General features: G+C 42.5%; 1 protein-coding gene across 3 annotated transcripts; it reads right to left on the bottom strand.

Moving 5' to 3' along the window:
• Positions 1 to 25,889: 25,889 nt before the first annotated feature.
• On the bottom strand, positions 25,890 to 64,655 carry SOCS5 (suppressor of cytokine signaling 5). 3 transcript variants are annotated; one of them, XM_029593369.1, is made up of 3 exons: positions 64,282 to 64,655; positions 33,249 to 33,316; positions 25,890 to 28,932 (listed from the first exon to the last, which is right to left on the bottom strand). In XM_029593369.1, the coding sequence occupies exon 3, from the start codon at positions 28,918 to 28,920 to the stop codon at positions 27,310 to 27,312; it is 1,611 nt and encodes a 536-aa protein (XP_029449229.1). In that variant the 5' UTR covers positions 28,921 to 28,932; positions 33,249 to 33,316; positions 64,282 to 64,655; the 3' UTR covers positions 25,890 to 27,309. The 3 variants fall into 3 exon arrangements, with proteins under 3 accessions (XP_029449229.1, XP_029449227.1, XP_029449228.1); XM_029593367.1 differs by lacking the exon at positions 33,249 to 33,316 and having other exon boundaries at positions 64,282 to 64,653; XM_029593368.1 differs by lacking the exons at positions 33,249 to 33,316; positions 64,282 to 64,655 and adding an exon at positions 64,027 to 64,267.
• Positions 64,656 to 72,089: the final 7,434 nt, after the last annotated feature.

The following is a 72,089-nucleotide window of genomic DNA, read 5'->3' as shown; positions in this document are numbered from 1 at the left end:
CTATCTAAACCCCCCCCTCCTTTGTCAGCAGATTTACGCCTACCCGAGGCAGGTATAAATCTGCACGCGCCAGCGGGCTGCTGGCGCACCATCACACGACCCGGGGGCTGGTCCGGAAATTTTGAAGGAGCATATCGAAATTCCTTACATACCAACACATGTTTACACACTGAGCATGATCCACGACTCATCTGACCATAATCCTGATTCTCTACTGTCTTTAATTTACGATATTTCAAATGGCCACCTAAGTTCTGTCACTTCTTAACAGCAAAAATAGGTTTTTCAACAAATTCAGCACTAGCTGATAACATATGCCAATGTTTTAAAATACTAAGGAAAACACCTTAGTATTTGTTTGTATTATTGATTCTCTGTGCATGAGTAGGGTTTAATGAAATAGAGAATTCATTTATCCCTGTGTGTTCTTCATACTACTACCTTGTCATGATAGAACTGCAGGTAAGGAGAAAGGTGAATGAGTGTACATAGTTCCAGTGGCGTAGCCAGAATTGATTTTTTGGGTGGGCACAGGGTTAACATAGGTGGGCACAAGGCATGCAGGTCTACTAGTTGTTTTCTTACTGATAAATAATGCCATATACTGCACCCTAGAATGGCTTTCTAAGTAGTTTGCAACAGCCATTATGTGTCATGTATGAAACTTTAAAATAATTTACTTCAATTATTTCAAGTATAGAAAACAATCAAATCCAATCATATAATAAAACAAAAATTAATGTATTCTTTCATGAACCATCTTTGCAGAAACCCAGAAATCTTCATAAATACAATAAAATATAATTAATCATCAGAACAGGTGCAGCGCAGAGCTAGGGCAATTCACATTACAAGTAACATGAAAAATAAAATTCAAATTCTGGTGTAATCTCAGCAAAAAATAACCCTCCACTGCTATTTTGTGAAGTAACAAACTCTTGCAAAGAAAGAGGCATCTGGAACCTTGCCAAACAATCACAGCACTGACTCTCAGGATTCAAACAGCAACCTTATGAAAAAGCAGCAATGCAAATACTACACCAGGCCCTAGAACATTAATACATCACCTACGGGAATAACAGAACAGGCTGGACTACTACTACAGAGAAACTATATGCTAGAAATACTCATTTCTGTCACAAACAGGCAAAACTGAGACCGACCCTTACCTAATATAGAAATAAGAGACTATAAATTAGAAACAGAAACATGTAGATAAAGCCAAAATAGAAAGCCTGAGAAACTAAAATGTCTGAACAGTGGAATACTTAAGAAAGAGCAAAATTCAAAAATATAAGAATGCACATTCCCAAAGATGACATATTTAAATTGCTAACATCTCTCTCTCTCTCTCTCTCTATATATATATATTATTTTTTTTTTTTTTACCTTTGTTGTCTGATCTTTGTATTTTTCTAATCAGTTGGTCCTGGTCTCTCTTTCCCATTTTTTCCCTTGTCGCTCATTTCCTAATTCCTCTTCAGTGTCTTTTCTACTACTGTCTTCTTCCCTTCCACACACACACACACATATATAAATGCTTTCTCTCACAGACTCCCTCACACACTCAGGCTCTCACTCTCATATGCTCCCCCCCCCCCCCAAGCTCACATTCTCTGCAGACACACATACAAGCTCTCACTTTCTCACCCCTCCCCAGGCTTATATTCTTATGCACACACAGACGCACATCCAGGCACCCATTCTCATCCACACACACACAAACCCATTCTCCCATTCTCACCCACACATACACACATTTAAGGTCCCATTCTCACCCACACATACACACTTTCAAGCACTCATTCTTACCCACATATTCAAGCTTCCATTCTCACCCACACACACAAACCCAGGCTCCCATTCTCACCCATATATATACACATTCAAGCTTCCATCCTCACCCACATATTCAAGCTTCCATTCTCACCCACATATTCAAGCTTCCATTCTCACCCACATATTCAAGCTTCCATTCTCACCCACACACACAAACCCAGGCTCCCATTCTCACCCATATATACACACATTCAAGCTTCCAACCTCACCCACATATTCAAGCTTCCATCCTCACCCACACACATTCAAGACTCCATTCTCACTCCCATAGACACCCAGGGTCCGATTTTCACCCACACACACACAACAAGGCTCCCATTCTCATCCTCACATACAAATTCAAGCCTGTGCACAGTTTCCGCTTCCTCCCCCCAGAGCAGGAAGATCAGCTGGCCTCTCCTGCTGCCACTAGCCTCCTGCTATCTTCGGGCCGTATGGCCGACCGATCTTCCTGTTTGGGGGGGGGGGGGGCGGGAGGAGAGCGGAAGCGCAGCGCACAGTTTCCGCTTCCTCCCCCCAGAGCAGGAAGATCAGCTGGCCTCTCCTGCTGCCACTGGCCTCCTGCGTAGCCAACCGATCTTCCTGCTTGGGGGGGGGGGTGCGGAAGCTGTGCGCGGCGCTTCCGCTCTTCTCCCCCCTCAGGAAGATCGGTCGGCTGTACGCAGGAGGCCAGTGGCAGCAGGAGAGGCCAGCTGATCTTCCTGCTCTGGGGGGAGGAAGCGGAAACTGTGCGCGGCGCTTCCGCTCTCCTCCCCGCCCCCCCCCCCAAACAGGAAGATCGGTCGGCCATACGGCCCGAAGATAGCAGGAGAGGCCAGCTGATCTTCCTGCTTTGGGGGGAGGAAGTGGAAACTGTGCGCGGCGCTTCCGCTCCCCCCTCCCCCCGCAAACAGGAAGATCGGTCGGCCATATGGTTGTAGGACCGCTTCCCCACGTGTGCCGTGATGGCGTGCCAAGCATGGGTTCTCCTCTTCACTGTTGCGGGGATGGGATCCCGCGACAGCCTTGCAGTTCTGGTGTCAGTTGGGTGGGCCTGGGTCTAAATTGGGTGGGCAGCTGCCCACCCAGGCCCACCCGTGGCTACGCCATAGTTCATTCACTCTGCATGCTGAAGTCACTGCAATGAGAAATAGGACCTTCCATATCATGTATTTAAGGGAGGTTGTTTGAGTGGTTTGATCAGGGGTTTTGTAAAGCCTGTAAGCACTACATTAATGTTCAAGGGCACCGGAGGCTTAGTATCAGCCATTTCAAGAACTTTGATACCAAATGGGGAATTGAGACAGGATGGCAGTCTTCATATGTACATGATATCTCTAACTGTGAAGTTACCAGTCCTAACTGGGATAGGTGAAACAAGTAGTCTAGTGCCTTCAGTTCACAATAAAAGGGGCCTCTGCACATGAGGAACACATGTTGGCATAATGGTCCCATTTGAAGAAGTAATTACACTGGGTGACAGTTTGCATGCTGAAAGAAGTACTTCATGCAGTGGACCCAAGACTCTGAACGAACTCAATACTGTGTGTGCTCAACCTCAAAGCTGTCAAATGAAGATATGATAGCACTGGATGTAGCAGTTGCCCCCACCCCTCCTGCATCAAGAGGCAGGGGTCGTTTCCAAGCAGAATAGGCGGTTAGACAGAATAATGAACAAGATAAGCGTACCAAACATAGTAAAACAGAAATGACGGCAGAAAAGAACCAAAATGGTCCATCCAATCTGCCCAAGCTTCTTATGGCAGTAGCTGCCGCACCATGCAGGTTACCCCATGTTTCTCTTAAGGCTAGAAACTGCTACTCTGTGCAGTTATTTCCAAGCCTTATAATAATCCACAAACATTTACTGCTAGCAACATTTTTACTGGGTGAACCTTTTTGAAAATTCAGATAATATGCTTTACTTATGGACTGTGTCATAGAAGCAGTCCTGTATTTTTTTCCCCCATCTACACAATTACCCAGACCGTAAAAGTCAGGGCCCTTGTTGGTTGCTGTCTGAATTCAATTCCCCTTTTCCCCTTGCCGTTGAAGCAAAGAGCAATATTGGAGCTGTATCAACAGTATCAAGGCTTATTGGCTAAGGGTACTAACCGCCACACTAGGAAGTTACCATCATGCACTCTTTTTCTTCATTTCTAACCTCTAGCCTTTAGGGATCCACAGTGTTTGGCAACAATGAGACTGTTAGTATCATTCTGGCTTGAGCCCAGATGAGTTTCTGAATCATGCAGGCAATGAGTGGAAGCGGTTGAAAAGTGTATACTGTGCGCTCGTTCCACAACAGTAGGAATCATCCGGAGCCTCCTTCTGGGGGATGAACAGTATGGAGAGAACTGATCAAACTTTTTGCTTACATCTATTACGAACAGGTCTATCTATGGTGTTTCCCAGTGGTGGAAAAGATGGTCAAATAATGTCTAGTTTAATCGACCACGGAGGTGGGCAACAAAGTCTGCTCAGCCTATCCGTTCCTGTATTGTGTATTCCAAGGATGTATGCTGGTTGAAGATAAACTCCGTGGATCACTACCTAGTGCCTGATGTGTAGTGTTTCTGGCAGAGTCCAGGAAATATTACGCTATGTCCTTATTCATGTAGAACATTACTACTTGATTGTCTATTTGAATCAGGACACTCTTGCCCCCAAGCACATGACTGAAAGTTGTGAGGGCATGGCCAATGACTCAATTCCAAAAGGTTAATTTGTAATCCTCTCTCTGAGATTGACCAGAGGCCTTGAATTTTCAAGGAACCTGCTTGAGCCTCCCACCCCTCCGTGGAGGCATCCATGGTGAGGAGTACTTGGTGATGGTTGGGGGTGCAGTGGCACATCCAATGTGTATAGAGTTGGCTTGAGCCACCAGAAAGGTTCCTGAGCCATTTCTGGGGATACAAACATCATGATGTGGAGGAGCTGGAGATGCCGGTTCCACTGTGATCTGAGTCCCCATTGTAGGTGCCACATATGTAAAGGGGTTAGAGCAGTGGTTCCCAACCCTGTCCTCGGGACACCCCAGCCAGTCAGGTTTTCAGGATATCCACAATGAATATGTATGAGAGAAAATTTGCATGCATTGCCTCCATAAAATGCAAATTTTCTCTCATGCATATTCATTGTGGATATCCTGAAAACCTGACTGGCTGGGGGGGATCCCTAGAACAGGGTTGAGAACCACTGGGTTAGAGGAACTACATAGATGGCAACAAGGTGTCCCAGTAATTTGAGAACCTGTCACACTGTCATGTAGCAAGATTTCAACAGGGAGGCTGCTACTCTTCAAAGGTTGCCTACTCTGTCCTCAGGCAGGATAGCTCTCAGAGCAGTGTGTACAAGGACTCCTATGAACTGCAGTCTTTGTGTTGGGACCAGGACTGACTTCTCAAAATTGACTAGGAATCCTAGTGCCTGGAGGAAGACAATAATGAAGTCCATGTGGGTACAGTCTCCTGCGACAGCCACTGTAAGCCAGTCGTCCAGTTAGGGAAACACATGGATATCCTGGAGCCTACAGTGAGCTGCCACCACTACCAACTCTTTGTGAAGATGCTCAGAGCAGTACTTTATATTGATAATGGTGATCAGCCACCTTGAAGCAGAGGAAGCACCAACAACCTGTATGGATGGGAATAAGAGCATAAGCATCTTTTAGATGCAAGGAGCACATCCAGTCACAGGATTGAAGGAACAGTAGGATAGTTTCCAGGGAAATCATCCTGAATTTCTCCCGGCAAGTATGGTGGTTGAGGTTGCAGAAGACTAAGATGGGGCAGAGCCCCCCACCCCCCATCTTTTTGGGGATGAGAAAGTACTGCAACTTGAATCCCATCAAGCTTCGCAGGTGGGGGATCTCTTGGCTCACATCCTGCAGTAGGAGCTTCTGAACCTCAAGGACTAGAAGATTTTTCTGACTCAGGTTGGTGAGGGAAAACTTGGTGTGGGGTCAGTGGGAAGGCTATGAAATCCAGACAGTAGCAGTGTTTTACTATGCTCAAAACCTATTGGTTATTTGTGATTTATTTCCAAGCTTGAAAGAAGAATCAGATCCTCCTCTTCCCCCCCCCCCCCCACATTCGAGAAGTCTGAGCTGGTGGGAAGCAGTCAAAAACTGGGTGCCAGTTTTGCTACAGTAGCCTTTGCTGACAGCATTCTTTGGGGCAAGCACAGGAAGATAAACCATGTGAAGGCTGCCTGGATTGGGGCAAAGGAGGAAGCCTATACTGTTGCTTAAACCTTATGATTTCCTTGGATAATAAGGCCTCTTATAAGAGAAGTATGGCTGTCTAGGTGCAGGTTGAGACAGCAGATAGCAATGTTTTGCTCCTTTGTTTTGGAATGTCTCCCTGAGCTTCTTACCGAAGAGGTTATCGCCCAAGCAGGGTAGGTCAGCCAGTTTTTGTGGACATGATCATGGATGACTCTGGCCCGCAGTCGTGCCATGTGACATGCGGCTATGGAAGCCCCGGATGTACGTTCAGACGTGTGAATGCTTTGTACACTGAATGCAGCAAATGTTGAACCTTCTCCTCCACGCTGCGTAGGAGGGCATGGTAGTCTGTGGTTTGCCCAACTCCCTCCCGATGAAAGGCCCGAGGCTCTGAACCATTCATATATGTACTGAACCATATAGAATTGATGCTGGGTTATCCGGGCCGTAAGCACAGACACCTGGAACAACTTCTTTCCAAACTCATCCAGCAATGTTATTCTTCTCCAGAGAGGTTTTAGAATGAAGGCGGGCCTTCTTTGCCCATTGCATCATGGATGTGACTCCAACCGAATCATGGGGTAGTTGGACAACCCTATACCCAGGCGACTTCTTTTATGTGGAATTTTAAAATCAATCTTCTGAGCTACTGTAGACCCCATGAAGGGCATCTCCCACTGTTTTAGCAGTACTGTGTTGAGCATTTTGTGTGGGCAGCACCATTGGTTCCAAAGGGATATCTAAAGGTTTTAGGGTAACTAGGACCTCTGACCTAGGATCTTGGTCCTTTCGGACCGCCACTTTAATTGTAGCTCCCATCTTCAACAAAACTAGAGTAAGTGAGATTCTCTGGCAGAGATGTGTGATCCAGGAGCTCCAATGCTGGATCTGAAGCGATTCTCTGGCAGAGATGTGTGATCCAGGAGCTCCGATGCTGGGTCTGAAGGGATGCTAGTAGAGCTGCTTGGGGACGCCTCTCATGATACAGGACTCAACTATGTGGGCGAAGGTGACCGTAGTGAGATTTGCGGAGAAGGGATGAAAGAAGAGGTCTGGTTTTTTGCCCTGGATGGTGAGAAGTCTGGGTCCGAGCAAGGAGCCATGGAGGTGCTTCTGGTTTTCCACCTTCCAGAGTGGATGACCGAATGGGATAGGCCGGAGGAAAAGTAAGAAGTTGCAGGACTGGAAACAGAGAGAATGTTCAGACTGTATTTGAGATCTGGTCCATAGCTTGCTGACAATACTGTCCCAGAATCAAGGGCAAAGTATCCTCCTCAAAGAACAGCATTCGCTCTCCTTTGAAAGATAGAAGCAGCAGAGAACACAAGGGGTTCAGAGTCTGCAGGCAGAGACCTTGTGAAAAAAGCTGTGGCTCAGGCATGGCCCTGGTAATTGGTTGTGGAATGTATAGAGCTGGGTCCCATAGCCATTGGGCCATAAACCCTTTAATATGTAAGGCCGCCCAGAGAATTTCCCTTGTTAACTCCTTACTCAGGTGACATGGTAAGAGAGTAGTGAAGATCTCCTCCTCTTGAGCTCCTTGAGGCTTCAGAACAAGAGGACAGAGGGAGCAGGTCCTGATCATTATCTGAACTCAGAGATGATCAAAGGTGGTTTAGGCAACTGTGCAGATTCAGTGATTTGCTTGGAAAGAGTTATAGGCTGCAATACTGTTTTGGAATACACTGGACTTGATGGAAGCATGGGCCGTGAGCTTCTGCATAGAGTGTGTTGACTTTGGTGGGGCATGAGGCTTCTCAATGAGCGTCTGGGTGTGGGCCTTCAACGCTTTCGGTGCGTTGGGCACGCCGATTCTTCATCCTTTTGCTTCAATGAGGACTGGTGGCTGGATGCAAATTGATCAATGCTGTCTTGATGGTTTTGCCTTTTTAGATGGTACCAGAGCCGTGTGCGTCGAATGCATCGAGGCTTCTCTGTGCTTTGATTTCAGAGGTTGTTTAAACGCTGTTTCCGATGCATCTCGATGTTGCATCAAGAATGTGCAGCAAGGGTGATCTTTATCCCTGACCATCACCATTGCTGGATGACTTAGTTTGGATGCTCCCAGACTTCAATGGGGCCCGAAGCAGAGGTTGTAATCTTAGGTGTTCAGCCACTTTGGTTCTCTGCACCCGCTGGGACATCTGTCCACAGGGACCGCAGTTCACCTGTTCATGGTCGGGAACCAGGCATAGATAACATCGGTCATGGCCACACACGAGTGACATGATCTGGCCACAGGAACAGGCCTTAAACCCACTGGCCACTTTTTGCCATGATTCTTTTTTTTTTCTTCTTCACAGCTAGGAATTAACACTGAAAAGTTCTGTTTTGGAGGTTGCTGAACAAGAAAGATTGAAGTAACAGGGTGAGAACCCAAAAAATAGAGAAACAAGAGAATACAGTCCATGCGGAAGACTGAGATGGAAACTCCTGCACATGCTCAGTGGCGCAAAAGCTCAGACAGCTTTGAGAGACAGTTTCAGTCCAGTGGCCAGGGAGCGTACTGCCACATATCATGGCTAATTCAGCCCTGCTTATTGCTGCTTATTGATGGAAAAATACCACCTCTGTTTTCCACCCTGTTCTGCTTTGTAGCTGTGGGTAGTCCATTCTGTTTCATGCATCACTGTCAAGACAACAGATAAAAGTACTTCAGAAGGACAGCTTTGAAAATATACCTGTAGAAATGCACTTTCCAAAAACTGTCCTCCCCCCACCTCCTCCATAGTGCAAGGAAACATATGCACAGCCTTCACAACCTTTATTTTAAAGAACTGTAAGATATGATGTAATCTCTATATAAATTTCTAAATAGACATCATATGAGCCGACAGACTTTGCCAAAGTAGTATTGTGAATTGACGAGACCTCATATATGTGGCGGGCTGTTCAACCACAAGCCCTACTGCCACTATTAGAAAAGCTTGCGGTGATGTAGGAAAACTTTTGCACCGTCTTCACGTTATAATCCGTTATAACCCGCTGCATAGTAAACTGTTACATATTCACGGTTACACATCCAGTCTTTCTGTGAGACCAATGATTATAACGTGAAGACGGTGCAAAAGTTTTCCTACATCACCGCAAGCTTTTCTAATAGTGGCAGTAGGGCTTGTGGTTGAACAGCCCGCCACATATATGAGGTCTCGTCAATTCACAATACTACTTTGGCAAAGTCTGTCAGCCTTCACAACCAGCATACTTTTCTCTTCAGGAAAAAGAGGCAGGACCATAAAGTATATGTGAGAAGGGATTTATTTATTTATTTATTTTTAACTCCCTGCATGTATTTCCTGGCAGAAAATTTGCATATGTAATTTCTGCAGGTACTGTTTACCAGCAATCCCTGCCAGGTCAGACATTTTCAAAGAGAAACTCCATGGGGAGCTACCGTTTGGAAATTAGCTTGCAACTAGCTACTAGCTTGCAACTAGTGGGCAGTCTGAAAACTGCCACATAAATAGTTTATCATCATAATCTAAAATAAACATTTCATGGCAAATTATTCACAACAGATCTTCACTGTTTTAGACACACTCTAGGTCAGGCTGCTTTGGGTAGGACCAAATCACTCTAAACTTGTGATCATAAAAAGAAACAATCAATTGTGAAAGCTTTTTTTGTAATTTAAGGACCACCATACTCTGAGGTACATAGGCCATAAGTCATACCAGTTAACCCCCAATTCTAACCATAAGTCTAAAGTCTGTGTTAATATATATATTTTTATCACTTTTGTATTTAAAAATAGTCCAAATAAATGGCACATCACTGAAGATAAAGATTGAAGTATTTCAAATGTATTCATCTGCTTGTGAACAACTGATGATCTATGCATAAATAGCACTCAGCATTCATCTTTAAATACCTATAGCCCAAGGTTTCCCACCAATGTGTGCTTCAGGGGTTCAAGGCTCTTTACCTTCAGCAATTGCATTAAAATTTATAGCATCAATTATTGCAATGCCTCAAGTCATAGTCAGAGGAATCCTTGTTTGACACAAGAAACTGGCATAATTGATGCTATACATTTCACTACCATTGCTGAAGTACAAAGGTTCTTTAAAAAAAATTTGTAATTAATTTTTCACAGATTATTTTTATGTTTATCTATCCGGCTGGTATATGGTTGTTTTGAATGTGTAAATTTGTGATAATACCAGCCATTCTAAAAGCAATGGATTAGCATTAATCAAATCCTGTTATAGCAAAGATGGTTTTGGAGGCTCAATGGATTTCAGAACTATAGTAATGTTTTTGGCTCAGTGGTTGCACTTCATGCTGCCATGAAGATGACCTGGGTTTCATTCCCAAGCAAGATAATCTTCTCCCCAAGTTGGCCAGGGCTGGGGATGCTGTAAATACAATATTCACAGCCCCTGGGGTTGGGGGAGGGTTTCCAACTGCCTCCAAATTTTCAAGACAGGTTTATCCAGTCCTGGTTTTACCCCATTGTATGCAGGGACCTACTGCACGCCCTAATAAAAGGCAGACAATAAATGCATGCATACAGTAGAATGAAATCAGGAACAACCAGTCCTGAAAAACTGGAATCAGTTGGCAATCCTACTTGCAGGGGTGTGGAAAAGAAATCCCAATCATCATGCAACAGCAGCACCTAGTGGCTGAGTTTTGGGTTCCATGAGGCCTACTGCATGGCACTTAGCCAAAGAATCCCTTTTCAAGGACTGGGCTACATCTAGTGGGAGGGAATATAAAGTAAGGTAGGGGTGGTCAACACCAGTCCTCGAGAGCCACAAACAGGTCAGGTTTTTAGGATATCTACAATGAATATGCATGAGATAGATTTGCATACAATGCAGGCAGTGTATGCTGATCTCATGAATATTCATCATAGATATTCTGAAAACCAGGCCAATTTGTGGCTCTCAAGGACCAGAGCTAGCCAGCCCCTAAACTAGGGGGGAAAAAAATCCCCAGGTATTTGTGAACGAAAGCTCATTGTGCCAGATCCCAGCCCTCATTTCAACTGAGCTAGACATCCAAAGGAGCTAGAGGAAACTGGCAGGTCATCTCCCAATCTCCTCCCAAAAACATGTTTAAAACAATTCCAGAAACTAGACACTATGGGGTAGATTTTAAAAGCCCTGCGTGCGTAAATCATGCCGGATTTATGCACGCAGGGCACTTGCACACCGGCACGCCTATTTTACATAGGCTGCCGGCGCGCGCAAAGCCCCAGGACTTTACTTGGGGGCATGTCGGGGCGTCGGCAGTCCGTGGGAGGGGCCGGAGGCGTGACGGCGGTCCGGGGCCAGGGCCGAGTGCTCTAGCACAGAGGCCTGTGCCAGGGCAGGGAGCCGGCGACAGGCGTAACAACAAAATATGGTAGGGGAGGGGGATTTAATTAGGGCTGGGGGTGGATTGGATAGGGGAAGGGAGGGGAAAGGTGGAGGGGGGGGGGGGGGGACAAAAAAAAAGTTCCCTCCAAGGCTGCTCCGATTTCGGTGTGGCCTCAGAGGGAACGGAGGCAGGCTGTGCGGCTCGGCGCACGCAGGCTGTCAATTTTGCGCAGCCTTGCACGCGCCGACCCCGGATTTTAAAAGATATGCATGTATCTTTTAAAATCCAGCGTACTTTTGTTTGCGCCGCGCGCGCGTACTTTTTAAAAATCTGCCCCTATTTCAGTTCATCTATTCTGTATAAATAGCATCTAGTTGTCTAAGTGGTATATTGATTTGATATTCCTAGCTTTCTATTTTATGCTGTTGGACAGCTTTCACTTGTTTCCTTACTGACGTATTTCTTATGACACCTCCATCTCTAAGTATTATGTCACACAGAGGAAGGGGATATACAGGCCCACAAAGGTGCCATGGGCTATTAATAAAAAAAATAAAAAAGATACCATCTAATTAAATAAAACCATCACATACCTACAGTCTTTTACAAGGAACCTTAGAGAACAAATACATAATATAAATGTAATACTATACCTGTTCAGTTAATGTACTAGAATAGCTTATGACAGAATTGCTTACACTTTAATTGGGGCAAATATTCTTACCAGATGTGTGTTTGTGATAATTAGATATTTATTTATATTTAAGACAAGAATATAAAGCACCAAGTGTCAGCTTTTGCCAAAAGAAATTGTGATTTCCCTAGATGCTCGGATTTCTGAAAACATGAGTCACTACAGACTAACAATGTGAGACTATACTGAACTAGAAAATAAACAGAAAAAAAGTTAATACAGAAGAAAAAATAGTTTTGATACTAACATTTTCAATAGTTCACAAAGCATTCTGAATATGTTAAGAATATTTCCATGGTAATGTGACAGGATACTTTATTTCCATGAGAAAAAAAAAAAACCTCAAAAATCAAGTTGTGTCTAACATTTGCACCATGAGAGACAAAAAGTAAAAAAAACTTGCACCAGACTGAATAAGGCATTTACGGTTAACCTTGCTAACACCAGCTTACATGATATAAGTTCAATGGCTTTCCCTGTATACCACCAAAATATGTAAGAATTTGAGCTACAAAACCGTTACTGGCTTGCATAATTACATTTTTATCTTTCGCTCTTTAGATATGTATTGGGCTCAGCAGTTTCCTCTTGTTCTTTTGGCTTCCAGCTCAATCAGAACCAAATTCCTTTGACCTATGGCGCCATAAGTTTTGATTCCCAACTGCCTGGGATTTTACCCTTTATTTTTATATCTGACTCAGCCATCATAGCAACAGTCCCATGGCCAGGGGCCATAAACTGAAGCTCCCGCTGAAAACTAGCTAACATGGCTCCTATTTTTGGCCACAAAGGGCCACTATCAAACAATGACTCCACCCTTCAGAGGCAAGGAACACTGCCTCCAGAGCATCCCTAGGGATGGCCAGTGCAGATTTAAAAGTCAGTTTTGTTGTTTGATTATTCAAATTAAATTTGCAGTCTTGTTATTGTTGCATTAGAACTGCTGCTGAGTTTAATAAGCAGGAGCAAACTTACTTCCATTCCTCCCTACATCTTTCTAAGAATTTAAAAGCTACTACAAGGTCAAGAGATGAGATTACATATCGTTGTCCTTTAGTTGAGATGTACTGATGGGATCAGGTGTCAGAGGGCAATAAAAGGGCTCAGATAAAGCAAGTTTGCATACCATAGCAAGGATAGCAGGATGAATTAGCCACATGTGGGAAATGTCCTCCAGCGGCACCAAAGACTCATCGTTCTTAGCAAGTAGAGCTTTTAGCTCTATGTGTGAGAATTCCCATACAGACATTACCTCATAAGCCTCTTTAAACAATTTTAGAGCTAAATCTAGCTGGTAGTTGACTCTCCAGGAAGGCAGGAGGGTATTTAGCATGGCTAATTCATCCTATGGAAAACATTATTTATGGTAAGCAAACTTGCTTTTCCGGCACTAAGCAGGGCTGAATTAGCCAAGACATGTGGGGAATCCCAAGTTGAGGGTTGCAGCAGAATATAAACTGAACAAACAACCTGGACCCCACTGTAGAGAGTAATTACTGAGTGAACAGAATATGTAAAAATGCTTGTCTCAACTTACTGTCACTCCTTGAGAGTTTGTTGAGATAGTAATGGGATATAATGGTGTGTACTCACAACCAAGTTACAGCTTTGCAGATGTTTTCAAGAGGTACTACTTGCAAATGAGAAATGGATGAGGCCATAGCTCTAACTTGAAGAGCTTTGATGACATCTAATTTGTAGCCCTTCTGATATGTAACAGTGTTGTATACAGTCTGCTATTCAGTTAGACAATGTACATTTGGTGACTACTTTGCCCAATCTGTTAGGATCATAAGATACAAAGAGTTTCAAAACCTGACAATTCAGCTGATGTCTTCTCTTGTAACAGGCTAAGGCTCTTTTACAATCTAGGTATGAAGGGCTCTCTCACCTTCATGTGCATGTGGCCTTACGAAGAATGTAGGTAATATGATAGCTTGATTAATAGGGAAAGCTGATACAACTTTTGACAAACGTCAGGTGGGTGAGGAGCAGCACCCTGTTGTAGAAAAAATTACAAAAATGATGGATAATGAACCAGTGGTGGATAATGAACCAATGCTTGAAGTTCGATGATTCTTCTGGCTGTTATTGCTGCAATTCTAGTTTCTATGTTAAAACATTTACGATGTCAATAAGTTCAAAGAGCAGCTTCATTAGTGGAGACAAGACAACATTCAGATCCCATGGCACAGGTAATTTCTGCACTGGAGGTTTAACTTGCCATAAGCCCTTCATAAATCTTGCTACCAACAGAAAAGTTGATATAGGCTGTCAACTTAAACATGGTAAGCCCTTATGGTAATGGGATGTACTGTTATTGATGATGTGGCCAATTTCATGTGACCCAAACAGGGTCACATGAAATTGGATCCAAGGCATTATATTGATATCATATGGAGAATCTTTTCTATTTAAAGCCATAGGCTCTTCTAGTTGATGGCTTCCTGGTGGATACTATTATGTCCTCAATCTCTCAGGAGAAAGATTTATGATTACTGAGTGTCCAACATCCAAGCCATCAGGTTGAGGCATGGGAGATTTGGTTGGCATAAACTTCCTTCTTCTTAAGTTAATAAGGTTGGGTCTGTTCCAGATGAATTGAGGACTGCTGGAGAGCTGTATGAGATATTCAAACCAAATCTGTCTGGGCCATGCTGGAGCTCAGAGGATCAATTGAGCTCATTTAGCACTTTTTGCACTATCCTGTCTACCAGTGAAATCTGTGGAAAAGCATACATGAAATCTGCATTCCAGCAGAGCAGGAAAGCATCATAAGCTGACCTGTTTGCTTGGTAGAATGGAGCAAAATTTCTCCAGTTATCTGTTCTCTTCTGAAGCGAATAGGTTGATCACTGGAAGACTTTATAAGTTGAATAAAGTGTTGGCTATTGATTGTTGCAGGGACCATTCCTGAGGACATAAAACTCTGCTGAGATGATCCACCAACGTGTTGAAGATCTCTAGAAAATAGGTGACTTGCAGGACAGCTTGATGCTTGCATGCCCATTCCCATATCCTTATCGCTTCTTAGCATGGAGTCCATGACCCTGTGCCTCCCTGCTTCTTAACATAGAACACTGTCCACATGGCTGTGGGTCTGAATAATGATTTTCCCCTGGGAAATGTGCATGAAAGTCAACAAAGCATACCTAATTGCTCTCAATTTCAATAGGTTGATCAGAACCCTTGGGTTCAAAAAGGTCCTGTATGGTTGCCCCAACCTTTTGCAGAGATATTTATTGCTAACATTACTTGCTGAGGGAGCATAGTGGAACTCCTTCTTGAATAATGCAAGGGTTTAGGAACCAGCACAATTGCTGTTTCATGTTCCTTGATACTTGTACTTTGGTCATCAAGGGTTGAGTTAGCTGTTTTCATCAACAGCAGAGACCCCACTGTAGGTGAAGGATGTGGAAGTGGGTTAGTGGAACTAAATGAATGGACACTGCCATATCACCTAAAACAACCAGGACTTCTCTGGCTGTCAAGCATTTTGAATTCAATAGATTATGAATGAATGATCTCTGAATGATCACCTGGTCCAACGGAAGAAAAGCTCTCTTCTGCAGTAAATCCAGCCATGCTCCAATAAATTTTATTTTCTGGTCAGCACTAGATTTAACTTTTTGAAATTCACCAGAACTCCCAACTTCTGTAGAATTGAAATGGACTTTTGCAGGGAGATTAATACACCCCTAGGAGTCGGCTGTGGCTAGCCAATCATCTAGGTATGGGAAGACTTGGATTCCCTGATGTTGTATGTGCTATACTACTACAGCTAGGCACTTGGTGAAGACCCTCGGAGCTGCTGACAGTCTAAGGTGAGTACTTTGTATTGATAACAGGAAGAGTCCACCTTGAAGCAAAGATAATGCCAGTGGGAGGGACGGATGGTTATGTGGGCATATGCATCTTTCAGACTGAGTGTGAATAAATATCTATTCCCCCTTCAAGATGTGGGGAAGAATTAAGTTGAGGGAATGCATACTGAATTTCTCACAGTAGATGCTTCTTCAGGTTTCTCAAATCCAGAATGGAGAGCTTTTGAGAATGAGGAAGTATCGGGAGTAGAATCATTGTCCATGCTGGAGCATAGGGACCAGCTTTATTGCCTACTGCTGAAGAAGTTTTCACTTCCAGATGGAGCTATAACAAGCGAAACGGATCCAGATTGAAGGCCAAACAATGAGGAAGAAATTGTAGTCAGGAAGAACGCAAATGGTATCCAGAATCCATGATTTTAAGGACCCTGTCTTTGATTATCTTGCACCACTCTGACAGAAAGGTCCAGATTCTCCCTCCAACTAGAGAAGGCAGTTGGTGGACTTGCAAAGTGATCAAAAACTCAGTCCAGACTTGGGCTGGACTTGTTGCTTTTCTTTAGGTTGACAGCGTTCAAGCAGTCAAGTACGAGCCAGAAGAGGCAGGAGCCAGCATCTTTGAAATGGCTGGAAAGGGCATCTCTGGAAGTACAGCCTTTAAAAGCAGAGACGGAGCATCTCGAAGACTACTGCTTTTCAGGCTCTGCTGAGAGGGATTTTGCTATCTGTGACTGTTTCACTGTGCTTCTCTCCAAAAAGGTGTTCCCTTAGACAAGGAATAATTGCCAACTTATCATGAAATTTATGCATCGGAAAGGACAATGAGGTCCAGTGCTTCTTCAGCACTGGCTGTTCCAGGTGCTTTTTCTTCGACGCAGGATGATCTAAACTACTTGACTGAGATTTCGGTCTGCATTGCTAAACTGGGAGTTTTTGAGGAACTCCCACTCAACTCTCTTCCTGGTGAGGCTGACAATGCTGCACTGAGGGAGGAGGACCAATTGACTTCTAACAGTTTCTCTATAAGCTCTGGTGTGTTAGGTACAAGAGAATATCCATCTGCAATTATAGCAGTTGGCCTGGTCATGATCTGATCCCAGGCAACAGTAGCAGAGTTTGTGTACATTTGTAATGCAGTTCTTGAATCCACTTACTGTGGCCTTCTTTTTGTAGGACATCTTAAGGAGGGAAGTACTTAAACTTTTTTTTATGGTAGCACTGAAAAGTGTTGTTGGGGGTGCTGCTCAGGCAGCGAGGCAACTTCCAAGAGAAAATACTAAGATTTTATATGCAACAGAAGAGATTTAAAGAAAAATACAGAGAGACACGCATACACATCTGTGCAGAAGTCAGAAGAAAAAAAAAGAACAAGGAAGCTCACGAGGCAAAGCCCACCTAGAAATTCTCACAATTGCTCAGTACAGCTAAAAAGCTCTACTAGATAGAGGAAACAAGTCCATTCGGTGCTGCCAGATGAAGTAACCCACATGTCATGGATAATTCAGCCCTGCTTATCAAACACAAAAGAGAGGCTTTAAGTATTAAAGGCTGTGCATCCTTGATTGTGAGTGGCTTAAAACTAGGCCTGCTGAGAGACGTTTGGTGCCTCATCTACTTCACATATTCTCTCTCAGCTTTATTCCCAACAGATATAACTGCCATTAATGGTGATGGCTTTAGCAAATCTAGAGGAAATTTAATTATGTCACTTTAATTTTAAAAATCTTCAGGCTGAATTAGCAAAAAAGTTTGAAACTTATGAGCAGTAGCACAAATTGTCAAGGCTTCTATCCTGGCTGCAGTCCACGTGTGCAATCTTTCCTATATATTTCTACTTCAAACATCTTAAAAAAAGGTTTCTGAAGTAAAGAATATATCACATTTATTTACCTTCTGCTAGGACCAATAATGTTTGGGCATTCATGCTGAAAACTAAGGAATTCCCTTGGGCAATTAAAATATCAACAGGCAAACAAGTCTGTAGGCAGATATGATTGGAGCAGATCAATCACGAGATAAAGATAGATGAGATAGTCTCCACTTTAGATCATTTTTTTTAAAAGATTGAATTATAAATGCATATGAGAGATGAATGAATAGACAGTAACCAAGGCCGAAATTTGAATGACTGATGCTACTGCTAAAAAGTTTCAACTTCATATTAATTTGACCCTTTTTTCTGTTAGTGTCCAATATACGCACATGTATTTTTCTGTACAATCTTAAGGTGAATTTTAGAAGGCCATTTATTTTCCTAGCTGTGATACTGAATGACTATATTATCACAGTCTAATAGTTTTTTTCTTTGAACATCTGACAATTCTTATTCAAATTTATTAAATTTGAAACAAATTCCAGTTAGGTAACTATTTATACTACTGTTTGCAATTTTAATACTTTACATATTTGTGTTTCTAAATGCATGCCTAAAAATAAATGTCAGTAAACAAAAATAATTATATAAGGAGATACCTTTTTATTGCATTAATTTAATACTTTTGTCTAGCTTTCAGGAGGTAAGTCTTCCTTTGTTTTTAACCCAATGGAAAGAGTGCTAGTATCTGACTGCTAGTCACAAAATATATTAAATTAGTTCAATAAAAATGTGTCCACACATTCAAGTGGACCAGCACACTAAGAACACTACTTTTTATCCTAAAATATATTCTTGTAATTTGAGGCCCTGGTACAACTGCACCCTCTATATCCCCTCTTGCCAGGCCTGGTATCATATGTGATTGACATTTGCACTAAATGAGGAGGAACTCTAATCAAGAACTTTTTTTTTTTTTTTTTTTAATTCCCTACCAACAGCTGAATAACTTGGCAAGGAAATACACCAGGATTAGTTTAACACAGAGATCTGGTCATATCACCTTTGATATTTTTCGTTATTACAAAAGTCAATTAGATAGGCGAGTTGGTAATTTTGCAATCTATCCTAAGTCGTAAGAATCACAGCATTCTGAATTGTTTGGCACAGGCCAAGTACTCATGCCGCAAACTTTCAATTCATTCTTAGATTAACAGATTAGATTATATCCGCAAGCTTTACAGAAGAATCTGTAATATGTAAAATATTCTAAATCCATTTCCTCATGCTACACAATTTGAAGTGACTTAATTACAAAATAAGAATATGCAAGACATACATAAGACAACTGTAGTTACACTTCTGCCCAGTACTCGATTTGCTTGCAAAGTCAGATTGTTAGTGCATAACTGACATTTTATTGAAATCTCAAATATTCATGAGCTTTTGGCAAGACTAAAAAATTCACTTTATCTCACTCACACATATAAAAAGTCAGGGCTACAATTTAGCCCTTTGGTTGTGCTTGTAACAACTTCTTAGGGAAATCTGTCAAACAGCTTGTCAGAGCAGAAATACTAACCAGATTGCAGGAGACAGCAATTTGCCCAAATGTCACCTCTACTTTTCTTCTTATACCTAGGCCTCATTTCCTTTTTGTCCAAATACAATATTGTTTGTTATTTTTATGCTGAGAGATTATACCATGTACATCTTTCAATGAGTTCATATCCCAGATTGAAAATCTCCTTCTCTGAATCTACCTTTCAGCTTTTCGCTTCACACGTACCCACCCATGTGATGTCTATATGAGATTCTGACAAGGACCAGCATGGCAGTACCCCCAACTTACTTGGCATCATAATAGATGGCAATGGTTAAGCTGGAACAGTTTTCAACCCCTTTAAATACTAGCATCTCCTCAACCATTTGGGGGGGGGGGGGGGGGAGGAATTTTTGACTTTCTAGTAAATCAAAAATATTTTAGCCCTGCAATTTTAAAACCTAATCCCTATTGTAATTTTTGTATTAATGTACATGAAAAAGCACAATTTTTCACATAATTAAGAACATTCCCAAATATGCTGCCTAAAAATATAAAGATATATGCAAAAATGTACTGGAATAAATTAGATAAATCACAATCTTCATTATTCAAAAATAAATACCATCAATTTGGCCAATCATAATAGACTTTCAGCAAGAAACCAAACCTTCATTTACCTTATAATCAATCAGCTAAAGTTCCCTTTTTCTCTATTTTATAAAGGTTTACAAAACACACTTTTCTCAATGATTCAAATAGTGAAGCAAAGGACCCCGACATGGAGCCATGTTTTGGAAATCTGCATCGGGGGTGAGGATTCTTCTGATTGTGTCATAGTGCACCATTTAATATGAAGCGATTATTACTAAAACAATAAAAAAAAAAGTCCATTAGATATGTGCCAAGACTGCGCAATTAATTTCACATCCAAGATAAAGCACAGACAAAAATTGATACAATGTAACAGCAGAAAAACTGCATAACTTTACTCGTAAACGCCAAAATTTGGTGTGAAAGAATCACCGGATGTGATCACAAGATAACCTCCAGTAAACCTTTATATACTGATCTAAATTAAAAGGTAGCAACTTAAAACATAGATCTCAAAATAAAAATAAATGTAATTAAATCAGAGTACACCAATCAATTTCAAGGTTAGGACCATGAGGAGTGACTGAATTAAAAAAATATCCAGAGTTCACAAAAATTTAACTAAGCAATATAGTTCTTTCTTCTAGTGGTATTATCAATCTGTTCAAGAATCCCCTACCTAAGGTCCGCTAATAAATGAATATGTTCTACGCATTGCAGAACAATAGGAGCTTGCATCTTCTGAGTATAGATACAACTTTTATGTTCAATGAGGCGAATCTTAGTGCGTCCAATGCAGATCTTTTGACACGGGCACTGTAAAAAATAAACCACAAAGGAAGAAAGGCATTTTGTAGCCCCCCAAAAATTAATGTTTTTTTCTGAGTTGGGGTGAATCCAATGGGTTCTGTTAATATACTGAGAGCACAAAAGCTGCAAAGGCCACATAGATTATTGGCCAGGAACAATATCTGATATGGAAAAACTGACAGGAGGAAGTTGTGAATTAACTATAAAATCACAAATACTTTTTCCTCTTTTATAAGCTGTTATTGGTCCTTCCAGAAATAGTATGTAAAGATAACACATGCCGATATTTGTGAATTGACACAGTAGTAGATTATCTAAAAGAAGCCAAAGTTCCCAATCGATCCTGCCTGGTCTGGTAGATCCCTACATTAAGTCCTTTATGGACCTGGTGCTAAGGGATATTCAAACATCAGAATCTGATTTACCATGAACATAATATATTTTAAATTAAATCACAAATGACGGCACTATTACAACTGCAGAAGGACACTAGATAAGTTATAAAACACACGAATAAGGACGGCATGACCATCAATATAGAGCCGCCAGCATCATATTGATGAAATTCGTACACGGCTTGACGACATTGCATATTATAAAAGTCTTGATACTGATCCTACTCCTTTTTTGAAGAAATCTATTTTGGTAGAACTTGAGATTGCCCATGACAAGGTTTTCTAACTAACCAAGAAATATTTTTTTTGACTCCTAAGGACTGTGTTACCCTGGTTTTATATACCTTGCCTAAGATCCATAAAAACTGTGAACATCCTCCGGGGCATCCAACTGTAGCTGTGACTGGCTCAATATTGGAACCTTTGTCTTAATTTATCAACATGTTTCTCAGTAGTGAAGTACCTAAGATCAACTCTTAAGTGAAGGACACTAAACACATGCTTAATATCTTAGACAATGTGAGTTTATCTTCTTCTGCAATTTTACTTGTGACATTAGATATAAAATCTTTATGTAGCAATATTCCACAGTCTGCAGCATTGGGCATTGTTCAAACTACGGTTGAAAACTGGCCTCATCGTATACCATCATCATTTATAGTCCTTATGGCTGAAATGGCTTTGTGCCACAATTATTTTTTAGCCTTGGACAATTTTTACTTTCAACAACATGGTACTTCCATGGGAACCACCATGGCTCTGAGTATTGCCAAACTGTACATCACCCAATTTGAAGAACAATTCCTTTTTCCCCCTGAATTTTTTTTCATATATCATATCATGGCACCAATATATTGATCACTTCCAAATCTACAAAGAAAATCACCCACCACAACTCCAAACATTTAAACAAACTTACTCGGCTCGCACACTGTCGCTGCCATATATTTCGCCCGCTTAAAATCAAACTTATGAAAACATTTCCACAAGTTATAAATATTTAAGGAAGGAGGCGGATAGTTTCATACTAGTACATTACACCATGGCAATGTATCTGCTGTATATGTCATTAACTACCGCCATCCATCCACATGAATTTTTTATGTTTATATTATTTTTTTTCTTTTTCTGCAGTGCTCTGAAACATTCTTTATAATCAAAGTGAATTAAAAGCACAAATCAGTTAGAAGAGAGTGAAACTTTTCATGGATGTAAATGAATCTTTCAGCGCATTTAAATGAGTCCAGCAACGAAACAGCATACTTTCCTCCCTACATGGCCATGTTTCAGACTCACTGTCTTTCCTCAGGGGATGTTGAACGAGTAGATGACCCGCTGTTTCCCGTGGTCCACTCGCATCCTAATCCATCGATGTTTCCTGCTGATAGTCTGAAGTGTAATGGTGCCATGGTGTAATCTACTAGTGTGAAACTATCCGCTTCCTTCCTTAAATATTTATAAAATTGTGGAAATGTTTTCATTATTTTCCAGGTTTTATATACCGTCATTAAGATAGTATCCATCATAACGGTTTACACAATGTTCAAAAATCAATAAAAAGTTATAAAAGAAGTTTATGATTTTAAGCGGGTGAAATATACATGGCAGTGACGGTGTGCGAGCCGAGTAAGTTTGTTTAAACGTTTGGAGTTGTGGTGGGTCATTTTCTTTGTAGATTTGGAAGTGTTCATTTAATCACCCAGTCGTGGTTTATTGATTTTTGGTGTTTTAAGTTGATCAACCAATATATTGATGACTTTTTTTTTTTAGGTAGCCATCTACTAAAGCTCATCTTGTGGAATTTATGACATAGCTTAATCTTCAAGATAAGGAATTTACAGTTCACCTTTGAATGTGACTACCAACAAATACCATTCCTGGATATTTGGCTCTACAAGGCAGAGAATAAGATCTGTACTACCCTTTATCGGAAACCAGCGGAAAGAAACACCCCGATACATTTTACCAGTTATCAGCCCATTTCATTTAAGAATAATCTCCTGGTGGATCAGTTATTTTGGTATTTGCCGTATTTGTTCTACTAAGCTTGAATTTTTGACACACGCACAGGAACTTAGTGCTCGTTTATTGGCTCATGGGTAGCCTTTCAAAATAATTACAAAGGCATTTAAGAGAGTCTCATGCTGAAAGAATTTGCCTTCGTTTAGAAATAGACAATCTACTGAATCATCACCTTTAGTATGTGCATTACAGTATTCTCATTTTGCACCTACTATTGTGTCAATTATTCACAAATATTGGCTTGTGTTATCTTTATATACTATTTTTCTGGATAGACCAATAACAGCTTATAAAAGAGGAAAGAGTATTTGTGATTTTATAGTTCATTCAGAACTTCCTCTTGTCAGTTTTTCCATATCGACACGCCTCACGGAACATACAAGTTGTATCTATACTTGGAAGATGCAAGCTCCTATTGTGGTGCATTGCGTAGAATGTAAATCAATACAAATCATTTATCTGAGGACCTTAGGTGGGGGATTGTTGAACGGATTAGCGATACCACTAGACTAACTCCTCTTGATTTTCTTTTTGAATTCAGTCACTCCTCATGGTCTTAACCTTGAAATTGATTGGTATACTCTAATTTAATTAAATGTATTTTTATTTTGAGATCTGATTTTTTTTTAAGTTGCTAACTTTCATTTAGATCAGTAATTAAAGGATTACAGGAGATTATCTTGTTATCACGTCCGGTTAATTCTTTCACGCTAAACTTTGGCATTTGGGAGCAAGGCTATGCAACTTTTCTGCTGTTACATTGCATCAATTGTTGTCTGTACTTTATCTTGGATGTGAAATTATTAGTTATGTGGTCTTGGCACTTCTATCTAATGGACTTTATTATTTTAGTAATAATCGCTTTATAGTAAATAGTGCACTGTGACACTAACAGAAGAATCCTCACCCCCAATGTAGATTTTTTATGTATGTTCTACTGTAAATCGCCATTCCTATTTTGTGATATGCGATTAATAAATTTTAATAAATGAAATGAAATTTCCAAAACATATCTCCGTGTCGGGTTCCTTTGCCTCACTGTTTGAATCACTGAGATAAGTATTTTGTTTTGTAAATCTTTTTTATAAAGAGAAAAAAGGAACTTTGGCCGATGATTAATTATAAGACAAATGAAGGTTTGATTTCTTACCAGAAGTGCCTATTATGATTGGCCACATTGATGGTATTTATTTTTGTATAATGAAGATTGTGTGATTTATTTTGTATCTTCATGTATTTGTTACCACTGGTATATATTAGAACAGTAACTAATATATTGCTTTATAAATGCAGGTTTCAATGCACAGAATTAGTGCAGAAATTCTATTTGCATTTCTATTTAAGAATTCTCATTCATGAAAAAAGTTCAATTACTTTGTGAATTTAATATTTTACATCTAAAAAGGCTTTTTTCTTTCTTTGAAAAGTAAGCAAACATGAACCTTTGCAGAAAATTTCAAAGGACTAGCTGCTATCTTAGTACAGTACTGGAAAAACTAAATACATTTTTAAAAAAATTAAATATTTTGGGATATGAAAATTTTTGATTTTTATTTCTTTAAAGAGAACAAATTTCTTCCTTTTGCTCACTATCTTATATTTTACACAGTTTTCCGCTTAAGCAGATATGTGAGCAGCATTAGGTTTATAATTCACAAGTTTCTGGAATTGCAAACAGCAACTGCAAAAGACGTAAAGATAAGAGTTTCTCGTTTTTGGTACAATTTTGGGTGGGACTTCACACTAGCACGCTGGAGACTACAGTAAAAGACAGTAAGTCTAACTTTGGAAATACAGAGAAAGCCAATTAACAAGCTTGGTGCAAATTCATGCTGGTGATGATTTTGATGATTTTTTAAAAAATAACCAGCTAATCTTCAAGCAGTTATCTGTACTTGAAAGTTTTGTGTTCATACCTAACACACAGACATAAAAAGCATAGTAAGTATTAGCACTTGTACATGTTTACATAAATGTAGAGTAGTAATTACACACAAAACACTGTTTCAAAAAGTTGAAATGGTTTTAAGTGAAATCTTGCCAGCTAATAACAATATAACACAGTCAACATCAATCTTCTATGAGAATATATTCATTTCTAATTAACCCACTTCAGCTTATTTGCATAACTCCTCTGATTGTTGCAAAATACTTGTTTGCTAAATGAACTTTAACGCAGAATTCCAGAGAACTGGTGTATTCTGCACCAAAACTATCATTTCAGTGTAATTGCACATAATGTTTATAGTCTGAAGAAAGTTGTCCACCAAAACACTTTGGTATAGTTTGATAAACAGGATACAATAGTTTCTTAACTTCGAGGGGGGGAAGAGGAGACAAACCAATACTGTCTTTGGTTAAAATAAGTAGTTTGGGGAATTTTGTAACGGAAGGGGTTCCAAAACTAGAAACGAATAGCGCTGCTGTACAGCTGGACTTTCAGCAAAGCCTGACGATAACCTCATTGACTCCTGCTGTGGAAGGGGGGGAATATAATCCAGTGAATAGTACTTGCTAACTCATGACATACAGAACTTGTAGACAGGGAGCAATTTGCAGCTTGCCTTCCATTTTCTAATTATCCTTTACTTTGTAAATACTCTGAAAACTGCTCTCTATCTGTAAAAAGTCCACAATTGAAAGTGAAAATAAGCAGGATTCAAGCACTACACACTAACTGCTGAAATTTTTTGAGTTAACATTTAAACTTGGGCTAAGCAACGGTTATGAATGGATACGTCTAACTTGCCAGGTATTTTTGCATTACTTATACTAAGCTACTAAGTAAAATGCACATGGGGAAAAACACGGTAAGCTTCTACAAGAGACTGTGCAGACTTGGAAAACAAAGCATATTTTCTTTATTAGTACTAAAGAAAAGCCATAAGGCACAGCAAGCAGAAACACGGTCAGACTAAAGCGGTTAGTGTTGCATACAAAAATGCATCTTCTGTATTAACAGCCAAGAAAGGTTTACTAGCTCTCCTGGTCCCAACCAAGGAGATATAAGGGTACACTGTAGCAGCTGAAAAAGAAACTAGGGAGCATCCACTGTAAGTACATGACACTTTACTGATCTGATTTTGGTATTACTGCTGATCTTTACACTTCAGGGAAAAATGATCTAGTATAAAAAAAATATTTCTAATGCTATCAATACCATTTCATGGATTATACAACTCCATACCTTATTAAGGTTATTTTATGCAGACTGTGGCCAAGTACAATAATCAAATATATTAAAATGCCAAGGCCAAGCTTCCCAAAAAATATTTACAATTCAAAATACTGTACAGTATGTTAAATTTATGGGATGGCTGTCTCAAATTTTCCCCCTCACACTTATCTGGTAACTCTTAAGCAATGGAAATTATAATTCTGCTATAATTGTTGGCACACACCAAAAATTAAGCACCGTTTACCTGTCAGAGCTTATAACAGCAATCCTTTCCCCACCATTACTGACGGTTATTTACAGACTAGCTAGGGCATCAAGTGCTCCAAGCTTCACTTTATTATAGTTCAACCTAGTTATGAACCATTGGCAATAATCCAATTCAAATAAGCCTGGCTTTAATGCATGGTTTTTTTTTGTTTTTTTAAATCCTCTAAAAACATTTTCAGAAATAAATCCCCACTAGTTATTTAACTCCCTACAGGAAATTAGATACTAACCCAATATTTGACCAAAAAGGACATTTGCATATTCTAATAAATATTAAAAATAAACTTAGAAGTAAACAGATTTCGCACTGGGGAGATGTAGTACAAATGCTAAATCATAGAGAACCTCAATACTGCCAGCAGCTTTATTCTGAAAATGGGCTCAAATTATCCAAATAGTTTCAACTTATTTGGAGGAAATCAAAATATTTTACCAAAAAATGGTGGTATTGTGGTAGAAATGACCCATTAGACGTCTGTCATTTACCTAGTGTTTCATATAGAAAAGCCCCATAGTTATTTAATCTGCTGCTACAGTTACAAAGCAAAGACGACACAGCTTTCCACTATCATCTAAACATTTTAGTGTAGGCCTTTATGAAAACATGCAGCTGTCTCTCTTGCTTGTTTCCAGAGGCATCACAAGTTGCTTGAACTACTGACAATGGGCAGCATTTGACATACCAACACATTAAGCATATGATTTTGCAATAAACCTAAACACTTTAAAATGTGCTCGATATAGGCATATTGTCCGAAACGCAAATAAGCAAATTCTAAAACTGCAGCCTACAGTGGCTTTGGATGCAGCTTCTATTTACTTTGTCTTAATCGGTTCCCGTTCCAACCATCGCACCCTGACTTTTTGTTTATAGTGATATTCCTTTAGAAAGTCTTGCAACATCGACGGTAAAGGAAGTACATCAATTCCATCATATGTAGTAGATCTACAGATTACTGCCCGGCAGATATACTGCAAACTAAAAGGAAAAGTCCTGTTTAAAGGTACAATAAGCAAAGGTTCAAAAAACATGCACGAGCTGGGGTCTTTATAGTGTTCAAGAAGCCCTGTTACAGTAGAAGAGTGAAACACACAGGGATCATGAGCATCAAAACTGAAGTTGTGATTCCACTGCTCTATACGAGCATGTAGGGATCGGTTGTAACGACGGAAGCTCACAGAGAAGAGGTATTCCTCTTGTGCTGAATCTCTAAGCAGAAAAGTGCCTTCTGGTCTACCCTCCAGAAGTGCCTCTGCCTCATAACGGTCCATCACACCCCAGTAACAGGGGTTACTTGTAATATGAAACAAGTCTGGCACTAGGCAGTGTATGTAATCAATCTGAGTGTGTACTTTCCAGGCCCCTTGTCTACTGACATGGGCATGGCTATCTCCGGACACCTGACGCTGCTTCTGCCTACGTGACTGCAAACAGAGAGTAGTTGTATCTTCTTCAGACTCACAACTACCCTGCAACACTGCGGAGTTATCACTTGATGCATCAGTCATTCCAGCAGCTAACTTTGGTCCCAGCTTATATATTGGGTTAACCTGTGCTGTAGCTTCAAATGTATGTATTTGAGCATTTGGAGGAGGATCAACCCCTTCTTCAATACTAAGCCTTCGTCTTTCTCGAAGCCGATCCTCTTCATCTTCTGTAGATATCAAAGAAGGGTCAAATGTGTCAAAAATGGTTGAATGTGGACTCACAGGAGCTGTATGCTGTTTAATGAGATGCCACTTCTGGGCTAGATCCGATCCAGCAGGAAAAGGGCATTTCTCAAGCATCAGTTCTGAGAGATGGATCTTTCTTTTATTAGAAAAGAGAGGCTTGGACTGTTTGCTGTAAGTCCTCATGGGAAAGCACAAACCAACAGTGTCATGTAATCGCTGCTGTAATGTTCGGCTCCCTACGCTCCTGCTGGACACACTATCCATATCATGAACAGAGCTTACACCATACCTTCTCTCTCTCCTTTGCAGTCTACTCCTTGATCTACTAATCTTTTTATCTGCATCTAATGAACTCTGCGTCTTGGTTGAGAAAGAATGTTTCTTCTTGCTACCCCATGGAGCATGGCGAGTATAAGAGTCTCTGCGTGCAAGACGAGAGCCTGCACCGATACTTAAATCATTTTCTTTCTCAATGCTTATTTCAACAATCTGAGGGATGTCAGCTGCACAATTTTGATTTCTCCTTGCTGAATTCTTTGATGGACTCAAGCCAAGTTGTAATGAAATGTTATCTCTTAAGGGGCTGTTCGGTTGCTGTTGAGTCAGACTGGTTGCACTGATACTTCTACCTTTCACAGATGAAAATCTGTTGGAGTTGACATCTACAGCTTCATTTCGATTTCCATCTTCATTGTTGAAGAGGCTCTGACATCTGTATTTGAAATTATTCCACATCTTTCCAACTTTCTCCATTGATTGGGTTACCTAAATTTAAAATTGGAAATACATTTTAGTCAGAATAAAAAGCTTCTTAATAAAAAACATGGTTTCATTTGCAAGGGTGTTAGTTTAATTATTTTAATGATACAAATGCTACCGTAAAATGCAAATGATATAAAATGGACAATAATCAAGGGATCAATTCAGACCTTTTGGGGGCAATTCTGTAATACCGCGAATAAATTAGACAGTACATATGCATGCAGGGGACGTTTCCAAACCCTCTCTTGGAGACATGCCTATCCAGTCAGGTTTTCAGGATTGCCACAATGAATATGCACGAGAGATTTGCATACCCTGGGTCTACAATGCTTGCAAATCTCTCTCATGCATATTCATCATGGATAGCCTGAAAACCCAAATGATCATATGTGCCTCAAAGAAAGGGTTGGGGAAACACTGACAGAAGGTTCACCAATCTTCAAAATGGATTCACATGCATATATTCGCTTTGAAAATTATCCCAGCAAAACCACGTACACACAATTACACCTGCTATTTGGTACACAGTTTTGCCAAGAGAATTTACGCGCATACTTTTCTAAGTCAAAAAGCGTGGGTACAATTTCCAACCTACCCAGTCTTCACCCTCGGAACGCCTCTCCCCTATGTGTGTACAAGTACATGCATACAGTGTGTGCTTGTACTTTTACACACACGATTGCAGAATTGTCTAGTGAGTAAAGCTTTATTGTACCTCGAGAACTCCCTCTGAAAAAACTTACCCTTCCTGTATGTAGCATATCCTCCATAATAGGGTTCAGATATGTAGGAGACAATCAAACTGGATTTGTTAACTTAGGCTACCACAGGCATTCAAGGCTTGTATAGAAAATCTTAGTGCCACATGTCTGAATTTGGTTCTGGGTACTAAACTAAGTCCTTTCTTGAACTCCTGCACACAAGGAGAATAATTTTCAAAGGGCCTTCTGCAGGTAAAGTAGTGCTTAAGCCACAGAAACGGGCCTTTAGAAAATTGTGTGTAAAATTATACGTATACAGACTGTGTGCACATAAAGTTATGCATATAGCAAGAGATGTTCTGGATAGGACTGAAACTTGCAAGCATATGCTGATTTTTTTAGAAATCTACATGTACATTCTTTGTTTTGCCAGGATAATTTTCAAAGCTGACTTATACAAGTCAGTCTGTTTAAAAACTGGTGAACCTATGAACATTTGCCAGCTAACTTGTGCGTGATGTTGCAAATTATACCCCTAATGCAATCAATAATATTCCCTCCCTATATATATCCCTAACCAAGGAAAAACGGCCTTTTACCTACCGTATTCAAAGTTTTAGATATAGCAAGCTCAAAACACTTTAGGCTAAGAAATATAAACATTACTAAAGAAGAGATGGTTTTTATTCCTATTCACAACCTGCTTATTAGCAATTGATTCCGGTGATTTGGAATTATTCATATTTGCTCTTCATTTCAGCTACCTCTGTTTTTCCCATGTATTTCACAAATTACTAAAGATATCTGTTGTACAGATTGATATGTATCCTTGATTCGGTTTAAGTATTATTTTAATTGTAACTCGCCTTGTATACTTTTATGTGGAAAGGCAGTTAAAAAAAAAACACAAAAAACAATATTAGGAATAATTTGGAACGGAACAGAAAATAAACCGATCATAAGGCCTCTATATGGATCTAAGGTGCCACCATACCTAAATTTGTTAGGATTGCCATTTCAAAATAGATATAGCAAAAATAGAAAAGATACAGAGAAGAGCAAGGAAATGATAAAGGGGATGGAATGACTCCTTTAAGGAGATATGCTAAATAGGTTAAGGCTCTTCAGCTTAAAGAAGAGAAGACAGATAATCATATATGGTCAATGTTCCCTCTAAGAATTGGGTTGCTCTGAGCAGAAATATATGGTTATATTACCTTGTGAGCACTCTCTCTGATACACAATGCTGATCAATTTTATGCTCATGGCAACACGACTCAAAGGGAACAATAGCTAAGTCCAGGCCTTAAAATAATCGCCTAATCTACATCATTTTCTACATGCAAGTGAAATTAATAGAGAGCAAACCTCTGTTTAAAAAGGAAATGAGGAAGAGATGACCATAATGCCGTAAAAACTAGTGATAAATACCATCATTTTCACAGCAAGAATTAAAGTTGCACAAGAACTGGACCTCTAAAATACAGACCCTAACCAAATACAGAATAGAAAGACCTTAAAGTATAAATAGTAATGTGCCAACAAAAACTATACTGGAAACCACAAGCCCGACTGTATTTTGCTGTGCAACAGAAAAACAGAATCATTCCTCACAAATCAAGCAATAAATCGAGATATAAAACCATACTAATATTAAGAATGTCAAAACAGCCAAACACCAATAATTTAAAGAACTTGCATAAATTTGTTCCATTTTTGAAATACCAATTAAATAAAACATCCAATAATTTAAAAATGTTCTAATTTCAAAGCAGAAACATCAAATTACACCAAATTATTAAAACTAACGAGAATTTTAAAAAATCTCCTGCTCTCCATACCAGGGATCTTTTGATTTCCAGTCACCCTGAGATTGTAGTGGATTGAGGGAGGTAGGGCCTCACAAACTTTATCTTCTCTTTCACACACAGACACACACTAACATTCATTCTCTCTTTCATACTCCTGTTCTCGTGTTCATGCTCTCACACATACCCTCTCTCAAACAAACAAGCTTTCTCTCCCTCACACACACACATATATAGTGTGCGTGCCTGTGAGAGCTTGTGTGTGACACAGGCTTTCACACACATGCACTATAGGTATGCAAGCTTTCAGAAACACACATTTAGCACACAGGAGGATATCTCACAGATTCTCACGCACACATGCTCTCATACAGATATATAAACATACAGATGTACACAGGTTCTCACAGACATATACAGATATGCACACAAGCTCATACATGCATGCATTGCAAACAGGATCTCTCACAGACACACACACATAGGCTCTCACACAGACATGCACATACACAAGCTTGGCCTCCTCTTCATTTTGGGCTGTGGTGGGATGAGCTCCACCACGGCCCCCGGCCTGTCTTCTGCTCCAGGCCACAGTGGGATGGGCTTCACCACGGCCCTACTGGTCTTCCAGCGTGGAGGGAAAAAAGCCGAGTGCGGCCATGGGAAAAGTTGTATACGGCCACACACACATGCAGCCTAGAGGGAACGTGAGGGTGCAGAAAAAGTTAATAGGGAAGGTTTATATACTCTTTTAAATAGTACAAGAACTAAAGGGTACTCTAAGAAAACATGTAGATTTAAAATAAATTTAAGAAAAATTTTCTTCCAGTCAATGTACAATTAAGTTATGGAATTTGTTGCAGGAAGATGTAGTCAAGGCTATTAGTAAAAGTGGATTTTAAAAAGGTTAAAAAGTTTCTGGAGGACAGATCCATTAACAAGTATTATCCAGGTAGATTGGGGGGGAGGGGGGGGTAAGGAAATCACAACTTCAACTCTAGGAACGAGCAACAAGGAATGTTCCCGTAATGGTCTGCTAGCTATTTCCAAGTGACCTGGACTGATCACTGACAGACAAGCTGCCTAACTCAGACCATTGGTCTGACCCAGTATGAAATCGCTTTTTTTTTTTTTTTTTAAGATTTTGTTCTCCTATACTTTCATCACATACAGACTACAATTTTAGGTCATTCACAGTAGTATTATCAAGAGAGAAGATTCATTTTCTTAGGTCAGGGGTAGGCAACTCTGGTCCTTGAATGCAGTAAGCAGACCTGGTTTTCAGGAAATCCAAAATAAATACGAGAGAGAGATATCTGCATACAATAGGGGAAGTGCCTCCAATCTCATGCATATTCGTTACAGATATTCTGAAAATCAGACCAGTTTGATGCACCTGAAAACTGGTCTGAATTCAACTTTTTAATGAAGATGACCCAGTCAAATTTAATGACCACAAGGGTGAGAAAAAATGAAATGATATTTACCTGATAATTTACTTACTTTTTTTTTTTTTAAATTACAACTAGACCAGTCATTATGTTTGGGGATTTCTCTCCTCCATGGCTGACTGAGACAGAGGACACACCTTTTACATGACCTCGCTCTGGGGCATAAATGGGGTATGGTTTTGATTCAATTCTAGAAGCCTACTTACTACCAAAGCACTGCAACCACAAGAAAATCCCCTTTGATGCTTTCTTCTTCAAATACCTCCTAATAGGTCCTAGGGACCATTCTGGGTGCGATCAGAGGTCCACAGAGTGTAAGACTGAAAGAGGCAGAGAAAGGGAAGTGCAGCCAGATATACCTCATTTATTGTCCATTATCCCAACGATTCTTCTCACCCTTATGCTCCTGGGCAGGATCTTGACTGATCTAGCAGTATTCAAGGAAAGAAAATTATCAGGAAAGTATAAGTTCACCTTCCTTATCCTGTTAGACCAGTAATTACATTTGGGAGTTAAGCAATTACTGGGGTGGGAGGAAGACAAGGCTGTTTTAATCAACTCTTGCCCTGGAGACAGTGTCTGCCTTGGTCTGTGTGACCAGCCAGTAGTGTTCACCTAGAACGTGCAAGGTACATTGCACACTCCCCTCCCAAGTGGCTGAGCTGCCTCTGGCCCGATTGAAGCTTGAACTCTTAACGGAGCTGGTTGCCTGATAACAGGTAGGTTGGTAACATTGCCTGTACGATTTATATTGTTATGGTGGCCTTAGAGGCCACCTAACCTCTTTGGGTGCTGCCACCTGTCAAGCAAAACTTGTCTGTTTCCCTATAACTGTTTGCTGTTTTCAGGTATGATCAGATAATCTGATATGCCTTTAAATAGTCACAGACTCTTAGCTTCCCCTGACAGCTACTGCTACCGAGGGCTGGAAGGAAATCTGATTAAATCACATAGAATGTTGATCCTAGCTTAAGCTGAAACAATGGAATTGGCCCTTGAGAAATTCCTAGGTGAGGATCACTGCAGGCCTAGGCCAGCAGTTCCATGACGCATCTTAGCCAAGTCAGTTTGTTTGAGAAAGCAAGTTTAGAGAGAGAAGCACTTAATGGATGTCTATTTTTAATGACTCGAAGGGGCTCCCTATCAAAAGTCTTAGCACCTGCTTGAGATCCCACTGAGGTCTATCTGGGTGGAATGGTGACCTGGTGTGGCTTATTCTCTTTTTTCTTCTCTTAGGCAATCTGCTGCCCAGCTACTGGGGCAACTTTAGTTTGGTCCTTATAGCACACAACAGCTACTGCTTGGATCTCTGAAGACCCAAGTACCAGATGCCAGCTTGTCAGAGATCTAAATCTGTGGGATGCCTACCTTCTAGAGGAAAAGGTCCTGCCTAGCAACTTATTCCTTAACATAGGCTATGGGGGGGGGGGGGGGGGTGTGCAAACTTGCTTCCTAGCCTTTTAGTTGAAATACTAATGCCGGTCACCTTCTTTCCGTAAGTTCGCCCCTTTCAAAGGCCAACCTATACTGAAGGAAGACAGGTCATCCAACGGCCCTGAGCCTAGTCAGAGCAGATTCCATTCATTTGGCAGCATCAAGGCAGCTCCATCCAGGAGCCTCACCAGGCCTGTGCACCAGTGTCTTCTGGGCACCTAACGTAACTGGGCATGGAAGGTTCTTCATCTTTATTGTCCGGGTTATCAGTGGCCGTGGTGGGAAGGCATACTGTGGGGTGAATCTTGGTCACAAACCTGTGAGGGTATGTCTGGATCGTGGCTCTGTCCTATAACTGGACAACTAAGCTACTTGTGATGCCAATAGGACTGCACAAAGAGGCCCCTGTCCCCTTATCTCTTGGACCTAATGACCACTCATCTGGGTCTATTTTGCTGCTGCTAAGATAGGCAGCATATCGGTTCTTCCCTGCTATAAGCTACTGTAGGGAGTTATTTCTCTACCCCCTGAGCAATCCAGTGGCTTCCTACACTAGTGCGGGGCTGCCATTGCCTCTTTGCCCATTAACAAATGTTACCACATTGCCCTTGTTTTAAGGGAACCATAACTGCAGTCAACCCTTGCTAGTAGGGGGGAAGTGTATCTGCACTAGACCGATGGCTCTTGCTTCTACCTATTTATCGAATAGCATATTATTTCTTCCTGACTGGCACCTGGTCATCTGGCCCTGGGAACGTACGCCCTCTCTCTTCTGGCTTGTACCAGGGAGCTCCCAGAAACTCCAGAGCCTGAGCAGGTTCTAAACTGTTTGAGTCTGTCTAGACCAGTGGTCCCCAAACCTGTCCTGGAGGGCCACCAGCCAGTCGGGTTTTTGGGATATCCTCAATGAATATGCATGAGAGAAAATTTGCATGCACTGCCTCCATAACATGCACATTTTCTCTCATGCATATTCATTGTGGATATCCCAAAAACCCGACTGCCTGGTGGCCCTCCAGAACAGGTTTGGGGACCACTGGTCTAGACCAGCGGTTCTCAACCTGTGGGTCGCGACCCCGGCGGGGGTCGAACGACCAAAACGCAGGGGTCGCCTAAAGCAGGTCCCCAACCACTGGTCCGCAGACCAGTACCGGGCCGTTGGGGTTTTTTGCCGGTCCGCGGCGCCGCGGCTGCTGCGGGGAGGCGGGGCGCAGGGCCGGCGGAAGCACTAGGCGAACTAGGCGGTTGCCTAGGGCGCCAGCTTCCCGGGGGCGGCACTGCCCCGGTAAAATTAAGAGAGCCGCGCTTTCAAGCATGTGAGTCCTTTGCTGTCAGCCCGGGCGGAACGCGGCAGGACAGCTGGAGTCAGCGGCACCGGGCGTGCTCTCTTCTTCCCCCCCCCCCCCCGCGGTCCAGAAGAGGAAGTGGAGAGCATCGGGTGCCTGCGCGGGAAGAAGAGACCACGCTAGTGTCCGACGGGAAGAAGACTGCAGCGCGGCTCGGAGGAAAATGGAGTTTCAACCGCGGCCGATGGGACTCCGCCTCCGCGAGGGCTGAAAATGAAGAGGTTAGCGTTGGGAGGAGGCTGCTGCCGCCGCGAGTTCCCGGGGTGGGGGAGAGAGATAGTGAATGAGCGAGCAAGCATGTGTGTTTGAGATCCTGTGTGTGTGAGTGAGAGATTACATGTATGTGAATGATTGAGAGCCTGTGTATGTGAAAGAGAGTATGTCTGTGATTGAGAGCCTGTATATGTGAAAGAGAGTATGTCTGTGATTGAGAGCCTGTATATGTGAAAGAGAGTATGTCTGTGATTGAGAGCCTGCCTGTGAGAGAGAGAGAGAGCATGAATGTAAGTTTACCATTGGGAACCTGTATGTGTAAGTTTGTGTGAAAGAGTATGTGTGTATGATTGAGATCCTTTGTGTGTGAGAGAAATCATGTGTATGTATGATTAAGAGCCTGTGTGTATAAGTAAGAGAGAGATCATGTGTGTCTGTGTCTGATTGACAGCTGGTTTAGGTGATGGAGCATGTGAGTATGTGATTGACAGCCTGTGTTTAAATGAGAGAGAGAGATCATGTGTGTCTGTGTGTGATCGAGAGCTGATTTAGGTGACGGAGCATGTGAGTATGTGATTGAGAGCCTGTGTGTAAATGAGAGAAAGAGAGGACATGTTTGTAAGCATGTGAATGAGAGTCTGTGTGTGAGAGAAAAAGACAGCATGTATTTATGTGATTGAAAGCCTGTGTGTGTGTGTAAGCGTGAAAAGATAGACAGCATGTGTGTAAATGTGTAATTAAGAGCCTATATAAGTGAGAGAAAAAGCATGTGTATATGAGTACTGAGAGCATGTGTGTATAGGTGTGTCATTGAGAGCCAGTGTGAGAGAGAGCGCTGGTATGTGACTGAGAGAGGAGAAAGTTCCAAGCAAACCACCCCACCTCCTGCTAATTCAGAACAATCTCAGGACACCTGGATATCAAATGTTCCCAGGTATGCAGAGCAAAAAAATTTTTGTATCCTTATTATTTTTCATTACTGGGTCTTTGTGTCTGCTATTTTTAAATATTTTGTTGGTATCTGCAAATGTTTATATGAGTTTTTAATTATTGGATATTCCACTCATCAGCTGTTTCGAAGTATGTTCTTTTTGTTAGTACAGTATTACTGCTGATGATATTATATTTCTTGATTTGTTTTATAAGGATGGGTGATGTTTCTTTTTTCCTTTGTTACACTGCATACAGAGACTCTGGCTTGTTGCAGTTTCCAATTCAGTTTTTTCTGCATGCTTCTCGTTATGCGTTTTGGTCTCTTTATTCTATGTTAGGTGAGGGACAGCACGTGATTCAGGTGAGGTTTTCTGCTGGCGTGTTGTTTCTGTGTAGGACTCTATAGCAGCCTGACTTGGTCCGTTTTCCTAATAGGAGATGTATTGGTGTCTTAAGGCCTGGTGTAATATTTTCAGAGACTTATTGTACTTTAAAAGTGTGATCTTACATAAAATGCACACATTTACTTGTATTTAGTTTTAAACATATTGTATGGCTCTCATGGAATTACATTTTAAAATGTGGCGTTTATGGCTCTCTCAGCCAAAAAGGTTCCTGACCCCTGGTATAGAGCTTAGCCACTACTGCTGCTTCTGGTGTGTACTACAGCCTGCATGGAAGAAGAGTAAGAGAGCTGCTGGAGGGGGTAAGTAAAGATGGCTTTTTAAGTTCATTTTTCTTGATTGACTGCCATTTTAATTATTTAATATTATGTGATGTGTCTGCTTTTTTTGTTTGAGCAACAAGTATAGCTTTGGTTTATGTTTATTTTATATATTTTTATTTATTTATTTATAAAAGAGTTTCTATACCGTCGATAAGACAAATCATCTCAATGGTTTACATGGCATAAAAATGTCAAATAAGTGTTCTGTTATAAATACAGACTTCGTTATTTTCATTAATGCACAATGTAAGTTAATTGTGTGTGGAGGCGGGGGGGGCGGCATAGCTGACGTTTCGCCTAGGGCGCCTAATACCCTTGCACCGGCCCTGGCGGGGCGAAGCTGGCGACCTGCCTTCTCCAACCCCAAAAGGGAAGAGACATGGCCCAAAAAGCTAGCGCGTCGCAGTGACGTATGTTGCTGGAGCCGCGCAGGCAGGAAGGAGGTGTATCAGCCACTGCAGGTGCTCCTCCTACTTCCTTCCTGCCCGCCCTGCCCCGGAAGACAAATGTTGCCGGAGCTGCACGGGGAGGAAGGAGGAGGCACGTCAGCCGCGTGGGTAGAAGAGGCGCTTCAGCCGCGTGCAGAAGAGGAGCAGCGGGGCCGGGAAGACTAGGGCCACTGCAGAGCCCATCCTGTGGCAACCCGTAAAGAAGAGGCCCAGAGGTGAGAGAGAGGTGTGTGCGAGTATGAGATGAGTTGAGAGACTGTGTATGTTTGCAGAGACAGCATGTGAGAGCCTCTGTGTGTGTGAAAGAGACAGCATGTAAGAGTGAGAGCCTGTGCTTGAGCAAGGCAGCATGTGGGGGTGTGAGAGAGCCTGTGTGTGAGACTCAGACAGCCTGTGCCAGTGAGAGCCTGTGTATGTGTGTGTGAGAGAGAAATGCATGTGAGAATGAGAACCTGACTGTGTGTTTGAGGGAAGAAGACAGGTGGAGAGAAAAGAAATAGAAAAAAAGGCAATATAAAAGGAAATGGCAAAAAATTAGAAAGGGAAGCAGATGTAAAAAAAAAATAAATTACTTTTTACTGATTGGCACATGTAATCTTTGGGAATGTGCAAGAGTAGCACTTTCTCTATGGCGGATCTCACAATGTACGAGATCAACATGGAGGAAGTGGAAACCCACGGGGCCTGCACAGAGGAGGCAGCAGAATGGGCTTCAGTGCCAATAGCAGCAATCAGTGCCTCCCCAATAGCCACGTGGCAGCAGTGGCAGTAATTAGATTAATTGTTTGACTCAGCTGGAGGTGACAAAGTATGAAGTGGGATGTGAAATCAGCTTGATCTGGTGGAGAATTAGGATTGCTGTTACACATGAACTGTATTTGGCAAACAAAGGGAGCCAGGATAATCAATTGATGCCTGCAGCTGAGGACTGATTCATTATGACTCATGTAGAAATTAGTGCATTTTCCAGATTAGTCTGCATAACACAATTCTCAACATTCAGCATTATTTCTGCTGCATAGAGTTTTATCTGAGAGGCTCTGAGGTTGTGAGGGAGCCAGTAAGAGAGCAGGGGTGTGTATGAGAAAATCCAGGGGAGTAAGAGTGTGTGTGGGGGGGGGGGGGGGGGGGAGGAGAGAGTGTCTTACACCCTGAGAGTGTATCAGTGTCTGTGAGAGTGAGAGGTTATGGTGGGTATAAGAGCATGAATGTGTATGTGAGAGAGAGAATGGACATGTTAGTGTATGTGTGAGAGAGAGAGGATAACCTCCTAATCCTCGACAATATCAGGGTGACTGGAAATCAAGAGCTCCCATGTATGGACAGCAGGGGCTTTTTAAAATCCTTATTAGTTTTAATTATTGTGTGTTATTTGATATATGTGCTGTTTTGAAATATTATTGGTGTTTGGGAATTATAAAAATGTATATGATTTTAATTAATAGAAATTCTATTTATCAGTAATTTTAAAATATTCTTTTATTAGTATGGTTTTACTATTATAACTGATGCTTTATGTTTCTTAATATTGTTTTATGAGGAATGGTGGTTCTGTTTATAAATGTCATAATAAATAAATATGCACTAAAATCCAACCCCATCCATAACCCCGCCCCCATATGACCAAAGCCCCGCCCTCGCGGGGCGAGGGGTCACCGCAACATGAGGAACTGTATTTCGGGGTCACGGCATTAGAAAGGTTGAGAACCACTGGTCTAGACTAACCCCCACCAGAGGTGGTGTATTGCTCTGGAGACATGATAGCTCCCTTGATCTGCCTTGGCTCTCACAAACCAGTTGCCTGGATATGGGTGGGTTCTGATGCCTTACATATGCAGAGCTGCTGCTACCAACAACCCGAGCTTGATGAAGGCTCTGGCATTTGTCTCTAGGATGAACGCTGCACCTGCATCCAGGTATGCTTGCCCCATGCACCACATCCTACCAGGTTCTAATGAGACACCCAGATAGGAATGTAGGCATAAGCTTCCACTAGGCCAAAGACATTAGGTATATATTTTTTGGTAGGTGCTATAACCCCTCCAAGTTCTTGCGAATACAGGAATTAAACAGGCAAACACTCTCTGTAGGCTCCCCTGACCCCTCAGGATACAGGAGCCATCGCTCTGTGGAGACTCCACCGACCCCCCCACCCCCAAGGTCCAGGGGCCATCACTCCAGTGACCCTTCAGGATACAGGGGCTATTGCTCTCCAGAGACTGCACTGAACCCATAAGGATCAGGGGCTGTCACTCTCTGGAGCTCCATAGCCCTCTCAGAGTACTGGGGTCCAGGAACTTGACCAGACAAGAGCCTGGGAGAACGCTCCCACTGGGAGAAGTAACCCCAAGGGGTTGTTGTCCTAGGAGCAACAAGGACTCAATCAGTTCAGGGTAAAACCCTGACTCTGGGAGCTATGTCCTATTCACATGTTCGCCATTGCATGGAGAGAGAGACTACTAGTATTGAGCCAGTACCACACTCCCTTTAAGCCCTAGAGAGAGGTCATGAAAAAGGTAGGTCCTCTGCTTCTGTCAACTATGGAGGATGGAAATCCCCAAACTTAATGACTGGTCTAGCAGGATAAGGAAAGGCTCTTTAGACATTTTTAACCAAATAAATGTGATCATGGATCATAATTCACAAGCGGGCCGATACAGTAAAAACACGGGAGAGCGGGCGAGCGCCTGCTCTCCTGGCACGCGCATAGGCCACTCTCCTGTGCGCGCAATTCAGTATTTTAATTTATTAAAATTAGGCCCGGCGGTAAAATGAGGCGCTAGGGACACTACCGCGTCCCTAGTGCCTCTTTTTTGACAGAAGTGGCGGCTGTCAGCGGATTTGACAGCCGACACTCAATTTTGGCGGCGTCTGTTCTCGAGCCCGCTGACAGCCACGGGTTCGGAAACTGGGCGCCGGCAAAATGGAGCGTCCAGTTTTCGACCCACCAGCCGCGGGCCCATTTTAAAATTTATTTTTTTTTAACTTTTGGGACCTCCGACTTAATATCGCCATGATATTAAGTCGGAGGGTGCACAGAAAAGCAGTTTTCACTGCTTTTCTGTGCACTTTCCCGGTGCTGGCAGAAACTAGCGCCTACCTTTGGGTAGGCGCTAATTTCTGAAAGCAAAATGTGCGGCTTGGCTGCACATTTTGCTTTCTGAATCGCGCGGGAATACCTAATAGGGCCATCAACATGCATTTGCATGTTGCGGGCGCTATTAGGTTCGGGGGGTGGGGGAGGTTGGACTGCGTTTTGGTCGCGCTATTACCCCTTACTGAATAAGGGGTAAAGCTAGCGCGTCCAAATGCCGGCTAAAATGCGCTCCAATGGAGCACACTGTATCGGCCTGTAAGTGAGAGAATGCCAAGTAAAACACCCAGACTAGGTATCACCCCTTCCCTAGGTCACAATTAGCAGAATCCAAGTATCAACTCACATCTATAACTGAAAATGTTCATATGTGGCCATGCCATAATCTACTAGATAAGGGAGCCCGGAACGACGTGCCGCAAATGCGCAGTAGAGAGCAACTCTACTGCGCATGCGCGGGCGAGCACGTCGGCCAGAGCTTGCCCATAACAAAAATGGCGCTGGAAGGAGCGGCAGCAAGGAGCAGTGGCGGCGGCGAGGAGCGGCGGCAAGGAGCAGTGGTGGCGGTGAGGAGCGGCGGCAAGGAGCAGTAGTGTCAGCGGCAGCAAGGCGCAGTAGCGGCACGCGCCCGAGAGGGACCTCCCCCGAAGATCTTCCATTTGTGCTATCCGGAAGGGGAGTGACTGAGGGGAGGAGGGAGGAGAATGAGGGAGGGGGGGAGGGAGGATAAAGGGTGAGGGGAGAATGAGGTGGGAGGGAGGGAGGAGAAGGGGGGGGGGGAGGAAATGGACCGAAAATTTTTTTTTAATGTAGCCCGTTGTTACGGGCTTAACGGCTAGTATTTATATATAACAAAAAGTGTGTATATTTTGTTATTACTCACACCTAAATGTGTGACTAGATAATTGCAATTAAATGCAGGGGCACTTTTTTTTTTTTTTTAAGATGAATTTTCAGAATTTAAAATAGAGTCAAGGTTCATTTTTTTACATATTTAATTTGTATTATAATTTGTTAACACTCCTAATGCTTTATAGCAACAATGTATGTCAAAGTATAAGACTCTGGAATGAATATAACTAAAGGGGTGCAATGCCATCTAAGTCCATAGAATCAAGACAAGTTTCTGAAGGAGTAAGAGTACAATGCAGTTGAGGAGGTGGGAAACTGGCAAAGGGAGTAACTATCTATTGCCTTTGCCATCTGCATACTTCTCCCCACAGCTTCAACAGAGGACTCCAGAAGACACCGTGAGCCATCTAGGCTTCAGCTTCCACAGCTCTTGCACTCTTTCCAGCAGCAGAGGACCAAAAGATTCATCTGCATACTTCTCCCAGTAAAGGCCACCAGAAAACACCACAAGCCACCTAAGCTTCAAGTGCCATAGGCCCTGCACTCTTTCCAACAGCACATGATCAGAAGGTGCACACCCACACCATCACGTCTATAAATTTGCAACAATAGATTTGTTGTATTAACAGGTATCTATTTCAAAAGAGGTATAATTAGGGCATACCTGCTAATTTTTTTTCCTTGAGTTCTGACAGACCAGTCTCCACAGTGGATCACAGATTTTTCCAATTTTTTTTCTGTTACCTGTTATTGTATATATATTTTCTTCTTCCCTTTATTTTTTTTTAAACTATACAATACACCTAGCACCCTCAAGCAGAGGACCCTTTTCAATTGAGCAGTCCTCCTGCTCTTCCTTCTCCCCTTTAGTTGCTTATTTTACCCCCTCCCCCCCCACCTTTTTTTTTTTTTTTTGAGAACTAAATACAAAAAAAGGGAGTGTCCTAAACAACCCAAATTACCTTTAAGAGACAGCAGCATTTCTGCTCTCTTTGTCCTTATAGGCTCTGCTATTCTATATTTTTGCCGCCTCCTCCTATTCTCGGGGTGGGATCTGGTCTGGACTGGTCTGTCAGGACTCAATGAAAGAAAATTAGCAAGTAAGCCCTAATTGTACCTTCCTCTTCATCCTCCTGTCAGACCAGTCTCCCCAGTGGCACGTACCTGAGCCTCACTTATCCTGGATGGGAAAGTCCCAGAGCTGCTTCCGGGACTGCCATGATGAACTCTGCCTCCATTCCCTCCTGCAGGTGTAGCCTATAATGTTTTGTGAAGGTATGCACTGATGCCTATGTGGCTTCTCTACAAAATGTTGATGCCCTTGCTACATACCCTCCACATAATGCTCTCTGCAATACTAGACAGCTCAAAATTTCTTTTGAATAATGCTTCTATTTTTCTATGTTGAAAGTCTTTAAGGGCTGCTCCCCCTTCAACCGGGATAGTCGTCTTCCTTGAAATTTCCGATACTGCTGCAGCCACCTTGGGTAAGGAAAGAAATTTATCATTCCCCACCGGGTTCTATCATATACAAATTTTTTCATATTTTTCCTACTTCTTAATTTTGTCTCTGGGGAAGCCCACTCAGCTGTTATCATACCCTGGCTAGCTGAATGGATTGGGAAAACCTCAACTTGCTTCTTAATCCCTGTGAGGATGGGATTTCCCTTTGGCTTTGCTTCTTTAGGCTGGTCCTCCGCTCGCCTTAGGCCTTGTGAGACCTTGGTAATGAGGGCCCCTAGTTCCTCTGCCCTGAACAGTCTCACTGCTGGGTCCTCCGGGTCAACCTCAGTCCCTCCATCTTCTTGGGAATCTTCCTGGGAGGAGTTGCCCATTTCCTCTGAGGCTTGGTTCTTTGTGTCCCTCAGAGTGCCTCCTCCTTCAATTTCTAGCTTCTGCTTCTTTCCCACAGAGGTTCTTACCTCAGGGGACCTTGCGGTGGGGCTCCCTGCATGGGTCATCTTGTCCTTCATCTGGCAGCATACTTTGTGCAAGATCTACTCCTGAAGGAATTCTGTGCTACTGCGGAGCACAGAATCTGTGCAAAATTCCCCTTCTGCGCAGAATTTCCATTTTTTTTTTGCACAGAATTTGGTGAAAACGCAGGCCTCGGCGTGCCACAAGCGGAGCCCATCCTGCTCACAGCAACGACGGAGCAGGCCTCGGCATGCTGGAAGCAGAGGCCGCCCCGCTTGCGGCTAAGATGGTGCAGGCCCTGGCATGACACAAGCGGAGGCCACCCTGCTTGTGGCTAAGATAAAGCAGGCCCTGGTGTACCGCGAGCGGAGCCAATCACACTCTCAGCAAAGATGGTGCAAGCCCCGGGTGAGAGTGAGTCTGTGTATGTAAGACTGCGAGCGTACTGGGAAGAATAGCGTATTGGGGGGGGGCGAGAGAGAGCATGTGATGGTGTGTGAATTTGGGTGCCAGAAAGAGGGAGCCTATGTGAGGAGATTTGAAGGAGTCTGTGTGTGCGTGAGAATAAGGGATTGTGTGTATGTGAGAGAAAGAGAGCCTGTGTGAGAGACAGACACACATACACACACAGAGAGGGGCAGTACTGAGAGGGGTCAAACTGTGGGAGTGGAGATAGAGTGGAAGAGATTGAGCCTAGAGGGGAGGGGAGAGATAGCGGCAGGTGGAGAAGCTGGAGCCTGAGGGCAAAGAGAAAGGAGACTGGCCAGGGGAGTAGGGAGAGAGGGTGGAAGGAACACTCTTACAGAGAACTTCTAGGGAAATTCTGCTCAAAATATTTAAAACTCTGCACCTTTAAGTAATAACATTTTTCTGTATTACATTTTAAATAAATTACTTAAAGACTTATCATATACACTGTGTTATTTTGACCAACAAAGTACGCAGAATTTTAATTTTTTTTGCTCAGAATTCCCCCAGGAGTAAAGAGCAGCACAAACTCTGTGGAGAATTCACTCTCTGCATCCCTCCTCCATCCTCTGATGCCACGGAGGAATGAATCGAATGCCTATCTGAGGTATTTCCATGCTCTAAAATTGCAGGAAATCCTAGGCCCATCAAGATGCACTGCCCCAAAGGGGCATCACCCTCCACCGCAGCTCCACTCTCAGAACCGTCACAGTTATGGAAAAATGAGCCTGTAATGAATGCTCTTAATGCACCAAGCCCCACAACTGAGGCATTTCCTTCCCCTGCCCATTCCTGCTCCTACCACTCCGTTGGGGTGGAACGTCAGGCTGGGTTTGTGGTTAAGGCACTTCTAAACCTGTATACCGTGGCTGCTCCTCTCTCTTCCGCTTTAAGGGGAAATACAAGGTTTCCAGCCTGATCGCCTTGGGAATGTGGGGAGGAAGTCTAGGACTGCCTTCATCTGCTGGTAGGAGGACAAAACCCACTGTGGAGACTGGTCTGGCAGGAAGAGGAGGAAAAATCAACAACATGTATAAGCAGATAATTTTAACTCGAATACGTGCAGTGACTTGAGGATCATTCAGACAGAAAACATAAAATAAGCCAATAGACTAAAAGTAGATTAGTGTGACTATCCCTACTCCCTTATAAATTTTAAATGGTTAACAACTCAACCAAACTAAGATGCAGGCAGTAGTCCAACAGCGAGAGGGGGCTATCCAGTATTTTACATACAGTGCCACATGTATGACTATATACCAGTTGGTGAGAGATTGTATGTGTGCATTCTGTGCAAAAAGCCTGTAGCTCTCCATAGAATGAGTCCAATCTCTGGAGGCTAGCGTGGCAGACCTTGAGGAGCTAAAGGAGACAGTAATCTAGAGGAGACCTTTACGGACATAGTAGTGCAGTCCCACCTCCACTCTAGCAGCCTCTGTGCTACCTTGGAGGGGGAAGGTCACCTGGAACGAGAGCATCACCTTGGTGTGGAAGGAAGCAAATCTGTAGTTAGACCTGCCCTCAAGATGATGCAGTATCCTTTCATACAGAGACCGTCTCTCCAGGGGCATATGCCCGGAAGGGAAGGATTAGGATGGCCATTGTAGTTGGTGATTAGATCATTAGGAACGTAGATAGATGGGTGGCTGGATAACTTGGTAACTTGTCTGCCTGATGAAAATGTTGTGGACATGTCACATAGATAGGATTTTAGACAGCTCTGGGGAGCAGTCAGCTGTCTTGATACGTATGGTTACAGTGACATAAAGGTGCAAGAGGGAGGTTTCTGGAAGCCAAATTTAGGATTTTAGATAGAAAGTTGAAATCCAGAACCTCCAGAGTTGCATTCTTAGAAATGCTCCCTGTTCCACGCACAGGACCCCGGAGGCAGGCAGAGCTCTGAAGTCTCAATGCATGAATGAGACAACGGTGCAAGGAAGAAGATTTTAGGTTTCTTAGAAACTGGGAAATATTTTGGGGAAGGGGGGGGCCCTTTAAACTTTAACCAGGGAAGAACCTGACAACCAACACTAACAAAAAAAAAAAAGCGAGATAGAGCAGCTCAGAAGCACACAGCTCGAATGGTGTATCTTTGAAGGATTCTAACAAAACTAGGATATCTAGACCTTTAGGTAAAGAGCAGATGGAGAAATTCCAAATTACCTGTCCACTGATAAACAGATTGGTAATGCAAATAAATGCTAAAATTCTAAAACATAAGATGGGAGAGTTAGTGTGTATAGCACTGAATGAAGAGGTAGATAAACCCGGCATCTGAGAGACCTGGTAGGAGGATAACCAATGGGACACTGTCATATCGGATACAAATTATAATCGCAATGATAGGATGGATCAAATTGGTGGAGGGGTGGCACTATACATAAAAGGCGGCATAGAGTCAAACAGAATAAAAAGCTCTGCAGGAAACAAAATGCACTGTAGAATATTTATGGATAGAAATTCCATGTAAGATAGGGAAGAATAGCAATCGGGGTATACTACTATCTACTTGGCCAGAACGAACAGACAATGAAATGCTAACGAAAATCAGAAAAGCCATCAAAATTAGCAACACAGAAATAAGGCCTCCACATGCACTATAAAGGAAGTGTGGTTGGAAGCTGTCTCCAGTAACCTTCTGCCAAAGCTTGATCATAGCTCGACTGCCTTAACCTGGTTGTGATCAATAATTAATAAAAATAGATATAAACAAACTGAAAATGCCTCAAGAAGAGGTGTTCAACTCCCTGGGGGCTATGCTATCCAACCACATCTATCAAATATAAGTTTGAGAGATATCTCTGGCTTTTCCCTTGTCATGTTGAGCTCCTTCAACTAAAGATTGCAAGATCAAAAGCAGAGGAAAGGAGAAAAGGTACCACACAAGTGTAATAGTCAGAGCTAAGCGCTGCGTTCGTGCCTGTTCTCGCCTCGCTCCACCCTCTCTACCTTTGTGGCGACTCCCTTCGGGTCTGACGGACAGATGCTGCCACGGCTTCTCCTCGACGCTTCTCCCCGGAATCCCCGGGCTGGCCTGACGCTGCGGATCCGCCATGCTCCTGATGACTCAAGGGCGCGCGCGCTCCAGAGTTTGTACCGGCAAGGGCGCGAACCTCAGGGGCGTCCCCCGTAGTGATGTCATCCGCTTCCAACTTAAAAGGTCTTTGCTTGCAACTACGAATCGAGTTAGCAAGGGGAATTCTTTCTCCGCTGCTCTGCCTCCACAAACTTACCTAGGGGTACCCACTCCTCGGGGGCCCCGCTCTCTCTTCTTGATTTCAGATTGCTAAGACGGGATCCGGTACTTGCTCCTCGAAGGCCTACATTCCTGAATGCTCAGAAGACTCCTTACTGCCTGGAAGCGATCGCAGACGTGAACACTGTGAGTTCTATTACAGATAGGAACCGGTACTCGCTCCACGAGGGCCTATGTTCCTAATCTCTGAAGACTCCTTTCTGTCTAAGACGTTATCGCAGGTACGGAGATCGTGAGTTATTATTGCAGATAGGAACCGGTACTCGCTCCACGAGAGCCCATGTTCCTAAAACCCTTCAAAAACTCTCTTCTATCTCAGAAGCTATTGCATACCTATACTGGTACATTACTATTGCAGATTGCAGATAGGAACCAGTACTCGCTCCACGAGGGCCTATGTTCCTAAAACCTTCCAAAGACTCTTCTATTCCAGAAGCCATCTCATACACAGATATTGTGAGTTCTTATTCCAGACTGCATATAGGAATCAGTACTCTCCTACGGCTCCTGTTCCTGAATATACTGAAGACTCTCTGTTGCATACGAAGCCATTACAGACATCTACAATTGTGAGTGTACCATCTACTACTGGTTATGTATGCAGCATACCCTGTCTACTCACTATCTATAGTCTCTCTCTACAGCTCAACAACCCAGAGATCACAGTTCTAGTATCTGAAGGATTTCAGCCCTGCTGGGCACATCAGCTCACTACTGCCACCTCTGGTGGTTCTACTTCCTGTCTAATAAAGAACTATCTGGGTTTGTCTCCATACTCCAGCCTAGCCAGTGGTCCCTCTCAGGATATCCTCCTGGGGGCGCTGTCATCTGTCATCGGCCCAGGGATTCACCAGTTTCCATAAAGTGTTTATTCCTTACACTACTAGAGCGGTATCATACAGACTGCCACTCTGTGGGAGCCAACCCACAACAGATCATTAACTCTGCCTACGGAGTATTACATATTGTAATGTAACAAGCATTCCACTCATGATAACTATTTACCTCTACGCCACCACCCGGCCCTAAGCCTAAATAAAAACTCTCATACCATTCTTATATTAGAACACAGACGCCTATTAAGATAAAGTTGCTTTCTTCCCTATTAAGATAAATTTTGCTTTCTTCCCTCTCCAGTATGTTCCAAGTTTTTGCTTTACTCGGAGCCTATCTTCATACCTGTATTACGTATTTAACATTAACATTCTCATGCTTGTTATCACAGTTCCATGCAACTAGCATTACATGTAATTAGCATTTAGCATTACATGTAATTAGAATTTAGCATTCTATGTTATCAGCGTTCTATCAGTATTTTATGTTCTATGTAATTAGCATGCTCCCATGCTTGTGTTCAGTTTCAATGTAAACCGAGACGATATGCAATATCTTGTATGAATCCCGGTATATAAAAATGTTAAAATAAATAAAGAAAGAAAGAAATATTGTTAGCTCATTCCCCTGGGGGAACAGCATAGACAGATAGCTAACTTCTAGCATCAGATCCTGAACAGATTGCTAACTCCGCCTCCCTGGCGGGGTGCTCCACAACAGATTGCTAACTCCTCCCCTCTGGAGGAGTAGATCTACTACAGATTGCTAGCTCCCTAGCAAGATCCATAACACTAAGATCCAACCCACCCCCCAGGGTAAGAGGACCTGAAAGAAAGAAGGAAAAAAAAATAAAAAGTGACAATTCCTTTCATCTTGTCACTTGCTTGACTTAAGCTTGGTGGAAACTGGATTGGTATAGCAGGAGTCCAGGAAAGTAAATTATCAGGTAAAGTTGAATTTTGCCTTCCTTCTCCTCCTGCTAGAACAGTCAACACTGTAGGGTCATATCAGATCTACTGTTCTCTTGGGTGGGAAAACGCACATACGGTCTCCAGTATGCTTGCTCCGAAGGTCGCATCTGCATTGGCTAGTATGTCTAACCTGTAGTGCTTGGTAAAGGAGTGTAGGGAAGACCATGTGGCCACCCTATAAATCTCTTCTGGTGTGACCCTTAACATTTCTGCCCATGTCACTACTTGGGCTCTCATACAGTCCTGGGTAGTATTGCCTTCTCTTTCAGGATATAAGCTGATCCTATCGCTTCCCTGATCTACCTGGCTAGTGTTAACTTGGAGGCTGCCTTTCATTTGCATGGTCCACCATATAAAATGAACAGTCTGTCCAACTTCCTGAATGGATTCATGCCTTTCAGATAACTGAGCAACATCCGCCTTACGTCCCGGTGGTGCAGTTCTGGGTCTAACTTATTGGTTTTCTTATTCCCAAAAGGCTGTTAGTATAATGGTCTGATTAAGAAGAAATGGGGATACGACCTTGGGGTTAGAGGGAACAGGCCATAAAGTGACAGAATCCCTGAAGGTTAGGAATAGATCCCTTCATGAGAGAGCATGTACCTCTGAGATCTGCCTTACTGAGTAGACGGCCATGAGGAAGACCATCTTTAAGGATACATCCTTAAGAGAGGGTGATTTAAGTTGCTCAAATGGCTAGCCTGTTAGGGCTTTGAGTACTAGGTTAAGGTCCCACAAGGGAACCAAAGGGCAAAATGGAGGAGGGAGGGGGTTGCCTTATATGTTTTACTTTGTTAAGAAAGCGCACGACGCCCGGGTGTGCTGCTATGCATACACCTTCTACCATGCCTCTAAAGCATGATATGGCTGCCACCTGTTCTCTTAATGAGTTGAATGCCAGCCCCTTGTTCAGGCATTGATGAATGAAGTCAAGTATCTGTATAATCCCTGCTTTCCAGGAAGATTTACTGTTTGTGCAGCAGAAGTTCTCAAAGAGACACCACACTCAAATGTAGGCCAAAGAGGTTGAGGATTTTCAAGCCTTTGGTTTGGTAGATATGACTGTGGACAAGTAGCCTTTCCTATATAGACGTGCACTTTCAAGAGCCATCCATAAGACAAAATGGAGTTGGGTTTTTCCAGACCTTGATCAGCTGGCAGACTCAGGGGTTACTGCTAGGAGTCTCAGGAGATCTACATACCATGGACCATACAGCCAGTCCAGGGCAACAAGAATTGTCAGTGTTAGCTGATTCTCTATGTTCTTCAGCATCCTCCCTATCAGGAGCTACAGCAGGAAGACAAAGTAGCCTTTTGGTTGGCCATGGACTGATTAGGGCATCTACACCACTGGAGCTGGGGTTCCCTTCTATAGCTGAAAATCTTCCTTAACTTCATGTTGGTGCATGACACCATTAAGTCCATGGTTGGATGACCCAATTTGTCCATGATCCTGCAAAACGCCTCCTGAGTTCCCACTCTCCTGGATCCAGCCTGTTTCGGCTTAGAAAGTCTGCCTGAATATTTTGTGTTCCCATGTGTGTGTTCCCAACAGGAGTTCAAGATTTCACTCCACCCAGTCGCAGATCATTGCTGCTTCAAAGGTTAGGGACTGGCTGGGGATACCCCCTTAGTTCACATACGTGTCTGCTATTGCAGTGTCAGACAGGATCCTGATCGGCTTGCCCTTTACCAAGGGGAAGAAGGCTTGAAGTACTTGCCTTATGGCTTGTAATTCTAATTTGTTTGCAGTCCATGATCTTTCTTGTTCTTTCCACTATCCTTGTGCCATCTGGCCCTAACATTGGACCCCACCCGAAATTGCTGACATCAGTGGTTATGATGATCCAGTCAGGTAGTATCAGGCTCATACCTATTGCCAGGTTGGAGGGTTGGGTCCACCAATCTAGGCTGTTCCTTACTGGTGGAGGAAGAGGCAGTTGCTGCTCGTAGCCCATTGTGGCTGGAAATCACCTGGATAAGAGCTCTCCCAGCAATGGGCACATATGAGCCCTTGCCCATAGTACCAGGTCTACTGATGCTGCCATGAGGCCCAGCAAATGTAGGAAGCCCCATGCTTTGTGGGGGGGGGGGGGGGTGGCTGCACTTGGAAGTTTAGAGTATGAGCCACTAATTTCCCCATCCTTTTCCAAGTGAGGTACACAAGGTCTACCTCTGTGTTGAACCGCGCTTCCAGAAACTCCAGGGACCGCGTGGGTATCAAGGTGCTCTTTGCATAGTTCACCCTCCAATCTAGACTTTCCATCAGGAACATTAGTGCTGTAGTGGCCTGGATCAGCAAGTTGTCCAAACGAGGGTGGACCGGCACCCCTTGCTTGCACAATGTTGCCACCACCATTACCAATAACTTGGTAAAGGTCCTTGGTGCAGTCACAATACCAAAGAGGGGCACCTGAAACTGCAAGTGTTTGCTTAGTTCACAAAAACATAATAGCCTCTGGTATTGTCCCCTTATGGGGGACTTGGAAATTTGCCTCCATTAGATCCAAGGAGAATTGGAACTCTCTTTTCCTTGCGGAGGTTATTACTGAGCGCAAAGACAATCTGAAAATGTGGTACCCTGAGGCACTTGTCCTCCTTGAGATCCAGTACCGTGTGAAAGGAGCTATTCTTCTTGGGCACTACTAATTAAATGAAGTTTCTGTGCCCTGCTCCTGGACTGGTACTGGCACTACTGCTTGCAAATTTGCAGCTTGCCTAGGGTGGCCTCTTTCATCGCTTTCTTTGATGAAATGCATGGCAAGGCTATGAAGATCTGGGCCATGGGTTTTGCTAGCTCGGGGGTGTATCCCTGCCTATAACCTCCAAGTCCTACTGGTTTGAGGTGATACGAGTCCACTCAGAGTAGAACCCTCTTAGACATCTGCCCAAAGGTACCCCCTGATTGTCACGAGTGGATGGCTGGAGCCTGCCGGTGTCGGACAGTCAGTCCTTGACCTTTTGCCCTCCCCCCAGAAGAGCTTGGCCTTTGACCCTTTTTCTCCGCTGGGATCTGAAGCTACCTATCCTGTATCTTTGATAATCCCTGAAGCACAGGCGTCTCAGGTTTCTTGAACTGGTCCACAATTTGTCCTCGGGAAGCCTCTGGGGAGTTGCTTCCCCCAGCTTCTTTATGAACTTCTCTATCTCTTTCCCTAACAAGACCCCCTTTAAAAGATAGTTTGCCTAAGTGGGACTTCGAGGCCTCATTCACTGCCCAGTTCCAGATCCATAAAAGTCTCCTCACTGCCACTTCCAATGCTAAGGCCCGGAAGGACATTCTGAGAAGATAGTACAGCATGCCCACTAGAAAGGCCTCACCTGATTCAAATTCGCTTTATCCCCTGACTCAGATAGCTGCTGTACCCATCTTACTACTGCGCAGGCCACATATCCACTGCAGATGGATGCCTGCAGAGCCAACACTTTGGTTGTGAAGGCTTGTCTCAGGATAGTCTCAATCTTCCTGTCCTTCATTGCCATCATGCCCTTCACTGGTATGGTGGTTCTGCGGGTAACTGCTGAAACCAGGGCATCCACCTAAGGGATCTTTAATAGGGAGTCTCTTATTTCCTGCGGGAGTGGGTAGGCTTTCCTCAGGACCTTGGTACCCTTCAGTGGGCCCTGAAGATCTTCCATTCTGCCATTACCATTTCTCTCCAGGCTGGGTGCAAGGGGAATGTCTTGGGTGGCTTCCACATTCCCTGGAGAATGGGGTCCCACTCAACCTGCTCCTCCTTTTTTGGATCTGAGATTCTAAGTGTTGCTAAAGTATTTAAGATCAGGGCAGGCAGCTCTCCCTTTTCAAAGCAAGTGTATCTCTGCCGAGTCCTCCTCCTCCTTCAAGAGAACAACTCCTGATCGGAGGGACCAGAGTTCAGATCCTTTAGAAACACAATGGCAGAAAAAGACTTATGGCCCATACAATCTGCCCATCTGTCCAACTAATTTAGCATTACAATTCTCATCACTTCCTTAGAGATCATCTGTATTTATACCATGCTTTCTTGAATTCATATATTGTTTTTGTCTCTACCACTTCCACTGGGAGACTGTTCCAGACATCTACCACCCTCTGTAAAGAAATATTTCCTAAGATTGCTCCTGTATCTACCCCTTTCAACCTCATGCCATGACCCCCCTTGTTCTAGAGCCTCCTTTCTATTGAAAAAGGCTCACTTCCTGTGCATGGAAACTTTTGAAATATTTGAATGTCTCTACCATATCTCCCCAAGCTCACCTTTCCTCTAGGATATCCATGTTTAGATCTAAGTCTATCCCCATATGCTTTAGAACAAAGACCACTGACCATTTTAGTAGCCACCCTCTGGACCAACTCCATCCTGTTTATATCCTTTTAAAGGTGCAGAGAGAGAAAGGAGAAAGTATGAGCAACAACTCTCCTCCTCTCTTGCTAATCAAGACAATCTCAGGGCACCCAGAATTCAAAAGTTCCCAGGTATGGAGAGGGGGATTTTTTTATCCTTAGTTTTAATTACTGGATGTTTGTGTTTGCTGTTTTGAAATGTTTTATTAGTATTTGACAAGGTAATTTTACAGAGGGCAATTCCTTTTAAACTAAACTCTCTGATATCACATAGCCACACCACGCAACAGAGAGATCACATGTATTCCAAATACAGTTTAACCATTTATTGAAAATCACAACGTGTTTCACCTATCTAGACATTTAAAAACTAAACTCACACATTCATACCTCAATCACACACATGCCATATAAAAACATCTATATGCACAAATAACACTGAATAATCAGGATTACAATTAATTACATACATACAGTTTACATAATTTAACAAAGTCCGGTGTGTGACACCGGACTTTGTTAAATTATATAATATTATATATAATATATATTATATATATAATTATATATATATAATATATATTATATATAATATATAAATATATATATATATTATATAATATTATATATAATATATATTATATATATAATTATATATATATAATATAATATATATTATATATATATATAATATATATATTATATTATATAATATTTGTTAAGTTTCATACTATATTTGTTGTTGTATTGGGAAATGTTCTTTACTTTGTTACTCTCTGCCTTTACTCACATTGTTAATTGTAAACCGGGTTGATGTGATTCCTATCATGAAACTCGGTATAATAAAAATAATAAATAAATAAATATAGATGTTTTTATATGGCATGTGTGTGATTGAGGTATGAATGTGTGAGTTTAGTTTTTAAATGTCTAGATAGGTGAAACACGTTGTGATTTTCAATAAATGGTTAAACTGTATTTGGAATACATGTGATCTCTCTGTTGCGTGGTGTGGTTATTAGTATTTGAAACATTTTTATGAATTTCTAATTGTTGGATGTTATTCTATTCTTCAGCTGTTATGAAATATGTATTCTTTATTAGTATGATTTTATTACTACTGATTTTATTTTTTTTAATTTTTTTCATGAGGAATGGTGATTCAATTTTTCAATTGTTGTACTGTTGTGGTTTTCAGTCCAGTTTTTGCCTGTTTCTATTCATACTTTCAGTATGCTCTTTTTATTCTGTATTTGGTAAATGTCTGTCTGAATTCTGCATGTATGACCAAAGTGAGGCATTCTGCAGCATGTAGTTTCTGTGAATGGCTCTATAGTAGCCTGGCTTGTTCTATTTTCCTAATATGAGGTGTATTGGTATTTTAGGGCCTGGTGTAATATTAGCACATCTACCTTTGCATAAGTGAGGTTTGTGTGCTGGCAGTTAGGGTTGTTTTAATAAGGAGGTTTTACTATATTATTATAATTTTTTTTACTTGTGACTTTGAGTACTAAGCCCACACGGAACACATTGCAATAGTCCTAACGCCATACGAGTTCCAAGTGTCTTTTTTACTTTTTTTTTTGTAGGGTTTTCTGGTTGGCACCACAACAATGCATGTAAATATAATATACATGTAAGTTGTTTTGGGTTTTTTTTACCTGACTGTACTTTTAATGTCATTTTTCATATAAACTATTATAAATGCATAATTTTTAATTGTGGGGAGGGGAAAGTGCGCAAAGCTATATGGTTCACAAAGCAGACTTCTTCACCCACTGAGTCCAGTAGGACACAGCTAGTCTTCCATTCCTGCCACAGGCCAGCGAGAACGACAAGTCTCTTTCTCTTCTAGGCTAGCGATAACTGATTTTATCTTCCCCTGCTGGCCTGAAAGTAAAAGCAGAGGAAAAACGGTGGTGGCCACCTGGGGGAGAGAGAATGCAGCTTGTACAAACATTTGTTATTTTTGTTCAGAGAGAGTATTCTTATCTTTCCTTTGTGTAATTCTTAATAATAAATGTAATACTGGGGCTTTTTTTTTTTTTTAGTTTAGCTGTGGATTGTTGTGAGCAGTGTCCATCAGGTGTGTCACAATGGGGAAAAGGTTGAGAATCACTGCTTTAGACCATTCCCCAAGCTTAGCTAGATCCCTTCTCATGTTTTCCATTCCTTCCTGGCTGTCCACCCCGTTAGATTTTAGTATCATCAGCAAAAAGACAAACCTTTCCCCGACAACCCTTCTGTTACGTCACTCCTGTGTAGGAATTCTAGAGGACCCCAAGGACAGCCTTAGATTTCTTAAGGAGGGGTTCCAGCCTCGAGGCCAAAGATGGCCCTGGTATCTCCTTATTTGCTTGAAAGGTTTTAAAGGCTTGATGCATCAGCAGAATGAATTGAGTTGAGAAGGCCCCACTGGGGTTCTGCTTCACTTTTGCTTGCTTCCTGAAGAGGACTCGGAGGATTTATTATTTATTTATTTTATTTATTTAAATTTCTTATATACCGGCATTCGCGATGGGAGTCGCATCATGCCGGTTTACAAATAACAAGGTGTGACAACAGAATAAATACTTAATAACTTAAAAACATTAACATGTGATAGAAGAATAAGGTAGCAGTTACAATAAAACAGGGATAAAATGCAACTTGGAATGAAGAGAAGGCAAAAGAGAGATTAACACTGAGATAACAAAAGAATGACCAAGGTAAATAAAACCAAGGTAAATAAACCTGCCTCATTAAAAAAGAGAGAACATTATTGAGTTGTCAAAGGTTGTTGATTACCCTGACGGGAGTTCTTAGTTGCTTAAGTTGAGAGTGGGTTCAGTTGGTGTCTGGAAAGGCTTTCAAGAATAGCCAGGTTTTAAGTCTTTTTCTGAAAGTGGGGAGGCAAGGTTCCTGTCTCAGTTCTGGTGGTATAGAATTCCACAAGGTAGGTCCTGCTGTAGAGAAAGCCCTGTCTCTGAGAGTCCTATGGTTAAAGGTTTTTGCAGGAGGCACCTGTAATGAGTCTCTGTAGGACTCTCTGATAGGTCTGATGGAGGTATGTTTTTTAAATGGGATTTGGAGGTTAAGCGGAGAGAGTTGATGGAATGCTTTGTAGATGGTAGTAATGGATTTATATAAGATTCTATAGTGCACTGGCAGCCAATGTAAGTCTTTGAGAATCGGAGATATGTGGTCTCTTCTTCTTGTGTTTGTCAAAATTCTGGCCGCCGTGTTCTGAACCATCTGAAGAGGTTTAGTATGAGAAGACGGGAGACCTAATAGAATAGAATTGCAATAATCTAACTTAGAGAAGATTATTGATTGCAAAACTGTTCTGTAATCGTGGAAATGGAAAAGTGGTTTGATTCTTTTTAAGACGTGTAATTTATAAAAGCAGTCCTTCGTGGTTTGATTAATAAAAGATTTTAGATTTAGCCGATTGTCGATAATGGCTCCTAGGTCTCTTACATGTGAAGTTTGAAAGCCGGTTGGAGGATTTGAGGTGAGGTTACTGTTTTCAGGGGAAATTATGAGGACTTCGGTTTTAGCGGAATTTAAGATTAGATTTAGGCTGGAGAGGAGGTTGTCAATATTTTGAAGACAGTTTTCCCAGATTTTGATAGTTTTTGTAAGGGATTCTTTGATAGGGATGACAATCTGGATGTCATCTGCGTATAGAAAGTATTTGAGGTTAAGATTAGTTAATAGTTGACATAGGGGTAGGAGGTAAATGTTAAAGAGCGTGGGGGAGAGAGAGGAGCCCTGTGGAACACCTAGCGAAGAAGGGTAAAACTGTGATTCTTTGTTATGTATTTTGACTTTATATCCTCTGTTTCCCAAGAATGATTTGAACCAGGCAAGAGCAGAGCCTGTAATTCCGATGTTCGCTAGTTGATTTAGGAGAAGGGAGTGATTCACGGTGTCAAAGGCCGCCGATAGGTCGAGGAGTATCAGCAAGTAGGCGTGACCTTTATCGAGGCCCATGATGAGGTAATCTGTCAGAGATATGAGAAGTGATTCTGTACTTAAAGATTTTCGGAAGCCGTATTGAGTGGGGAATAATATGTTGTTGTCTTCGAGGTATTCTGATAATCTGGTGTTGACTAATTTTTCTGTAACCTTGGCTATAAAAGGAAGGTTGGATATTGGGCGGAAGTTGGATGGATCTTTAGGATTAAGGTTCGGTTTTTTTAATAGGGGTTTGATAGAAGCAACTTTCAGGTCGTCTGGATAAATTCCTTGGGCTAAGGAACAATTGATAATGTCAGTTAGGGTTTTGGAGATGGTATCTGGAATTAGCAGCAGTAGTTTGGGAGGGATCTGGTCAAATGGGTGGGATGATGGTTTCATTCTCTTCAATACTAACTTGGTCTCTGATATTGCAATGGGTTCGAAGGCTTGTATAGCCATGTCATTGCAGTGATGGCGGAATGTGCTGGGTGGGGCTAGGGTATTCGTTTTTAGTTGAGATTGCAGTTTGGAAATTTTGTTACTGAAGAAGATGGCCAGCTCCTCAGCTTTTTCGTGCGCTTGGTTGAGTGGGATGTCCGGAGAATTGGGTTGAGTTAAGTTCGAGACGTAAGTAAAGAGGGCTTTTGAATCGAAGATGAGGTGATGTATCTTGTGAGCGTAGTAGCCCCTTTTTGTTTTTAGTGTGGGCTTGAGGGCCTTGGGCAGGCTGCTTTTGCCAGCTCCTCCATGGGCTCACTATCACATAGGGAACAGAAGGAGCTTGCCAGGGTGTAAATCCCTTTCAGTTCCACAGGCTGGGCACTTCCTCTCAGCATTGCGCGTCAAGTATTTGTTTTTATTTATGAGTCTGCATCAATCTCAGTGTGCGCGCTTGGCCCCACTCCCATCTTCACGCCAGCTTTGGGCCTACTCCTCTCAAGCAGCAGCAACCTTCCCTTCCTGCTCACAGTTTCTCCCTATGCCTATCTACCCGGGTTTGCAGGGGTATGCACACACCAGCTACCCACTGGAGGTGCAGGAAAAGGGAATCAGCGAGAAGAGGCTAACTTTGGAGCACTTGGCAGTCCCAGTTCCCCCCTGCTAGGGTAGCTGCAACAGACCCCCTGAGGAATTGCAAGTGCCCAAGTGAAAGAGCTCACCGGGAGAGAGAGCGCCAGAGATAACTTGAGAGTAGGCCTGTAGGATCTGTCCCAGGAGCCAAGGGTTTGTATTTTTTTTTTCAGCTCAGTTGCAGTCGTCTCCACCTGCTGGAGACAGAACTACTAGGGACTGACTCCAAGCACACCTCCTTTTATAGTGCATGTGATACCACACCAAAAAATATGGAGGCGTGTTCTCTGTCTCCATCATCTGCGGAAAGAGGAAATCCCCTATAGTGGAGGAAAAGGAATGGGGGATTTCAATTACCGCACTATTGGCTGGGTAAATCTCACATCAGGCCATGCTAAGGAGGTAAAGTTTCTAGTTAAAATAAATGACTCCTTCATGGAGCAGTTGGTACAATAACCAACAAGAGGGGGAAGTAATTTAGACCTAATCCTTAGTGGAGCACAACATTGGGTAAAGGTGTTGGGGCCACTTGGCAATAGTGATCATAATGATCAAATTTGATTTGATAGCTGGAAGGCAGACACTAAGGAAATTGACGGTGATAATTTTCAAAAGAAACACGATGATAAAATGAGGAAAATGATTAGGAAAAAACTTAAGAGCAGCTGCAAAAGTTCTTTTGGCTAGAATAGCCTCTCAGCTCACCTTTTAATCATGTCAGCTGTCATTTGGCCCTTCTGCCACTTTTTTTTTTTTTTTTTTTTTTTTTTTAAATAGAACTGTTTGTCAGCGATATCAGAAATATTTTCCCATAACCTCTTCCCACCCCTGTATATTATAAAAGAAAGAAAAAAAATCAGAGTAGGATACAAAAAAAGAACTAAACAGTGTAAACTTGGAGACTTAAGAAATATGCAAAAAGATATATATCTTTCTTGCAACTGGATCCAAAGCCTGTAGAAAAGGTTCCCATATAGCAGTGCAAACGTCCTGTGCTCTATTTTCAGATCCACGATCTATATTCCATAGTCATCAAATCGAACATTTGGGATCACCACATCTCTTTATCAGGTGTAATGTTTCCAACCATTGAAGAAGAATATAGCACTTTGCCAATAAACAGGCCTTAACTAGAAAATATTTATGGGCCTTCCTCACCACTGTTCCCTGAGAAACATGGTGTGGTATCCTTCCACATTTTTTAATGAATGGAATACATCTGGCCTAGGCTTCCAAGATGATATTTTTAAAGAATGTTAATGCCTGATGTAAATTCTTAACATCTTTCAAAAAATGAAAAAGTGATCTGAATGAAGAAACAGGAAACAGCATAAGCACAGGCAAGTTAGATACAAAGCATTGATAAGGAAGGCAAAAACAGAATCTGAAAAGAAGCTTGCTATGGAAGCAAAAAATAATAAAAACTTTTTCAAGTACTTTCAAACAAAATGCCTGCAAAGAATAGGAATAAAAGGGCACTAAGGGAAGGCAAGGCCACAAAGGAGAGACAAAGGGGATCATTTTCTAAAGGATTTAAACGTGTAAATGTAACTACTATTGTAGCAATTTTCAAAAGCCCACTTACATGAAATTTTAAAGCATGCAAATGCTTTTAAAAATCAGGACCTAAATGATTTGCTTTGGTCTTTACCAAGGAAGATACCCATGTCAGAAAGGATACTAAACAAAATTAAACTTTCTTCGGCAGCACATATACTATACTTAAAAGTAATGATTCAGAGGAAATGAAACAAACGTCAGTGAACCTAGAAGATGTAACAGGGCAAATGGACTAACTAAAAAGAGTAGCATATATCCCAGAGTGCTAAAAACTGAAAAATGAAATTGCAGGCCTACTATTATTAATTTGTAAATTGTCATTAAAATCAGCTATAGTACCTGAAGATTGGAGGATGGCCAATATAACATCAATTTTTAAAAAGGGTTCCAAGGATGAACCAGGAAACAACAGACCAATGAGCCTGACATTGTGTTGGGAAAAATGGTTGATATTATAATAAACATCACAATTATTAAACATATAGATAGTTATAGTTCAATGGGACAATATCAACATGGATTCAGCCATGGAAGTCTTGCCTCATCAATCTGCTACATTATTTTGATGGCATAAATACACATGTGGATAAAGATATGAGAGTTGATAAGAGTATATCAGGCTTGCTATGGGACATTCAGTGGACCAATATTTTCAATCTTAATGATCAGTGAATTGCACCCTTTTCAGCAATGATTTTGTTGTTTAATAAAATTTAATATTTCTTTTACTTTCTTCTACCACATATTGTATTTTGATGTGTGATTATTGATAATTTTATCCTTGGACATTTTTTTGTCTTTATAAATTAACTCCTACATTTTCTCTTGTACTAGTTGTTGTCTTAATAAAAAGATTTAAGAACATGCTGGGTCAGACCAAGGATCCATCAAGCCCAGCATCCTGTTTCCAACAGAGGCCAAACCAGGCCACAAGAACCTGGCAAGTACCCAAACATCAAGAAGATCCCATGCTACTGATGCAATTTAGCAGTGGCTATTCCCTAAGTAAACTTGATTAATAGCCGTTAATAGACTTCTCCTCCAAGAACTTATCCAAACTTTTTTTGAGCCCAGCTACACTAACTGCACTAACCACCTCCTCTGGCAATAAATTCCAGACCTTTATTGTGTGTTGAGTGAAAAAGAATTTTCTCCGATTAGTTTTAAATGTGCTACTAGCTAACTTCATGGAATGCCCCCTAGTCCTTCGATTATCTGAAAGTGTAAATAACCAATTCACATCTACTCATTCAAGACCTCTCATGATTTTAAAGACCTCTATCATATCCCCCCCTCAGCCGTCTCTTCTCCAAGCTGAACAGCCCTAACCTCTTCAGCCTTTCCTCATAGGGGAGCTGTTCCATCCCCTTTATCATTTTGATTGCTCTTCTCTGTTTGACAACTTACCTCATAAGAGACCCAAAGAAATTAAAATGTTATGGGGATAAGAGGCAATGTTCTATTAGGGAATGAGAACTGGTTAAAAGATAGAAAACTGAGTAAGGTTAAATTGTCAATTTTCTCAATGGAGAAAAGTGAATAGTGGAGTGTCCCAGGGATCTGTACTGGGATCACTGCTTTCTAACATTTATAAGTGACGTAGATTTGGGAACAACAAGTTAGGTGACTAAATTTGCTGATGATACACAATTATTCAAAATTGTTAAATCACAAAAGGATTGTGAGAAATTGTAAGAGGACTTTTCGAGACTGGGAGACTAGGCAGCTAAATGGCAGATGACATTTAATGTGGACAAGTGCAAAATGATGCACGTAGGAAACAGTAACCAAACTATAGCTACACAATGCAAAAGTCCACAATGGGAATGACTACCCAGGAAAAGGATCTAGGTGTCATCGTGAATAATGTGTTGAAATCCTCTTCTCAGTTTGCAGCAGTGCTCAGGAAAACAAATAGAATGCTAAGATTTATTAGGAAAGGAATGGAAAAACAGAAAATCATAATGTTTCTGAATCGCTCCATGGTGCAACTGCACCTTAAGTACTGTGTGCAATTCTGGTCATTGCATTTCAAAAAGATACAGCAGAACTGGAAATGGTACAGAGAAACGCAACTGAAATGATAAAGGGGATGGAACGAGTTCTCTATGAGAAAAGGTTAAGGAGCTTGGAGAAAAGGGGAGATGTGACAGAATTCTATAAAATAATGAGTGGCATGGAATGGGTAAACACAAACCAGTTTATTCTTTCAAATAGTACAGAGACTAGGGTACAAACAATGAAGTTACTAGGTAATACATTTAAAACAAATAGCAGAAAAATGATTTTAATTAAACTATGGAATTTGTTGCTAGAGGATGTGGTAAAAGCTGTTAGCGCTGCTGGGTTTAAAAAAAGGTTTGGACAAGTTCCTGGAAGAAAAGGCATACAAAAGCCATTAAGGTGGACCCCTAGGATAAGCAGCATTGACTCATCAACTTTTCAGTATCCTGCCAGGTATCCGTGACCTGGGTTTCCACTGTTGGAAACTGGATACTAGGCTTGATGGACCTTTGGTCTGATCCAGTATACCAAATCTTATATTTACTTGCATTTTATGGGTCACTTCTCCTACATTTGCTTCTGGTGATTTACAATACGAATCCCAAATCACTCAATCCATAAATTAAAATGACAATGGGCACCCAACATAAATAACAACGTCATAAACATCAAGCATACACATAAAATATACTATTGCAACCTAATGTAGTTTATCAATATACATATATCATAAATACTATTAATCATTTCTAAAATGCTGCTAGGCATACAGGCTGTGCAGATACACATAAGAGACCATTCCTATTCTATAGAGTTTACAATCAATCCCATATTAATGATTTATGGCACTGATATTTGGTTATTTGCAGATTTAAAGTTATTTTACAAAACAAAGTGCTACAGATTTCCTCACTTTGACTTTATTTTCACTACTTCACTAGGATTTTGAGAGCAAAATTTATTTTCCTTCCCAGCCATAAAATTAACTCTAAATTAGAAACATGACAATGAAAGACCATACAGCCCATCTTATCTGTCCATCCACCAAACTGCTCGGCTTTACAATCCCTCAGAGATCCCCCCCATATTTACGGGGCTAGGAGGCTGACGTTCAGAGCTTAGGAACAAGGAGCTACCAACACATACAGACCATAGGAGGCCAAGACTAACAGACATTATACCAAGACTAATAAACGATAATGCCTTTGTATGCCAGTAGTAACACTGAAAGAACTCAAGTTCAGTACACAAAACAGTGCTACACGAAAATATGAGTACAAGTACAATCAAAATTTCATCTAGTTTAATAGATGTATACAGCCATATCTGAAACAATCTAGGACTAGATTCTCCCCAGAAAATTAGTGGAGGGAAGCGGGTGATCCAATCAAGTTTTTGTCCCCTCCTCCACCTTGAATCTCCCCCCACGTCTCTGTAATCCCATCATCCTCCTCTACTTTCCCCCAAATTCTTATATTTATTCTACCTGCCTCTATCTTCCTTCCAGCTTGTCTTTAAGCCTCCAAGTTTTCCATACCTTGTTGATTGTAACTTTGACTTATTCCTTTCCTTTGTTATCTATTATTTACCAGAATTGTTACCTCAGTTTTACCCTTTGTTAAAATGTAAACCGATCCGATATGGTTATCTACTATGAAGGTCGGTATAAAAAACTGCTAAATAAATAAATAAATAAATACTCAACCGCTCGTTGCTCCTCCTCTACATGCTCACCTTACCTTCTCTCAGCATGCAGAAATAAGAGCTGGCAGACACCGCGGGGACAGTGTGAGGGCATGTGCCCCCCTGCAATCCCTTCTCCTCCCCTGCATGCTTCCCGTTTAGAAAGAAAACCTAAGGGAGGTGAGGGGTGGGGGAGGAGCCGGGTGTTCTCACGCCTGTGCAGGTCACTCAGTTCCTGCTGCAGATTAGCTAGGAAGCAGTGGCGTCGCTTCGAGGGCCACAAAAAATTCGATGCGCCCACCCGCCAATACCTCGTTGCATTCCACCGCGGCTTCCGCCTCGACTTTCTTTTCCTCCTTTACACCGCCCCGCCGGCAACGGCCGCGACAGCAACAGCAGCAACACCGATAATGGCTACGCCGCAATCTCTCCGCTGCGCGCGGGTCCCGGGCGAACTCAACGTGGGGACGCAGTCGCACGCTGCACGTCACCGGCACACTGACGTCACAAAACGTCCCTTCCTACAGGAGCCGTGATGCGCCGCCATAGGGCCGCCCACCATCCAAGCGATTGGGCAAGCTCTCTGGCGGATACCGAGAAGACATCAGGACTGACTGCTGGATGGGCAGGCACGTGAGAACGGAAATGATTCAAGTCGTTTTGGCACTGCATAAGAGCCGACTTGGAGAGGAGGGCCTGGGGCGGAGGGAAGATGGATCTGGAGGCAGGCTTATGCCATCCAGTGTTTCACGGCCCTGATGAACATTGAGAGACTGGGTTAAGGGGCGGGTTTCCAGCCTGCTCGGTGATATGTCATGTATGACGTGCAGCATGTGTTTGATGGGGGAAAAGAGAGAATGGAGGGGGCGGTGACAAGTGAAGCTGCACCCGGTGCTTGTCAGACGTGTATAAGTACACCCTTCATTTAATGTGTGATCGATAATTTTGAAATACACATGGTAAATTGTCAAAGCCTTGGCTGGCTGCAGGGGCGGAGTTTTATTTGTTCAAGCCTGCCTGCTGCCTGGCATTTGTAACCAATCAGCAACCGAATCCGGCTTCCTGCTGAAAGGTACAGGTGGAAGTGGGGTCGGGAGTTGTTGCCATGGCAATCAGAATGAAAGGGATAGTTGGACTGCTGTGCTGGTGGAGTGTAGGGTGCAGGACCATGCATGGCAGCCTGTGTGTTAAAAGTGCTTTCTGTTCTTTTTCACCTGCCGCATTGTAGCTGCAGCAGTGTTGAAACTTAAAAATGCATCGAAATTAATGAGAACAATCGGCATGCAGTAGAGGGTATGGCGTTTGGTGGACAGGTTAATCACAATTTGCTGCTACTACTTATTTCTGCTGAAGCCTATCTGTCAGTAATTGAGTGGTACACAAAAAGCAAAAGTCTCTAGGCAGTAGATAGGTGCCTGATAGTGTAGTCTGAAGACGATGTGGAAGAAAAGGTAGATAACTATCTACAGTTGTACTCAGGGGCCGCTCAAGGCAATTACTGCCTAAGGCGAAGGATTAAATGTTTCCCCCCTCCATGGCCCAATGCAGGTGAAATCACCGTGGGCCAGGGTGGGGGAAGACAATGGAGGGTGAAGTGACTTGCCCAAGGTCACAAGGAATGGCAATAGGATTTGAACCCTGGCTTCCCTTGTTTGCAGCTCACTATAACCACTTATAGGTCGACCCAGTAAGGGCAGGTAGGAAGAGCTGCGTTAGTGCCGAGCGCACCTGCGGTTGCCGCACGCACAGTCCGGCTCACCTACCGCTCGATCCTGTACTCTAATCTCATGCAAATGTAAGCAGCGTCCAAGAAGCGTTAGGCGAAGCGCAACCCATTTTACTGTATAGGCGCTTAATACAGCGCCTATACAGTATCCTGGGTGCGCTGGTACCTGTCATTTCAAATGACAGGCACCAGGAAGTGGATCCCAACTTTAACCCTAAAACCTAAAATCCCCTCCTCCTGAAGTGGCTCGACATGTGCCAACTTACCTTTTGTTGTTTTTCAGCCCTTTCAGCCTTCTCTGCCGTCCTCTCTGCCGTCCTCCGGAGGGGGGCAGCTGGCGGCGAAAGCAGCTTGCAGCGGTGTCCCCCCGGTCCCGGTTCTCCTGGCTCTCGATGACAGCGGGCTGCCTCCAGCGCTCACATCACCAGCGGCCAAGAAATTAAAAGAAGAGCGCCCCTGTGCTTTCATTGGCTTGAGCGCCCAAATTGACGGGCGCTGGTGACGTGAGCGCTGGAGGCAGCCCGCTGTCAGAGAGCCAGGAGAACCGGGACTGGGGGGGACACCGCTGCAAGCCGCTTTCGCCGCCGGCTGCCCCTCCCCCCTGTGACGTCACGCCCGCCCGTCCCTGTGCTTTCATTGGCATGAGCGCCCGTCAATTTGGGCGCTCATGCCAATGAAAGCACAGGGAGACCGGGACCTGCGCCGGGTGGGGGGGGGGCGTGCCGCGCCGCTGCAAGCCGCTTTCGCCGCTGGCTGCCCCCTCCATAGCACGGCAGAGAAGGTTGAAGGGGCCGAAAGCAACAAAAAGTAAGTTGATAACATGTCGAGTTGCTTCGGGAGGAGGGGATTTTATGTTTTTAGGTTTCTTTTTGGGGGAAAGTTTGCTGTCTACCCTTACCCCTGTCTCTAACGCAGGGGTAAGGGTAGGCGGTAAATGAGCAGGTTAAATGTGCGGCAAAACGGCAGGGTAAAATAGCGATAGTCGGGGCGCACGTTACTGTATGGGAGGGAATAGCTAATTCGATCGTTTACATCTGATATACATGCGTGCGGAAGGGGTTACCCGGTGATTTAAAGAGGCAGTGAGGATGGGTTAAAGGGGATAGTGTATCACAGGAAGGGCTAACGCGGCCGGAACGTGAGTAGAAAGCGGGTTAGGAGCGGGGTAACCGCGGCCCCACTTTACTGTATCGAGCCGTTAGTTTTTGGGCCTGTTATTTTTTGTTCTCAGTCTTCGGCATCTGCACTAGGGGCTGCCAAAGAAATGTTTAATGGAGTGGGGCAGCCATCCTGGGTCTAGAAATAGAACTCTTCCATTCCCTATCGTCTACCGCCCACCCTTATCCAGGATCTGCCCCCTGGGGTGTGAGAGGTTGGTGAATGGTAGGAGTCTCTGTGTGTGACACACTCTTAGGGCTGATATAATGGTAATAGATGACCTAGCCAAACCTTATAACCTTTCATTCCCCCTTCCCTCCCCTCCCCACATAATTAAAAAGGCAGATTGCATATGGACAATAGACATTCAAAGTACAATCTTCTAAAATAAATATCACTTTCAATAACATATATATTATATAGGCAACCATTGCAAAAAAACACATTTTCAATAATAGTTTAATAGACTTAATAAAATACCTTTGTTATAGTAATCAAGGTGGTTTACTGGATCCCATATGGTATTAGGCATATGGTAAAGTGCATTGGGTGTGGACTTGACCATCAGAAAGCCAGGAATAAACTGAACCACACTTCCAATATAGTAAGCCTTCCATATTATAATTGCCAGCACTCAACCTATGAAAAAGCCATACTGCAAATATTACATCAAGCGTTAAACACCAATATACCTCCTATTAGGAAAACAGATTAAAGCCAGGTTGTTGTAAATCCCTACACAGAATCTACATGCTTGCAGAATACCTAAAGCCTCAGTCACACAAGCAGCACACAGATAGACTCTCACCAAATACAGAATAAAGAGATCCTAAAATATAAATTTAAACGTGCAGACAAAAATGAACTGGAACTCACAAGAAGCCAAATTCTGTAAGCAATGTAAACACAAAAAATATAAAAATGTCATCTGCTGATAAATTCGGCTAATTAAAAACACGTATAAAATGTTTAAAATATTACCAAATACTAATGAAATATTTGAAAACAGTAGATACATCACATCCAATAATTAAAACTAAGAAGGATAAAAAAAAATCTTCCTTTCTCCATACCTGGGAACTTTAGATTTCCAGTCCTCCTGAGATTGTCGTAGATTGGAGGAGGGTGCACAACTTTAACCTAGTGATTGGAGGAGTAGCCTAGTGGGTAAAGCAGTGGGCTTTGAACTGGGAGACCAGTGTTCAAGTCCCACTGTTGCTCCTTGTGACCTTGGGTAAGTCACTTTACCCTCCATTGCCTCAGGTACCAATTTAGATTGTAAGCCCTTTAGGGATAGGAAAATATCTACAGTACCTGAATGTAATCCACTTTGAAGTGCTGAAAAAGTGTGAAAAGCGAAATAAAAAAAACCTCTCTCACACACATATATACAGGTACTCTCATACACATAAACACACATCACCCTTTCATTCATACGTACCCCACCACCTTCTCGATCCCCAGGACTCTGGACTGCAGCCACCACAGGACCTTTCTTTTGCTGGCAGAAAGAAACCCTGCCAGCATATCACAAAGCTGCTCCATTTCCGTGATTTCAGAGCAGTGTTACAATCCATCATTTTTTCGAAAATAGACTATTGTAACTCACTTCTACACGGTCTCCCAGGCTACTCCATAAAACCCCTCCAACTGTTACAGAACGCAACAGCAAGATGTCTCACCAAATCCAGCAAAAGAGAACATATAACTCCAATTCTAAAAAAGCTCCACTGGCTCCCAGTCAAATTTCGAATCCTCTTCAAACTTCTATCAATCACCCACAAAGTCATTTTCAACAACACTCCACTGGACCTGTACAGACCTCAGAATCCCTCTCCAACTTCACACATCTTCCTGACCAATAAGATTAGCACAAAGAGGAACTCTACACACGCCTCCCATGAAAACATCATTAAGTAAAAGAGCTCTATCTACAGCAGGCCCCAAACAGTGGAATTTTCTTCCTCTGGAACTAAGGTTGATACACTGCCACAGCACATTCAAAAAAAGACTCAAGACATGGCTATTCAGTCAAGCATTCCCATAACTTGCTAAGTACTCTTCAACTCCCACTGACTGTAGACACCAATAGCTAATCTCCCTCTCCATGGGCTTGTTTTGCATTAATAGTTTGTAAGGTTCTTTTTCCCAGTTATGTTATCCAAGTTGTTCTTTCCCTGTTCTCTGTAAGACACTTGTTGTCATTGTTTAATATTTATATCTGTTGCAATGTAAACCGGAGTGATAAGTAACTCTGTTACCTGAACTTCGGTATAGAAAAAGTTATAAATTTATTTATTTATGTATTTATTTGAAGAGTTTTATATACCGTTATTCGGAAAGCCATCATAACGTTTTTAGATATAAAAAAAAACATGTTGTAATTACAATAATGATAAACATAACCAAGTAAGTCTCTGCAGATATAAGGTTGAATGTGGAGGGAGGTTAGTAATGTTGAGAATTAAGGTTATGAGCTCATTTGAGAGTTGGTCTGTGTAGATGATTGTGGATCCAAGAAGAATTTACGAAACAGTAAAGTTTTTAGGTCTTTTTTGAAGGTTTTTAAATTGTGTTGAGATCTTTGGTCTTCAGGTAGATTGTTCCAAAGATTAGGGGAGGCGATGGAGAAGGCTCTCTCTCTTGTTGTTGTTAGGTGAGCATCTTTGACAGTGGGGATTGATAAGAGGTTTGAATTGCTGGAACGTAGGTTTCTTGAGGAGTTCTGTAGAGTTATGTTAAGGGTTTTAAGTCCTTGATGATCATTGTTAATGACTTTATGGATGATAGACATGGATTTGTAGGCAATTCGTGCAGTGATAGGGAGCCAGTGTAGAGATGACAAGATGGGCGTAATATGGTCATTTCTTTTTGTTCCTGTTAGGATTCTAGCGGCAGAGTTTTGAAGTATTTGTAGTGGTTTGAGGGATGAGAAGGGTATACCTATTAGCAGGGAGTTACAATAGTCGAAGGTGGAGAAGATAAGTATTTGAAGTACTGTTCTGAAATCATCAGTGTTGAGAAATGGTTTTAAATGTCTTAGGGTTAGGAGTCTGTGGTAACCTTCTTTGGTTTTGTTTGATATGTGGTTCTTAAACGATAGGTCTTTGTCGATGATGACTCCGAGGTTCCTGGAGTGTGATGTAGGGATTATAGTTGTCATGTGTTTGTCAGGAATTATCAGGGGTGGTGGAGCTGGGTTCTGTTTTTTGTCCATCAACATAATTTCGGTTTTGTCAAAGTTGATAATGAGTTTTAGGGAGTTTAGGAGTTGCTTGATAGAGATTAGTAGATCAGATGTTTTTCTGTAGGTGTCTTCAATTGATTTTTTTATGGGGATCAAAAGTTGTATGTCATCAGTATATAGGAAATGTGTAATTTTGTTTTTTTTGGAGAAGTTGGCATAGGGGAAGAAGGTATATGTTGAAAAGGGTGGTCGATAGTGCAGATCCTTGGGGGACGCCAGTGATAAGTGATAAATAAATAAAAATAAATTTAGTGGCTTGCGAGAAGATGAGCCTCCCTACTGCGGAGAACGCCACCAACCTCCACCCGCTGTCTGCGCACGCCCTTAGGCTCACATGTGCCTGGCATCGTGCGATTTAAAGCACCTAAGCCAGGAACAGTCTCTGCCATGCCCATAATGAGGTCACTTCCAGAGCCTTATTTAAAGGATTTCCTGCTACCTCCTCTATGCCTCAGCTAAGGGTTGCAGGCATCCTGTGTGTAGTTTGAGTTGCTGCTTCTTGACTCCTGCTTTCCTGGTCTTGGGTCTGTCTCATCTCTCCAACCCAGCTTGCCTTGTGTCTCTAGCCTACTCCACCTCATCTTTCCAGCCTGTCCAGCTTTGTCTTATTTGCCCTTGCCTGCCCTGCTGTGTCAGTCCTTCCCCTTGTCTCCTAAGCCTGCCCTTGGAAAACTTCTGGATCTGACCCTAGCCCGGACTTTGACCATTCTTGTTCACTGTCTGCCCCTGTCCTTTGCCTGATTACTGACCCTTCTAGCATGCTGCCTGCCTCTGACCCTAGTCTGAACCTGGACCTGCGATTAGACCACTTTCATAGAGATTCTCAACTAAAACCTGCTGGCCTCCAGAACCCAAGGGCCGAACCCAACGGAAAAGGGGTTAATATAGGTGAAGCTCCTGTGCCTTCTCTTCCCTGTGTAGCTCCGTCAGCTGTCAGTAAGTGCCTATGGTGTCTCCACCGTAGGCTGAGCCAACCTCCCTACAGCAACAAGGGTCCACAGATTGCTGAGGCCATGGAGCCGGCGGTCTTGACTTTGCTTCAGACTATACCAGGCCTGGCCCAACATGTCCAAGAATGGCAAGGAGTTCTGAACCAGGTGACTGCTGTCCAGGAGAAGCTTGCGCACCACATTGACACCTTGCGCTTTGCTCCTTCTCCAGTTCCTGTGGCTCTGCCTCCCACCAGCTCTGCCTCTTCCCCTAGACCGGTCCCTCAACTCCTGGCACCTCCTCGATATCTGGGTGATCCCAGAGAATGCCATGGCTTCATCAACCAATGCCACATGCATTTCGAGCTGAGGTCCACTCTAAGGTGACCTACATCTTGTCATTGCTGGGTGTCCCTGCATTGGCTTGGGCATCTCCTTTATGAGAGCATGACAGCCCTCTACTCCAGAGCTTTCCCGATTTCCTCCAGCAGTTCAGGCTTATTTTGAAGAACTGGGGCGAGCTTCCTCATTGGCAGTGGACATGCTCCAGATTCGGCAGGGTTCCCAATCTCTAGGGGCATATGCCATCGAGTTCTGAACATTTGCTTCCAAACTGCACTGGGGGTAAGATAACCTTACTGCATTTTTTTGGCAAGGCCTCTCCAGCAGAATCAAAGACAAACTGGCTGGGCGAGACAACCCTCCTTCATTAGATGCCTTGATCTCCTTGGCTGGCCGTATTGATTGATGCTTTCAAGAAAGAGCTCTGGAGAGTAAGGGCATTCTGCGACCAGTAGCATTGACTCTGTGTTTTTAGCACCCTCTTGTTCCCGCTTCTTCTGAACCCATGCAGCTGGGCATCATTAACCTTTCTCCAGAGGAGAAGCTTCAACAAAGGCAGTTGGGCATACGTTTATATTGTGCTGGCCATGGGCACATGGCATCTCAATGCCCGGAGAAGTTGGGAAACTCCCATGCCTAGTGTTGACTGGGGAAGCAACCCTAGGTCGGACACTCTTCTACCCCCAATTGCCGGTTTCCATTGCGGTCTCCAGTGAA

The sequence above is a fragment of the Rhinatrema bivittatum genome, chromosome 3 (genome assembly GCF_901001135.1).
Source record: "Rhinatrema bivittatum chromosome 3, aRhiBiv1.1, whole genome shotgun sequence".
Lineage (NCBI taxonomy): Eukaryota > Metazoa > Chordata > Amphibia > Gymnophiona > Rhinatrematidae > Rhinatrema > Rhinatrema bivittatum.
The sequence above is the reverse complement of the archived record's forward strand: the minus strand, read 5'-3'. Positions and strand labels throughout refer to the sequence as shown.

What these genes read in the sequence shown, in the direction of transcription:
- SOCS5 (XM_029593369.1), bottom strand. Translation starts at nt 28,920, where the DNA reads ATGGAGAAAGTTGGAAAGATGTGGAATAATTTCAAATACAGATGTCAG.